At 46.9% G+C, this 72,089-nt stretch overlaps 1 protein-coding gene across 1 annotated transcript; it reads left to right on the top strand.

The window, feature by feature from the left end:
- Nucleotides 1–23,014: 23,014 nt before the first annotated feature.
- On the top strand, nucleotides 23,015–24,776 carry ID3 (inhibitor of DNA binding 3). The gene is made up of 3 exons (XM_073564140.1): nucleotides 23,015–23,477; nucleotides 23,613–23,685; nucleotides 24,191–24,776. Exons 1-2 carry the CDS (start codon nucleotides 23,181–23,183, stop codon nucleotides 23,667–23,669), a joined length of 354 nt encoding a protein of 117 aa, XP_073420241.1. The 5' UTR covers nucleotides 23,015–23,180; the 3' UTR covers nucleotides 23,670–23,685; nucleotides 24,191–24,776.
- Nucleotides 24,777–72,089: the final 47,313 nt, after the last annotated feature.

Below are 72,089 nucleotides of genomic sequence, written 5' to 3' on the forward strand. Positions count from 1 at the left end.
TGAAATGTCCCCTTTAATGCCACCTCCCCTTTAAGGAGTTCTAATATAAGTATATTGTAAATGTTGTACAGTATCATTATGCTCCGCTACTGCTACACTATTGTGTATTACCACCGTTCTCATTGGTACTGCCACATTATATGTGTTACCATGTTGTACATATTGTAATATATTGTGTTTGTATTATGTTCTACATATAAATGCATAGGTAAGGGTAAGCTGGTGCATCCTTCGGGTTCAGTAGTGGAGGGCACTATTAGTATAGAGTTTCTAGATATGGGTAAGTGTAGTTCTGTAGTGGGCCACTAGATGGGGGTATACTAGTGGGTCTTGTTAGGTATAGCTATAGGAAGTTCACATAGGGTTAACTGTAGGAGGAGCTGCTATGGGTTAAGCAAGTGTAGGAGATAGGAACAGTTCAGAAGGGCGCGCACGCCCAATGTGTCCACAAGGGCTCTAAGCCCAGGTTACCATAGCAGCTATGCAACGTTATGAACAAAAGCATGGGCACAGTCAGACGGGTGCTGGATAAGACCGGAGCACCCTGGAAATTGCAGTTTATGGCAGCAGGAACAGGAAGGAATACATGGTCCAAAAGTCGTGCAGGGCGCAGAATAATCACCATGTGGCAGATCTTAAATAGGGCTGAAGCTTGCAAATCTGGGGTGAAACGGATGAAAGGGATCCCCTATGTCCTGAGGTCCTACAGAAGTGATGCTGCGGTACTGCCTAAGGCGCTACTACTCCGTAATGTGCGTGAGAACAAAGAAAGCAGGAAAGCGAAAGTGCAGGAGGAATGCTGTGTGGACTGTAATGACCATTGAAGAGAAAAGTAAAATCGTTTTTGGCATCTGAACCGGTATCTGTGTCCGTTCTTTCTACCCTGTGCACAGAAGCTGAGTATGCAGGAGCTGTGTCGCACCGCAGTGAAATTCCTGATGGTGAACCAGAACCCCGAACAGGTACGCCGGAAGAAGCTGACGATTTTTCTCTAGGAAGAGGCCAGGACACCAAGGCCCTGGTGTCCTCGGCCACGACTGCCGTCCTGGCCCCTTCTTACATTTGGCGTAGTCGACAGGATGTGACCATGCAGTGCGGAGAACCCGCAAAGAGAAAGATGACAAGTGAAGTGGCGGTGGAAGTTGTGCCTCTGAAATATAGTAAAGAAGATAGTGTGCAAAATTGTGTACCACCGGATGTGACTGATCTAACGGATTAGACTGACACTGTGCCTCAACCTGATTTTGTGTTGACCAAGTTGGCGACCATGGAGCTGGCGGGAAATTGCGCTGCAGGTGAAGACATAGCCCTCACACTTTGTGGGTGTTTCTGTAGCCCCTTGGCGCTAAAAGTTGCCTGTCATTGCACCCTGGCCCTCCCCTGGTGGGCGTGGCTGAGGAGAAGAGAGCCTCGCCCCCTGCCACTGATCGACCACAGGGAGGAGGGGCTGCTGGAGGCAGACTCCCCTGAGAATGGGAGGTAACGGAAGAAGCCAGTCACGTTTAACTGCTTCTACCAGGACTGGCTGCTGGAGGCTGACGGAATGTAGAAGCGGGAACCAGCCAGCCAGTGGGGAGCAGAGCTCTCCCCAGTGGAGCCTCAGTTGTTGCCACCACCGGAGCTGTGGTGGAGGGGCCCGGAGTCTCCCTCTCAACCACCGCGATCAAGATGCTGGAGGCCACGGAGTAGCGGGCCGGAGGAATGGAGTGGTATGGTGCTACGCCTCTGGGAACCGAACCGCTCGGCCCCTGATGCAGGAAGATAACGGCTGCGGGACTGGGGTGTAGTACACCGCGGCTCTGAATTCACCGGGTTTGGCCCGCCCTTCTCCCTTCTATCACTGAAAGCAGTCCCCGGAATGTGTCCCTTGAGCAATGGGCGCAGGGGACCGCAACCGAGGCCAGTATTGGCAATCCAGCGGGCATTACACGTGTCATTCAGGCAGGAGGATGTCCGCTCCCATCCATGTCTTCATTTTGTGGTACTACCGCTGCCCTGCCCAGACGGATCCCGGAGTCCGCTGCTATAAAATCGTCTTTGGCCCGTACCAGGGCATGGAATTCGGAAAAACCCAAAGGTGATTTGGGCCTCTCCCCGAAGTCGGTGCAGACCCGATCATCAACCGGCTCCCGGGATTCTGATGGTGCTATGGTGGCGCCGTCCACATCTACTGCGGCCGCAGAGATGACTTTTGAGGGAGCGACGAGCAGTGCGTGTCGTTGAAGTTTACAAATCACTGTGTGTTATGCCTGTTGCAACCCTATTGAAGCTGCTGGGACTGTCCGCGTCCCCATGGGCGCTGTTGCCCTTTAAAAAAAAGAAGATAGCCCTGCTTACGGTGAGCGGGTGAAAGCTACAATACTGAAGACGAAGTGTTGTTCGCGTTAATGTTTAGGTGTGTGAGTTTGGCTCAAAGGATTGTGTGGCTTGGCAGAATATTTGGAGCCTATGGATTCTTCTGTTGCACCTGTTGTGCCCATTCTGCTGGAAAAGCAGAGACTGCCAGAAAAGTACTGGATGGCCTGAACCATGGGCCACATGTTTGAGAAAATATCTCTGCCGAGGACTTTGCCACACACTTCAAAAACAAGATTGACCAAACAAGGCAAGTATTCATCACTCAACCACCACAACCCCTTTGTATACCAGACCAATGCCCAAACCCCATAACCTCACTCTCCAACATCACTGAAGGGAAACTTAATCGCCTTTTCTCCAAATCGCACCTCACAACCTGTGCACTTGACCCCATCCCATCCCACCTGCTTCCAACCTCATCACCACACTTATCCCATCCCTAACCCACCTCTTCAACCTATCACTAACGTCCGGTACCTTCCCTTCTGCTTTCAAGCATGCCACAATCACGCCTATCCTTAAAAAGCCAACCCTCGACCCAACTGCTATGTCCAGCTATCGCCCAATATCGTTGCTCCCATTCGCTTCCAAACTCCTGGAACAGCATGTCCACGCTGAACTTTCCTCCCACCTATCATCTAACTCGCTCTTTGACATTCTACAATCTGGTTTCCGCCCCCATCACTCCACTGAGACAGCCCTGACCAAAATTACTAACGACCTACTTACAGCCAAATCAAATGGACAATACTCTATACTCCTGCTTCTAGACCTGTCCGCTGCATTTGACACAGTTGACCACTGCCTCCTACTACAGATCCTCTCCTCCTTCGGCATCAAAGGCCTTGCCCTATCCTGGATCTCCTCATACCTTTCCAACCGCACATTCAGCGTCTCCCACTCCCACACCACCTCCTCATCCCACCCTCTCTCTGTTGGAGTTCCCCAAGGCTGTTTTAGGACCCCTACTCTTCTCAATCTATACACTTGGTCTGGGGCAACTCATAAAGTCCCACGGATTCCACTACCAGCTTTATGCTGATGACACTCAGATCTACCTCTCTCTCCCAGACGTCACCTCTCTGCTGTCCAGAATCCCAGAGTGTCTATCAGCCATATCCTCCTTCTTCTCCTCTCGCTTCCTCAAACTCAATGTAGACAAATCTGAACTCATCATTAGTGTTGAGCATTCCGATACCGCAAGTATCGGGTATCGGCCGATACTTGCTGTATCGGAATTCCGATACCGACTTCCGATATTTTTTCAATATCGGAATTCGGCATCGGAATCGGAAGTTCAGTTGATTGACGGCCTGACGTCATCATGATGCGCGGTGTGTGCGCATCATGATGCGCCGTCATTTCGGGCCTTCCGGGGGTCTCTGCCGGCCTGCCGGGGGGCTGTGCCGGCCTGCCGGGGGGCTGTGTGGACTGCCCGGGGTCTGTACCGGCCTGCCGGGGGGCTGTGCCGGCCTGCCGGTGGTCTGTGCACCCTGTGGGGGTCTGTACCGGCCTGCCGGGGGGCTGTGCCGGCCTGCCGGGGGGATGTGCTGATGTCCGGGGGTCTGTGCAAGCATCGTCCGATGGGACTACAAGTCCCATCGGGCGATGCCTGCTACCATGACAGTGATTGACACATTAGCCAATGATGGGACAGTAGTAGTCCCATCATCCGGCTAATGTGTTAAATGTTAAAAAAAAAAAAAAAAAAAAATACTACATACATACTACATGCATGCTACATACATACTACATGCATGCTACATACATACTACATATATACTACATACATACTACATACATGCTACATACATACTGCATGCTACATACATACTACATACATACTACATGCATGCTACATACATACTACATACATACTACATACATACTACATACATGCTACATACATACTGCATGCTACATACATACTACATACATACTACATACATACTACATGCATGCTACATACATACTACATATATACTACATGCATGCTACATACATACTACATGCTACATACATACTACATATATACTACATACATACTACATACATGCTACATACATACTGCATGCTACATACATACTACATACATACTACATGCATGCTACATACATACTACATGCATGCTACATACATACTACATGCATGCTACATACATACCACATACATACTACATGCTACATACATACCACATATATACTACATACATACAATACATTCATACAATACATACATAGACATACAGTACATATAACCTAGAGTAACATACTTACCAATACTTGTCACATTGTTCCCCGAAGCCATTGTCTTTTCCGGGATAAATATTAACATAACAAACCACAAAAATACTCACCCACGATCCGAAGCAGTCCACGAGTGTGTCCCACGACGATCTTGGGTAGAGAACTGCAGCATCAGATGATGCTGCCGTTCTCTACGGGCTGCAGGAATCCAATGACGGAAGGTAGGTATCCTTCCGCACTGTATTCCTCCGCCACTTAAAAAAAAAAAAGTCCCTAGTCTCACTTTATGCCATTGCTGTGTGGGAAATTCCCACACAGCAATGGCATAAAGTGAGACTAGGGACTTTTTTTTTTTAAGTGGCGGAGGAATACAGTGCGGAAGGATACCTACCTTCCGTCATTGGATTCCTGCAGCCCGTAGAGAACGGCAGCATCATCTGATGCTGCAGTTCTCTACCCAAGATCGTCGTGGGACACACTCGTGGACTGCTTCGGATCGTGGGTGAGTATTTTTGTGGTTTGTTATGTTAATATTTATCCCGGAAAAGACAATGGCTTCGGGGAACAATGTGACAAGTATTGGTAAGTATGTTACTCTATGTTATATGTACTGTATGTCTATGTATGTATTGTATGAATGTATTGTATATATGTGGTATGCATGTAGTATGTATGTAGTATGTATGTAGCATGCATGTAGTATGTATGTAGCATGCATGTAGTATGTATGTAGTATGTATGTAGTATATATGTAGTATGTAGTATGAATGTAGTATATATGTAGTATGTATGTAGCATGTAGTATGTAGCATGCATGTAGTATATATGTAGTATGTATGTAGCATGTAGTATGTATGTAGCATGCATGTAGTATATATGTAGTATGTATGTAGCATGTAGTATGTATGTAGCATGCATGTAGTATGTAGCATGTAGTATGTATGTAGCATGCATGTAGTATATATGTAGTATGTATGTAGCATGTAGTATGTATGTAGCATGCATGTAGTATATATGTAGTATGTAGTATGTATGTAGCATGCATGTAGTATGTAGCATGTAGTATGTATGTAGCATGCATGTAGTATATATGTGTTATGTATGTAGCATGTAGCATGCATGTAGCATGCATGTAGTATGTATGTAGTATATATGTGGTATGTATGTAGCATGCAGTATGTATGTAGCATGCATGTAGTATATATGTAGTATGTATGTTGCATGTAGTATTTATGTAGTATGAATGTAGCATGTATGTAGTATGTAGTATGAATGTAGCATGTATGTAGTATGCATGTTGTATGTATGTAGCATGTAATTTTTTTTTTTTTTTTTTTACATTTAACACATTAGCCGGATGATGGGACTACTACTGTCCCATCATTGGCTAATGTGTCAATCACTGTCATGGTAGCAGGCATCGCCCGATGGGACTTGTAGTCCCATCGGACGATGCCTGCACAGACCCCCGGAGCCTGCACAGACCACCGGCAGGCCGGCACAGCCCCCCGGCAGGCCGGCACAGCCCCCCGGAGCCTGCACAGCCCCCCGGCAGGCCGGCACAGCCCCCCGGCAGGCCGGCACAGCCCCCCGGAGCCTGCACAGACCACCGGCAGGCCGGCACAGACCACCGGAGCCTGCACAGACCCCCTGGCAGGCCGGCACAGCCCCCCGAAAGGCCCGTACAGACCCCAGAGAGGCTGTACAAGGGCAGGAAAGGGTTTTTCTTATTCTGATACCGGAAGTCCCATAGACTTGAATGGGACTTCCGGTATCGGAATCGGCGATACCGATACTTTTTTTAAAGATCGGCCGATACCATCCGATACGATACTTTGAAGTATCGGACGGTATCGCTCAACTCTACTCATCATCTTTCCTCCATCTCACAGATCTTCTTTACCCGACCTAACTATAACAATTAATGACATCACACTTTCCCCAGTACCAGAAGTCCGATGCCTCGGAGTAACCTTTGACTCTGCTCTGTCCTTCAAACCGCACATCCAAGCTCTTTCTACCTCCTGTCGCCTCCATCTCAAAAATATTTTCAGAATCCGTCCTTTCCTCAACCCTCAATCTTCTAAAATGCTTGTGCATGCCCTCATCATCTCCTGCCTCGACTACTGCAACATCCTTTTCTGTGGTCTCCCTGCTAACACCCTCGCACCTCTCCAGTCCATCCTTAACTCTGCCGCCCGACTAATTCATCTCTCTCCTCGCTACTCCTCCGCTTCTCCCCTCTGCAAATCTCTTCACTGGCTCCCATTCCCTCAGCGTATCCAGTTCAAATCACTAATTCTGACCTACAAGGCCATCTATAACCTGTCTCCCCCATATGTCTCTGAACTAATATCCCGATACTTTCCCTCACGTAATCTCCGGTCCTCCCAAGACCTCCTTCTCTCCTCCTCACTTATTCGCTCCTCACCCAACCGCCTCCAAGACTTCTCCCGAATAGCCCCTATTCTCTGGAATTCTTTGCCCCAACAAGACCGACTATCAACCACATTTGGATCCTTCAGACGGAACCTGAAAACCCACCTCTTCAAGAAACCTACAGCCTGCAATGACCCCGCTACCTCCTCTCTCACCACTACCGGTGATATCACCTCAACCAACACCGGAACTGCTGCAACCCACCAACCTACTGTCTCCTTCCCCACCATCCTGTAGCATGTAAGCCCGAAAGGGCAGGGTCCTCTCTCCACTCTGTATCAGTCTGTCATTGTTAGTTTGTTTACTGTAAGTGATATCTGTAATTTGTATGTAACCCCTTCTCATGTACAGCACCATGGAATCAATGGTGCTATATAAATAAATAATAATAAATAAATAATAAATTATAAAATGATGATTGTCACGCCGCCTCTGCATACTCACCCGGCCTCCGCTCCCACGCCGCAGCCCCCCGCCGCCCGACAGCCACGGCGGTCCCTTCTGACAGGCTCGCGGCCCATGGGGTCTCAGCATGCAATGCCTCCCTCCTGTTACTTGTGCTCCAGGGCTGTGGAGTCGGAGTCGTGGAGTCGAAGTTGGAGTCGGTGCTCATTTTGGTGGAGTCGGAGTTTGAGTCGGTATAAAATGGACCGATTCCGACTCCTAAAATATATAATAAATTGGGTACAGTAGTTCAATGCAGAATGTGCTGAATATTTTTTCATAGGAATTTGGAAAAGTTATGAAATGTCCTATAAATGACTTCTATTCCTGATCTAAGGCTGCATTCACACACAGCGTTTTTCCTGCGTTTTTTGAGTATACGTTTTTCAGTTGCAAAAGCAGATCAGCTTTTTAAAAAACGGCATCACCTGAAAGGTTTTTGAGCTCATAGCTAATGTTTTCAATAGCAAAAGCAGATTAGAAATCTGCTCTATCTATATATCCATTTATCCATATCTGTCTATCCATATCATATCTGTACCAAAAAGAATGAAAGCCGGATAGCACACAGACTAACACTCCTTTTTTTTAGCACCAGTCAGGTACACCTCATAGCTGCCCAAAAGGACGCCTAGGACAGACATTGCTCGTCTTCAGTAACACATCAACATCAATTGATAGCTGTAATAAATAGACTGCATTCACCACCACATCTTCTTAAGATGCAGGCCTTATTTTCAAGTGTAGGGGTGTGCAGTATGAGGTTCTGCAGTAGCTGAGGTGTGCAGTATGAAATTCTGCAGAACAGTATGAGGTTCTGCCCCCCCCCAGGTTTGATCCTGGCTAAGTCCATGGTGTGAATGTAGCCTGAGGATCTAGGCTTTATCTTAGCCGAGATAAGTCATAGTGTGATGTGTGTGTGTGTGTGTGTGTATATATACAGTCATATGTAAAAGTTTGGGCACCCCTATTAATGTTAACCTTTTTTATTTATAACAATTTTGGTTTTTGCAACAGCTATTTCAGTTTCATATATCTAATAACTGATGGACTCAGTTATATTTCTGAATTCAAATGAAGTTTATTGTACTAACAGAAAATGAGCAATCTGCATTTAAACAAAATTTGACCGGTGCAAAAGTATGGGCACCCTTATCATTTTCTTGATTTGAACACTCCTAACTACTTTTTACTGACTTCCTGAAGCACTAAATTGGTTTTGTAAACTCATTGAGCTTTGAACTTCATAGCCAGGTGTATCAAATCATGAGAAAAGGTATTTAAGGTGGCCACTTGCAAGTAGTTCTCCTATGAAGAGTGGCATCATGGGCTCCTCAAAACAACTCTCAAATGATCTGAAAACAAAGATTATTCAACATAGCTTTTCAGGGGAAGGATACAAAAAGTTGTCTCAGAGATTTAACCTGTCAGTTTCCACTGTGAGGAACATAGTAAGGAAATGGAAGAACACAGGTACAGTTCTTGTTAAGCCCTGAAGTGGCAGGCCAAGAAAAATATCGGAAAGGCAGAGAAGAAGAATGGTGAGAACAGTCAAGGACAATCCACAGACCACCTCCAAAGAGCTGCAACATCATCTTTCTGCAGATGGTGTCACTGTGCATCGGTCAACAATACAGCACACTTTGCACAAGGAGAAGCTGTATGGGAGAGTGATGCGAAAGAAGCCGTTTCTGCAAGCACGCCACAAACAGAGTCGCCTGAGGTATGCAAAAGCACATTTGGACAAGCCAGTTACATTTTGGAAGAAGGTCCTGTGGACTGATGAAACAAAGATTGAGTTGTTTGGTCATACAAAATGCATGGAGGCTAAAAAACACAGCATTCCAAGAAAAACACTTGCTATCCACAGTAAAATTTTGGTGGAGGTTCCATCATGCTTTGGGGCTGTGTGGCCAATGCCGGCACTGGGAATCATGTTAAAGTTGAGGGTCGCATGGATTCAACTCAGTATCAGCAGATTCTTGACAATAATGTGCAAGAATCAGTGACGAAGTTGAAGTTACGCAGGGGATGGATAATTTCAGCAAGACAATGATCCAAAACACCGCTCCAAATCTACTCAGGCATTCATGCAGAGGAACAATTACAATGTTCTGGAATGGCCATCTCAGTCCCCAGACCTGAATATCATTGAACATCTGTGGTATGATTTGAAGCGGGCTGTCCATGCTCGGCGACCATCAAACTTAACTGAACTGGAATTGTTTTGTAAACAGGAATGGTCACAAATACCTTCATCCAGGATCCAGGAACTCATTAATAGCTACAGGAAGCGACTAGAGGCTGTTATTTTTGCAAAAGGAGGATCTACGAAATATTAATGTCACTTTTATGTTGAGGTGCCCATACTTTTGCACCGGTCAAATTTTATTAAAATGCAGATTGCCCATTTTCTGTTAGTACAATAAACCTCATTTGAATCCAGAAATATAACTGAGTCCATCAGTTATTAGATATATGAAACTAAAATAGCTGTTGCAAAAACCAAAATTGTTATAAAGAAAAAAGGTTAACATTAATAGGGGTGCCCAAACTTTTACATATGACTGTATATATATATATATACAGTATATATATATACACATACAGTATATATACACTCACTGGCCACTTTATTAGGTACACCTGTCCAACTGTGTGTTAAGACTTAATTTCTAATCAGCCAATCACATGGCGGCAACTCAGTGAATTTAGGCATGTAGACATGGTCAAGACAATCTCCTGCAGTTCAAACCGAGCATCAGTATGGGGAAGAAAGGTGATTTGAGTGCCTTTGAACGTGGCATGATTGTTGGTGCCAGAAGGGCTGGTCTGAGAATTTCAGAAACTGCTGATCTACTGGGATTTTCACGCACAACCATCTCTAGGGTTTACAGAGAATGGTCCGAAAAAGAAAAAAAATCCAGTGAGCGGCAGTTCTGTGGCCGGAAATGCCATGTTGATGCCAGAGGTCAGAGGAGAATGGGCAGACTGGTTCGAGCTGATAGAAAGGCAACAGTGACTCAAATTGCCACCCGTTACAACCAAGGTAGGCAGAAGAGCATCTCTGAACGCACAGTGCGTCGAACTTTGAGGCAGATGGGCTACAGCAGCAGAAGACCACACTGGGTACCACTCCTCTCAGCTAAGAACAGGAAACTGAGGCTACAATTTGCACAAGCTCATCGAAATTGGACAGTAGAAGATTGGAAAAACATTGCCTGGTCTGATGAGTCTCGATTTCTGCTGCGACATTCGGATGGTAGGGTCAGAATTTGGCGTAAACAACATGAAAGCATGGATCCATCCTGCCTTGTATCAACAGTTCAGGCTGGTGGTGGTGGTGTCATGGTGTGGGGAATTTTTTCTGGGCACTCTTTGGGCCCCTTGGTACCAATTGAGCATTGTTGCAACGCCACAGCCTACCTGAGTATTGTTGCTGACCATGTCCATCCCTTTATGACCACAATGTACCCAACATCTGATGGCTACTTTCAGCAGGATAATGCGCCATGTCATAAAGCTCGAATCATCTCAGATTGGTTTCTTGAACATGACAATGAGTTTACTGTACTCAAATGGCCTCCTCAGTCACCAGATCTCAATCCAATAGAGCATCTTTGGGATGTGGTGGAACGGGAGATTCGCATCAGGGATGTGCAGCCGACAAATCTGCGCCAACTGTGTGATGCCATCATGTCAATATGGTCCAAAATCTCTGAGGAATGCTTCCAGCACCTTGTTGAATCTCTGCCACGAAGAATTGAGGCAGTTCTGAAGGCAAAAGGGGGTCCAACCCCTTACTAGCATGGTGTACCTAATAAAGTGGCCAGTGAGTGTATAGTGTATATATATATATATATATATATATATACAGTACAGACCAAAAGTTTGGACACACCTCATTCAAAGCGTTTTCTTTATTTTCATGACTATGAAAATTGTAGATTCACTCTGAAGGCATCAAAACTATGAATTAACACATGTGGAATTATATAATTAACAAAAAAGTGTGAAACAACTGAAAATACTGTATGTCTTATATTCTAGGTTCTTCAAAGTAGCCACCTTTTGCTTTGATTTCTGCTTTGCACACTCTTGATGAGCTTCAAGAAGTAGTCACCAGAAATAGTTTTCACTTCACAGGTGTGCCCTGTCAGGTTTAATAAGTGGGATTTCTTGCCTTATAAATGAGGTTGGGACCATCAGTTGTGTTGTGCAGAAGTCTGGTGGACACACGGGTGATAGTCTTACTGAATAGACTGTTAGAATTTGTATTATGGCAAGAAAAAAGCAGCTGAGTAAAGAAAAACGAGTGGCCATCATTACTTTAAGAAATGAAGGTCAGTCAGTCCGAAAAATTGGGAAAACTTTGAAAGTGTCCCCAAGTGCAGTGGCAAAAAACATCAAGCGCTATAAAGAAACTGGCTCACATGAAGACCAAGAGTCACCTCTGCTGCGGAGGATAAGTTCATCCGAGTCACCAGCCTCAGAAATCGCAGGTTAACAGCAGCTCAGATTAGAGACCAGGTCAATGCCACACAGAGTTCTAGCAGCAGACACATCTCTACAACAACTGTTAAGAGGAGACTTAGTGCAGCAGGCCTTCATGGTAAAATAGCTGCTAGGAAACCACTGCTAAGGACAGGCAACAAGCAGAAGAGACTTGTTTGGGCTAAAGAACACAAGGAATGGACATTAGACCAGTGGAAATCTGTGCTTTGGTCTGATGAATGAGTACAAATTTGAGATCTTTGGTTCCAACCACGTCTTTGTGCGGCGCAGAAAAGGTGAACGGATGGACTCTACATGCCTGGTTCCCACCGTGAAGCATGGAGGAGGAGGTGAAATGGTGTGGGGGTGCTTTGCTGGTGACACTGTTGGGGATTTATTCAAAATTGAAAGCATACTGAACCAGCATGGCTACCACAGCATCTTGCAGCGGCATGCTATTCCATCCGGTTTGTGTTTAGTTGGACCATCATTTATTTTTCAACAGGACAATGACCTCAAACACACCTCCAGGCTGTGTAACACACCTCCAGGCTGTGTAAGGGCTATTTGACCAAGAAGGAGAGTGATGGGGTGCTACGCTAGATGACCTGGCCTCCACAGACACCAGACCTGAACCCAATCGAGATGGTTTGGGGTGAGCTGGACCGCAGAGTGAAGGCAAAAGGGCCAACAAGTGCTAAGCATCTTTGGGAACTCCTTCAAGACTGTTGGAAGACCATTTCCAGTGACTACCTCTTGAAGCTCATCAAGAGAATGCCAAGAGTGTGCAAAGCAGTAATCAAAGCAAAAGGTGGCTACTTTGAAGAACCTAGAATATAAGACATATTTTCAGTTGTTTCACACTTTTTTGTTAATTATATAATTCCACATGTGTTAATTCATTGTTTTGATGCCTTCAGAGTGAATCTACAATTTTCATAGACATTAAAATAAAGAAAACTCTTTGAATGAGGTGTGTCCAAACTTTGGTCTGTACCGTATGTATGTAATCGATATTATACAGTGTATTACATATTTACAATTAATTACAGTTTTTTGTGTTCAAAAGTTGTATTCCAATAAATAGATATTATGTTCTATCTAAATATCTTGATTATTGGATCATAGAAATTATTAAATGTCTGATGTTCGCATTGTACTACAATAAATTTTTCACTTAAATATAAGCAATATATGTGGGAGTCGGAGTCGTGGAGTCAGAGTCGGTGTAAGGGAAATTGAGGCGTCGGAGTCGCAGGTTTGGCTTACCGACTCCACAGCCCTCCGGCAATTCCCTGACCCGGAAGCACCTACTGACCAATGGCAGACTGGACAGGGCCATATCAGGCCGTTCCCCCCTGAGGGAGGCGCCTGATTGTTGTGTTTGCTAGCACACTGGGCCCTGCTTCCTTGTGTGCTCTCTGCAGTCTCCCAGTCCTGTCTTCAGTGATTCCTGCAGTAGGCTCGCAGTCCTGCCATCCGTGGTCCCTGCAGTATCCCCGCAGTCTGGTGCTACGTGGGCCCAGCTATCTATACTCCAGTCCTCCCTCCTGTGTTCCTGCTCCGTCCGGCCATCCACGCTCCCGTCCTTCAGTCCTGCTCCAGTCCTGCCTCCGGTGTTCCTGCTCCATCCTGCTATCCACACTCCAGTCCTTCAGTCCTACTCCAGTCCTGCCTCCGGTGTTCCTGCTCCATCCTGCTATCCACACTCCAGTCCTTCAGTCATATTCCAGTCCTGCCTCCGGTGTTCCTGCTCCATCCTGCTATCCACACTCCAGTCCTACAGTTCTACTCCAGTCCTGCCTCCTGTGTTCCTGCTCCATCCAGCTATCCACGCTCTAGTCCTACTCCAGTCCTGCCTCCTGTGTTCCTGCTCCGTCCTGTTGTCTATGCTTCAGTCCTGCACTCCTACTCCAGTCCATCCTGAGCCGCCCCTCTCGGTACCGGCTATCGTGGTACCCGAACCCCTGGGCCTGCTCCTAACGATACCTTTATAGGGGTCGGCTCCACCCGGCAGCTCAGCCGGGGCCCCTCGGTGCCACGGTCCAGAGGGTCCACTCCTGGAGATCCCACTTCTGACCAGCCGTGGTAACAGTGATGATGTTTTCCTCACTAGTGGGAAAGCCTGCTTCCCTTAAGGAAAGGGGGAGTTCTACCTCAAAGAGACTGACGGCTCCTGAAAAGAATGGGCCGTATGATGTAAATATGTTGTATATATATATCAATGGACTTAACCTGGAGGACTGTGAGCCAGGTTTGCACTTTCTAAGTACGGTCTGCTGTGCGTTATTGTACCAATAAGAAGACTCTTCAGATTGTTTTATGTATAGTGTAAATATTGTAGCTTGTTTGGTCGGGACAACCAAATTTTAGGAAAGGGGAAATGTAGGGGAGTGAATTGAAATGTCCCCTTTAATGCCACCTCCCCTTTAAGGAGTTTTATTATAAGTATATTGTAAATGTTGTACAGCTATCATTATGCTCCGGTACTGCTACACTATTGTGTATTACCGCCGTTCTCCTTGGTACTGCCACCTTATATGGGTTACCCTGTTGTACATATTGTGTTATATTATGTTCTACATATAAATACATAAGTTAGGGTAAGCTGGTGCATCCTTCGGGTTCAATACACTACGTGCAGAATTATTAGGCAAGTTGTATTTGAGAGGATTCTTTTTTATTATTGAACAACAACTATGTTCTCAATCAACCCAAAAGACTCATAAATACCAAAGCTTAATATTTTTGGAAGTTGGAGTGAGTTTTTTTTAGATTTGGCTATCTTTGGAGGATATCTGTTTTTTCAGGTAACTATTACTGTGCACAATTATTAGGCAACTTAATAAAAACCAAATATATACCCATCTCACTTGTTCATTTTCACCAGGTAAACCAATATAACAACACAAAATTTAGAAATAAACATTTCTGACATTCAAAAACAAAAAATAATCAGTGACCAATATAGCCACCTTTCTTTACGATGACACTCAAAAGCCTTCCATCCATAGATTCTGTCAGTTGCTTGATCTGTTTACAATCAACATTGCGTGCAGCAGCCACCACAGCCTCCCAGACACTGTTCAAAGAGGTGTACTGTTTTCCCTCCCTGTAGATCTCACATTTTATGAGGGACCACAGGTTCTCTATGGGGTTCAGATCAGGTGAACAAGGGGGCCATGTCACTATTTTTTCTTCTTTTAGACCTTTACTGGCCAGCCACGCTGTGGAGTATTTGGATGCATGTGATGGAGCATTGTCTTGCATGAAAATCATGTTTTTCTTGAACGATACCGACTTCTTCCTGTACCACTGCTTGAAGAAGGTGTCTTCCAGAAACTGGCAGTAGGTCTGGGAGTTGAGCTTCACTCCATCCTCAACCCGAAAAGGTCCCACAAGTTCATCTTTGATGATACCAGCCCATACCAGTACCCAACCTCCACCTTGCTGGCATCTGAGTCGGAGTGGAGCTCTCTGCCCTTTACTGATCCAGCCTCGGGCCCATCCATCTGGCCCATCAAGAGTCACTCTCATTTCACCAGTCCATAAAACCTTAGAAAAATCAGTCTTAATATATTTCTTGGCCCAGTCTTGACGTTTTATCTTATGTTTCTTGTTGAAAGGTGGTCATTTTTCAGCCTTCCTTACCTTGGCCATGTCCCTGAGTGTGGCACACCTTGTGCTTTTTGATACTCCAGTAACGTTGCAGCTCTGAAATATGGCAAAACTGGTGGCAAATGGCATCTTGGCAGCTTGACGCTTGATTTTCCTCAATTCGTGGGCAGTTATTTTGCGCCATTTTTTATCAACATGCTTCTGGCGACCCTGTTGGCTATTTACCATGAAACGCTTGATTGTTCGGTGATCACGCTTCAAAACTTTGGCAATTTCAAGACTGCTGCATCCCTCTGCAAGGCATCTCACAATTTTTGGCTTTTCCGAGTCCATCAAATCTTTCTTCTGACCCATTTTGCCAAAGGAAAGGAAGTTGCCTAATAATTAAGCACACCTTATATAGGGTGTTGATGTCATTAGACCACACCCCTGCTCATTACAGAGATGCCAATCACCTGATTTACATAATTGGCAGTTGGCTTTCAAGCCTATACAGTTTGCAGTAGGACAACATGTGTAAAAAGGATGATGTGATCAAAATACTCATTTGCCTAATAATTCTGCACACAGCGTAGTAGAGGGCACTATTAGTATAGAGTTTCTAGATATGAGGAAGTGCAGTTCTGTAGTGGGCCACTAGATGGGGGTGTACTAATGGGTCTTGTTAGGTATAGCTATAGTAAGTTCACATAGGGTTAGTTGTAGGAGGAGCTGCTATGGGTTAAGCAAGTGTAGGAGATAGGAACAGTTCAGAAGGGCACGCATGCCCGAAGTGTCCACAAGTGCTCTAAGCCCAGGATACCATAGTAGCTACACATTTTGAAGACGAAAAGCATGTGCACAGTCAGACGGGTGCTGGATATAACCGGAGCACCCAGTTTGTGACAGCAGCAGGAACAGAAAGGAATACATGGTCGATAGGTCGTGCAGGGCGCAGAATAATCACCATGTGGCAGATCTTAAATAGGGCAGAAGCTTGCATATCCGGGGCAAAGTGGATGAATGGGATCCCCTCTGTCTTGAGGTCCTACAGGAGTGATGCTGCGGTACTGCCAAGGGTGCTACTAACCCGTAATGTGCGTGAGGACATAGAAAGTAAGCAAGGGAAAGTGCAGGAGGAATGCTGTGTGGACTGTGATGGAACTGATGTGTCCCAGGACCATTGAAGAGAACAATAAAATCGTTTGGAATCTGAACCGGTATCTGTGTCCGTTCTTTCTACCCTGTGCACAGAAGCTGAGTGTGCGGGAGCTGTGACGCACCGCAGTGAAATCCTGATGGTGAACCAGAACCCCGTACAGGTACATCAGTAGAAGCTGATGATTTTTCTGTAGGAAGAGGCCGGGACACCAAGGCCCTGGTGTCCTTGGCCATAACTACCGTCCTGGCCCCTTCTTACATAACGACAAAGGTGTACATGACTGCTGCAGCTAATCCCTTGTCTCAGAAGTGAATGACATGAGCTGCTGAGCCCAGTGATTGGCTGCAGTTGTCACTTGTGCTGTAGATGTGATGCCACAGCTGCACATGAGCAGAGGTGGAGAGGCCGCTCGGGAGTAGGAGAATACAGCTGATTGTAATATTTTTACATTGGGCAAGCCAAAGGAGTGAAACAATTTGAAAGTGACAATCCCTTTAAGCATGACAGCCATTATTCATAGGCTAATGAAAGTTATGTGGGCACTGACCAGATGGGGGCATGTGAGGCTAAGTTCTAATTGATCATGAGGTACGCAGATTTTGCCTTGCGTCCTTTCTCCTGAGATCTCAGGTGGCCGCTCGTCACCTCTCAATGATAAACCTATCATTTATGGAGGAGTCACGGATGATTTTTAGTGAGCAGCTAGCTTTTGGACCGGGGCCGCTTCAATGATCTCATTACATGGATCTTGAAAAAACGAAACCAGAAAGAATACAGGATTCCCAATGTCTGGCACTCCCCGAGCACGAAAGGGTTAACCCTGCGGAGCAGGCTGTTTATAAGAGCGTTAGAACTGATTACCATGTAGAGAGGTAACACACAGCTGTATTGACTTTCTAACACCTTGGTCTCTCCCTATCACCGCCCTGAGTATATGCAGCTATGCATACAGAGGTGTGCTCCATTGTGCCTGCCTGGGAACGGCTCGAGGTGATATGTCGCCTTTAAGCTGCAGCTGTTTGACAGGAGCCCCGCCCACTTCGCGCCTCTAGCTGCTCGGTCTGTGGTTGCCATTGGAGACGCGTCCCCAGCGGGAGGGGGACTGGGGGGTGACGTCACGGCCTGGCGCCAGGCTGTCTGCGAGAAGGGAAGAAGGGGGAGAGAGCAATGTTCACATCCAACCCTGTGTACACAGAGGCGGCTGTGCGGATCCACGGTGTGGGGCTGTCACTCAGCGCAGCAGACACGGCTGTGGAAACAGGATTAGCCACTGCTCGCCTCATCTGGGGAGAGATATAGATCGCTCTAGTAACGTGTGTATATTAATGTATATACAGTATGTGTATCTATATACTCCTATATACACGCACTCATAAACACGTATTGTCTCTATATATATATCTTGCTCTACTAATGTATAGATGTATATATATACATATAACCATATATAGCTCATACATGATATATCTATATATCTCGCTCTAGTAACGTCTGTATATATGTATATACAGTATATACACAGATGTCAACATATATTGTCTATATATATCTTGCTCTACTAATGTATATATATATGTATCTATATATACATATAACCATATATAGATCATACATGATATATATATATATCTCGCTCTAGTAACGTGTGTATATACAGTATGTGTATCTATATACTCCTATATACACTCACTCATAAACACGTATTGTCTCTATATATATATCTTACTCTACTAATGTATAATGTATATATACATATAACCATATATAGATCATACATGATATATATATATATCTCGCTCTAGTAACGTGTGTATATATGTATGTATATGCGTATATACATAGATGTCAACATATATTGTCTATACATATATATCTTGCTCTACTAATGTATATATATGTATCTATCTATACACATAACCATACATAGTTCATACATGATATCTCTATATCTCGCTCTAGTAACGTATGTACCAGGGCTGTGGAGTCGTGGAGTCGGAGTCGGTGCTCATTTTGGTGGAGTCGGAGTCGGAGTTGGAGTCGGTATAAAATGGACCGACTCCGACTCCTAAAATATATAATAAATTGGGTACAGTAATTCAATGCAGGATGTGCTGAATATTTTTTCATAGGAGTTTGGGAAAGTTATGAAATGTCCTATAAATGGCTGTTATATTCCTGATCTAAGGCTACATTCACACACAGCGTTTTTCCTGTGTTTTTTGAGGATACGTTTTTCAGCTGCAAAAGCTGATCATCTTTTTAAAAAACTGCATCACCTGAAAGGTTTTTGAGCTCATAGATAATGTTTTCAATAGCAAAAGCAGATTAGAAATCTGCTCTATCTATCCATTTATCCATATCTGTCTATCCATATCGTATCTGTACCAAAAAGAATGAAAACCGGGTAGTACACCAATATATATTCTGTTCTATCTATATATCTTGATTATTGGATCATAAAAATGATTAAATGTCTGAGGTTCACATTGTACTACAATAAATTTTTCACTTAAATATAAGGCCTGTTTCACACTTCCGTTTTTGTGTCCGCCAAACGGATCCGTTTCCGTTTTTTGACGGAAACTGATGCAAACGGATCCGTTTTTTTAAAAACGGATCCGTTTTTTTGACGGATCCGCAGTAACCGTAATGGAAGTCTATGGGACAAAAAAAACGGATCCTGCAAAAAATGGCGGATCCGTTTTTTTACGGAAAACAACGGATTTTGACGGATTTGAAAAAACGGAAGTGTGAAACAGGCCTTAGCAATATGTGTGGGAGTCGGAGTCGTGGAGTCGGAGTTGGAGTCGGAGTCGGTGTAAGGGAAATTGAGGAGTCGGAGTCGGAGTCACAGGTTTGGCTTAAGCCTGTTTCACACTTCCGTTTTTTAAAATCCGTCAAAATCCGTTGTTTTCCGTAAAAAAACGGATCCGCCATTTTTTGCAGGATCCGTTTTTTTTGTCCCATAGACTTCCATTACGGTTACCGCGGATCCGTCAAAAAAACGGATCCGTTTTTAAAAAAACGGATCCGTTTGCATCAGTTTCCGTCAAAAAAACGGAAACGGATCCGTTTGGCGGACACAAAAACGGAAGTGTGAAACAGGCCTAACCGACTCCACAGCCCTGGTATGTACAGTATATATGTATGTGCATCTATATACACATACACACAAACATATTGTCTATACATATATATCTTGCTCTACTAATGTATATACGGTATATGCGTGTGGGTGTCTGTATATATACATTCATAACCATATCTAGTCTATACATTATATATCTCATAAATTGTAAGCTTGCGAGAAAGACCCTCACTCCTCCTGTAAGGCCTCTTTCACACTTCAGTTTTTTACAATCAGTCACAATCCGTCAGGTTTTGAAAAAAACGGATCCTCAATTTTCTTTTGAGGATCCGTTTTTTTTCTCCATTGACTTTCATTAATGGCGGATTGTGATGGATTGCTGTCCGTTGCATCCGTTTTTTTTGAGGATCCGCCAAAAGTTGCTGTCCGTCATCATCCTCAAAGATTTCAAAACGGAGCTTGTAACGTTTTTTTTTTCTAGCGGATCCTCCAGATACTTATTTAACCCGAAATTCTTTCTGGGTGCCGGACAAAAAAAAAAAATCAATCTCTCTCTCTCCTGTGATTCCTTTAAACTTCTCCATTTTGCGGATCTGTCAAAAAAACGGATGGGTGGCATCCGTTGTCATCAGTTCTAAAACGGATCCAGCATCCGTCCTTTTGGCGGATTTTGACTGATGCAAAAAACTGAAGTGTGAAAGAGGCCTAACTGGTGAACTGTGTTACTTTATGACATCTTTATTGTCTGCACAATTGTAAGGCGCTGCAGAATATGTTGGCACTATATAAATAACATTTATATATATATATATATATATATACACACACACACAGCTACAACAGGCTGGCCAGATGTAGTATGTGCGCGGCTCACACACAGCACAGCTCCTGGTTTCCCATTTATACATCTGACAACACACTATAATAACGATGAAGCCTGAGGAGATCCACTCTGGGGGTCCGACCGAGTGTAACGTACCAGGTCCATTCCAGCCCCACATTCCAGAACACAGAAACACATTGCAGCACAGTCACGTTGCCCCCCTGTCTGTTTTGCTCATTCAGTTCCCAGCCTCTTCCCTCCCTGGTCACAGGATAATATTCCTGACGCCAGAAAGTCTGGAGGTCAGAGAGGGAGGAGGAGGGGGGGGAGCACGGAAGGCAGAGGGGATTAGAGGACGACTATGAGCAGCAGTCACACATGGCCAGAGTCTGTGACAGCCATACATCATACATGTACAGATGGAGCTACATACACAGTTATACAGTATATATATATACTGTGACTTGTTAAGGGCGCATCACTTTATTCACTATATATTGCATGCACATGTAATATATATATTTATATATTTGTGCTTTAAACTGTAAAGCCATGCGGAATATGTTGGCACTATATAAATAATTATTATTATTGTGCTCAAAAGTTTACACACTCCGGCAGAGTTTTTGCTTTCTTGGCCTTTTTTTCAAAGACTATGAATGATAACACCAAAACTTTTTCTCCTCTCATGGTTAGTAGTTGGGTGAAGCCATAACACTGGTCAACAGCATTTTTGGTGCCAAAGATATTTCATCGAATTTAGGGTATTTTTGGGGTGCTGATTCTGAATATGTCATCAGTTTTGCCAGATTGGCTCAAGTTTTTGAGATTTTTGGTATCTTATTTATAGCACTTGTTGGTAAATGCGACGCATCATCTCATTAATTTCTTTGGATTAGTACTTGAACTGAGCAGTTCTCAATATAGTTTTGTGTTAATTAGTGTTCTAAAAGTTTGTTCATAGCTTGATTTTTGCACTAACTTTATGTTGTTGTCTGTTTTCCAGTGAAAAGCATGAACTCATCATGAAGAAGTTGTCTTAACGATCCAGACTCATTCTGTTACATTTGTGGTGAATATACACTGCCAAAACATAGAAGAAACATAACACACTTCGTAAAAAAAGTGTATTTTGCCTATTTTGGGGTTATGCTTGGGGACCAAGACAAGTTTTGGGCACCACACATAGTGTGCAAAGCATGTATCGAATTATTACGAAAATGGAGCAAAGGACAAAGAAAAAGCTTCAAATTTGGTGTTCCAATGGTGTGGAGAGAGCCAAAAAATCATCATGATGACTGTTATTTATGGTAAACACAGGTACAGGCACATCTTCACAATGAGGGACAGGCCTTCTTGCAGATTCCATGTTACTCCCATTTTCGTTTCTTATGCTTATTGAATCCTTGCACTTGCACTGCACAGAAATAACAGTCATCATGATGATTTTTTGGCTCTCTCCACACCATTGGAACACCAAATTTGAAGCTTTTTCTTTGTCCTTTGCTCCATTTTCGTAATAATTCGATACATGCTTTGCACACTATGTGTGGTGCCCAAAACTTGTCTTGGTCCCCAAGCATAACCCCAAAATAGGCAAAATACACTTTTTTTACGAAGTGTGTTATGTTTCTTCTATGTTTTGGCAGTGTATATTCACCACAAATGTAACAGAATGAGTCTGGATCGTTAAGACAACTTCTTCATGATGAGTTCATGCTTTTCACTGGAAAACAGACAACAACATAAAGTTAGTGCAAAAATCAAGCTATGAACAAACTTTTAGAACACTAATTAACACAAAACTATATTGAGAACTGCTCAGTTCAAGTACTAATCCAAAGAAATTAATGAGATGATGCGTCGCATTTACCAACAAGTGCTATAAATAAGATACCAAAAATCTCAAAAACTTGAGCCAATCTGGCAAAACTGATGACATATTCAGAATCAGCACCCCAAAAATACCCTAAATTCGATGAAATATTTTGGACACCAGAAAAAAAATTTTTTTTCGTTGACCTGTGTAATGAACATAATAGTATGTTTATTATTTTTGTAACATACATATATACACACACACACACTATGACTTGTTAACAGTGCCGCTCTCTTTATTAACTATACGTTGCCTGCACATGTAATATAGTCATTGGATTTAGTATAATGAACATTTTCGGTAGCATGTCGCCAATCCTATAGCGATGAGTGTAGGCCCCCCCAGCCCCCCAGCTACATTATGACACAGTCTCAGTCCCCAGGAGAAGCTGTTGGAAGTGCTCAGCCAGCTGTTATCTCAATATTATGGAGCAGTGGGGTGGAGACAGGGGGCTGATCTGCTTGGGGAGGGAGGGGACTACGCCTGTATATAGGCACCATGGGCATGTGTCTGACAGTCAGAGCTTCAGGCATCACCTTGGACAGCTGGAACTTCTCAGTCCCTGGAGCAGCGCTCTACTTTGGAGGTCTCTGAAGCACCTGAGCAGAAGATCTAGAAGCCCCCCAGAGAAGCTGCTACTACTTACCACCATGAAAGCCATCAGCCCCGTGAGATCTATGGCCAGCTGCTACCAGGCTGTGTGCTGCTTGTCTGAGCAGAGCCTGAGTATTGCCAGAAGCAGCAGTCACAAGGGATCAGAGGAGCCCATGGGTCTACTGTATGACATGAATGACTGCTACTCCAAGCTTCGGGAGCTGGTCCCTGGGATCCCACAAGGAAGCAAGCTCAGCCAAGTGGAGATCCTACAACACGTCATTGACTACATCTTCGACCTGCAGATAGTGTTGGGTGAAGAGCAGGAGCACAACGCCATCCTCTCCTTACAGGTGAGTCCTCCAAGACTTCTCTCAGTATTGCATGGTCCACCATAATGTAGTGAACACCCCATTGTCTCCTGCAGTGTACAAGGAATGGATGCAATATGAATGATGCTAATGATAATCTGTTCTTTTCGTCTGCAGAAATCGGACTTCTCAGAATTGACAACAAAAGGAGATGCCAGCAGCATTTGCCACTGACCTGCCACCAGCCATGGTAAGGATGCCCCTATTGTGTCACTATTATTATTATTATTAATAATTTATATAGCGCCATTAATTCCATGGTGCTGTACATGAGTAGGGGGTTACATACAAAGTTATAGATATCGTTAACAGTAATCAAATTTACAATGACAGACTGGTACAGAGGGGAGAGGACCCTGTCCTTGCGGACTTACATTCTATGGGATAGTGGGGAAGAGACAGAAGGTCGGGGGTGCAGCAGCTCAGGCGGTGGTGAGGCGGCAGCTCAGGCGGTGGTGAGGCCACAGAATGGTCATTGCAGTCTGTAAGCTTTCCTGTCACTAGTGTGTGGGGACACTGAGGCCTGTGGAGTGACTGGCAGCAGGGTGTAGGAAGCCGGCTCTGGCTGTCACTGGGTAGCTTCTAGATGTTATCGGGCCTAGGGGAGGCGCCGCTTCCTCTCAGGCGCCACACTGTCTGCGCCCCCTCCCTTGGGTGACTCACATTCATATACATGCATATTTCTCTTTCTGCAGGTGTGGGAAATTCATGAGAAGAAAAAAAAAAACTTCTTTCCATGAAACAACAGATTTGAAGATGGAAGAATTTAACTCTTTCAGAACATCAATCAACAAATCATTATTTTATTCCACAAAAAGACTGTTCTCTCCGACTTCGTTTCCAACCAAACGTTTTCTTCCAATACTGGTTTATTCCACAGCTAAATGCTGCAGCCCCCATAGGCCAAATGTCCAGGTATTCTCTGTATTCGCATAGAACCTTTGATTTTTCCATTCCTACCGAATGTGGACCAACAAGCCATGGCTTCCTCAATGATCCCAGCTGTCATTGCCAGCTTTGATTTCCAGTACCGAACATGACATTGACTTGTACCCGTTGCCTTAAGAGCTGTATATTTTTTGTACAATGTTCCTTTTTATGCCTTCGTGTACTTTGTAAGGACATAGAAGAAGCCTTAATCTGCGGCGTTGACCCCAGAATATCCCTCTCTCTAAAGTAGAGAATTACATGTTGGAACTGCACAGTTTCAGATTTTAGATAAGGAAACTTTTTATAAAAGTTATTTGTTGTTTGTAAATAATAAACAAAATATTATTTTTATTTTTGTTTCATTTTGCTGTTTGTAGAGAATGTATGGTGTGTATGAGCGGATACTATAGGGTCGTGTGTGGGAAACGCTGCTGAGTAGGTATGGCCACCACACATACACATGCTACACTGGGCAGCGACTATATTCAGCAATTTTCTGGTGTTTTCTACAGGGGAGCACATAATGCTATCCAGGAGGATAGTCAATATGTGTACACCATCCTTGTGTATGAGGGGCACTAGCCATCCAGCTCTCCCTACATCTTACCAGACCTATACAGAACTGCTCCTAGGCCAACTACTATATACTCCTGTACAACCGAATCTGTGGGGTCCTTGTGTTGGGCAGGGTCATGCAATATAACCTTGCAATGCTAGATGGCTACAAATGATGCCACCAGTTACATCTTGGCACCATGTGGGTTCTCCATCTGTTTATAAGAGGCATGCAGCCTATTCATGGACTTGTGGTTCCACAGAAAGGGAGAGTAACCAGGTGTGCTTACATGAAGGAATATGCTGGTGCCCCAGTGAGTGATAAGTGGTAATGCCCATTTCTATGTACATAAATTCTCATACAATAGTATAGCTCTCTATAGGTGTGTATATAATGTGCTCTATACACTAACAAGATTCTTAAGTTCCATTAAACCGTAGCATTATTACTACTGATCCTGCAGGACTACAAGCAGCCTTACATGTATAGAACAACGAATGCCGCAGATTAGGAATTTGCTGGATCTGTATTATTCCCAACTCCCATAGCATTCCAGGCATTTCTTAAGATTAATCTATTTATTTTTATATATCCCACATGTTTCTACACAACGTTTGAGTTTTTGGTTTAAGGATTTCTGGTAAATAACACATGGATGATAGATGGGTAGACATATACAGATTATCTATTTTTCATTAATATAAATTTATCTGTTAAATATGTGTGTGTTAGGATAGAGATAGATACTAAAGCAATCTGTCTATATATCCTATCACAGAGATGGTAGACATATACACGTTATCCATATATCTATCAGTTTAACATCTATTTGTCCATTTAATATATGTCAATGTGTTATACTAGAGATAGATACTATCATAACACAGAGATGGGTAACAGGGTATACATATACAGATGATCTATTATCCATCTATCTATTATCTTTCTTATATCTAATATCTATATCATCTATTATCTATCTCATATCTATCTTTATATCTATTATCCATGCATCTATTATCTATCATCTATCTTTTATCTATCATCTATCTATTATCTATCATCTACCTATCTGTATATCTCTATTATCCATCTATCTACTGTATTATCTATCTATCATCTATTATCTATCTGTTAATCTATTATCTAACTATCTCATATCTATCTATCTCTATTATCTATCTATAGATCTATCTATTATCTATATTCTATTATCTAACCATCTATCTCATATCCATCTCTATTTATCATTTATCTATCTATCCGTCTATTATCTATCATTTGTATATCTATCTCTATTACCATCTATCCTAATACATATACAGATCTATCTTCATCTCTAATATATAATATCTGTTTATTTAATAAATGTATCTATCCAAACAGAAAAAATAGGTGCAGGATGGGCAGAGAGCATATGGGTGCAGGGTCTCCTATCCTAGGTAAAGACCAATCTTCCAAATATAATGAAAACAAATGGAAGCAGCATTCCAAAGGCAGAAATATCAATAAAAAAGTGATTTTAATTCGCCCATCATGGGAACATTTTGGTCCATGTGAGACCTTTCTCAAGTCTATTTATTAGGAGAGAGATAAATCTGTATCTATCTATCTGGAGCTAGATTGATAAATTGTCTATGTTAGGATAGATGATTGATAGGCGGTCTCTCTCCTAACGCATAGATGGGTAGTTGGGTATTTAATATGTTAGGATAGAAGTAGATACTCAAGTTTTTTTATATATTAATATCTAGATGATAGATGGATAGACCAATCTATCTCGACCTATCTTTATTTACTATATATTTTCTGTCTTTAATATCTATCTTATATAGCATCTATTTATCTGTCTATATATTATGTTTATCTATCCTATGCAATCTTATCACCAAATCTAATATTTATCTATCTATCTCATATCTATATCTATCTATCTCATATCTATATCTATCTATCCCATATCTATCTATCCCATATCTATCTCTATCTTATCAATCTATCTATCTATCCATATATCTATCCATCCCATATCTATCTCTCTATCTCTCTATCTATCTATCTCTCTATCCATATATCTATCCATATATCTATCTCTCTATCTATCGCTCTATCTATCCATATATCTATCCATCCCATATCTATCTCTCTATCTATCTCTCTATCTATCTCTCTATCTATCCATATATCTATCTCTCTATCTATCGCTCTATCTATCCATATATCTATCCATCCCATATCTATCTCTCTATCTATCTCTCTATCTATCTCTCTATCTATCCATATATCTATCCATATATCTATCTCTCTATCTATCGCTCTATCTATCCATATATCTATCCATCCCATATCTATCTCTCTATCTATCTCTCTATCTATCTCTCTATCTATCCATATATCTATCCATATATCTATCTATCTCTCTATCTCTCTATCTATCTGTCTCTTCTCTATCTATCTCTTCTCTATCTATCTATTATCTCTCTCTCTATCCCATATCGCTGTATCATATCTTCCTCTCACCCCTCCTTTCTCTGACCTCTCCTGCGTGTGATGTGGGGGTCCCGGCCTGTCGGGGGGCGCTGCTACTAGCAGGCTGCCGTGGGAGGGGGGCAGTGCAGCTGGAATCAGCTGTGATTAGTGCGGGGGGCAGGGGATGTGTTCGGCATTCTTCACCTGGCATTGTCATTGTTTCGGGAGCCGCAGGTGTCTCCTGGCGCCAGCCTGTCTGCCTGCTGCCTCCCTCCTCGCCCCCTCCACTGTCTCCATTTGCATCTCTTCAGCGGCTCGTCCACTCCCTCACTTCCTCCACACATCCCCCGCTCCGGTGCTGACACTGGGGGCCCCGGGCCCTGTGCACACATGTGCCGGCTCCTACCTCCATGTACTCTGCGCCCGAGGCCCCATGGGCGCAGCGCGGTCACCCCGAGCCTGCAGATGTTTCCTATCAGCCATATATACGGAGATCTATGGAAATGGCCGCATTACAATGCTGGACACTGAAGCTTTCATTGTTTTTGCATCTTTAACCATTTGCTCGGAGTTTCCTCCTAGTGGCTGCACACAAAAGTGAAATGTGAAAGCTTATTAAAATGCAATTTCGTAATTTTTTTTTAGCACATTGAGAATACATTTGTAACAGTATATGGCTTTTTAGTTTCATGCATAGGCTAGAAAAATATTCAGGATTGAGAGTCCTCAGTGGTTGATACCTTTTAATGGCTAACTGAAAAGATGGTAACACATTGCAAGCTTTCGAGACTACTCAGGTCTCTTCATCAGGCTAGACTAATACAAAATCTGAAGTCACATATTTATGCACAATACAGCCTAGAAAAAATGCAATAGATAAGACAAGTGACGTGAAGCAGAACTATCAATATGGGAGAGGGAGAAACATAAATATAAACATTGGACCAGTTCATAGATAAGGAGTCTGGATGTTTTATGGTCCTCTGATTGGGGTCTAGTTCTGTGTTGCCCCGCAAGGTTTTAAAAGGAAATTCCTTAATTGATGTAAAAAGACATAAATCCATGCGACACATTCATTCCAGCACTGAGAGTGTCAAAGTTCGTCATAAATTTGTACTCCCAAACTCGTCTCTCTCTCTGAGATGTGAAGTTACCTTTCAATACCAGTAATTTCATATCCATGCTGCTGTGATCAGGGATACAGAAATGTTTTGCCACAGGTAGATCCATTCTTTTTTCTCTTATAGTGTGACGATGAGCATTCATCCTTGTTCTAAGCTTTTGCCCTGTCTCCCCCACATACAGACCCCCAGTTGGACATTTAGTACAAATAATTAAGTACACCACATTAGATGTAATGCAGATGAAAGTACCTGGGATCTTGTAGTCCTGATGTGAGTTGGGGATCTTTATCTTGTCCGTGGTCATTATAAATGGACAGGTTTTACATTTTTTCTGGTTGCAAGGAAAGGTTCCTGCAGCTGTTGGAGAGGACAGGGAACTTCTGACAATGATGCTTCTTAAATTTGGGGGCTGCCTAAAACACAGTAGTGGGGGGTCTGGAAAAATGGATTTTAATCGGGCATCTTTTTGTAGTAAAGGTTGTAATTTCCGTGCAGCTCCCCTTAGCACCTCCAGATTTGGGTTGTAGGTGACTACTAGAGGCACTCGGTTATTTTCTTCTTTAGCTTTGTAATGTAGCAGGTGATTCCTTGACAATCTGGTGGCTCTTGTAATTTGGTTTTCAATTGTTCTTGGATGGTAACCCTGATTCAAAAAGGTCTTTTTGAGGCGACCAAGGTGTTTGTCTCTATCCATGGGGTTGGAACATATACGATTGTATCTGATGGCTTGGCTATAGATAATAGAGTTCTTTATGTGTTTTGGATGGAAACTGTCCCATTTAAGGTATGTTGGACTGTCGATTGGCTTCTGATACAGGGATGTCTCTATTTCATTGTTTTTTAGCCTAATGATGGTGTCCAAAAAATTAATCTCGGTACTGGAGTAGTTGAGTGTTAAATTGATGGTGGGATGAAATTGATTAAACTGTTCGTGGAACGTCTTTAGCTGTTGCTCAGACTCCGTCCAGATGATTAAAATATCATCAATGAAGCGGTAGTAGCCCAGGGGCCTGATGGGGCATGAGGACAAAAAATCGCTTTCAAGCTTGGCCATGAAAAGGTTTGCATACTGTGGAGCCATTTTACTTCCCATAGCTGTGCCAGTCTCCTGTAGATAGATCCTGTTGTCAAATTCAAAGTAATTGTGGGTGAGGATGAATTTTATAAGTTTCACCACATAGCATAGGCTAATCATTCCTATTAGGCCACATTATCAGTATTTAGTGAGTTTTTTACCTCAGTATTTGTAAGCCAAAACCAGGAGTGGGTGATAAATACAGAAGTGGTTTCTATTATACTCCTCCTCTGATTGCTCCACTCCTGGGTTTGGCTTACACACACTGAGGTAAAATACTGACCAAATACTGAATGTGTGAACGTGGCCTTAATGACGGAATCGGTGGTTTCTGTAATCCCCCTCATGGGCACTTGTGGCCTCATGCAGAAGTCCTGGGGCAGACATTTCCCCCACTGTCCTCATCTGTGTGGGCTTGGGGAAAACCACGTTCTTGTTCCTGAAAAAACCCGTTCAGATGGATAGAGCGGAAGGTCAGTCAGAAAGTCGCCTCGTCTAAATTCATCCTTAGGTCAGTTTCAATGATTTTAGGAAGAATGCTGCAATTCCTGGCAATTTTTCCCATACTTTGGCCATATGTTGGCAATATTTTAGCAGTGCATTTTTTTTACGTTATTGATGTATGTAGTTTTTAATCAAATAGCCGTGTTCTAGGTGTGGCGTGTTGCTCAGATATTTCCCCTTTGGGTATTGCACACGACGTCTTTTCCAGGTAGATTATACTGGCAATCTGTGTGAAAAAGCACCACAAGACGTGGATATAACACACAGCAATGTGGAAAAGCCATTGCTGTCCACATGACCTGGATTATGTCACCGCTTCACGGTTCAAAACCCCAGAGCGGCTAAAAGAAGTAACATGGTCATTCTCCCAACAGAAGCCTCCCGCTATCTGTTAGGCCACATTCACATATTCAGTATTTTACCTCAGTATTTGTAAGGGTGGTTTCACATTAGCGTTTCAGGGCGCAGCGACGGCCTGCGCACGGCTGCCGCTAAGCCCTGCCTCCTCCGGTAGCTCCGCCTACGGGCGCCTGACGCTGCATGCGTCCCCTATGTTTATCACTGGGGACACAGGCCGTGCGCATTATGCGTTTGGCGGCGCATGCGTCCTTTTGACGGTGCGCCGAGCGCAACTAAATTGCAACAGGTTGCGTTTGGCGCTGGTCGGCGCACCGTCAAAAGGACGCATGCGCCACCAAACGCATAATGCGCACGGCCTTCGTCCCCAGTGATAAAAAGATAGGGGACGCAGGACGCATGCAGCGTCATGCGCCCGTAGGCGGAGCTACCGGAGGAGGTGTTGCAGGGGGTGGGGCTTAGCGGCGGCTGTGCACAGGCCATCGCTGCGCCCTGAAACGCTAATGTGAAACCACCCTAAGTCAAAACCAGGAGTGGAACAGAGGAAAAATATAATAGTAACACGTCACCACTCACCACGCCTGTATTTATCATCCATTCCTGGTTTTGGCTTACAAATACTGAGGTAAAATACTGATCAAATACTGAATGTGTGTACGTGGCCTTATAGAAAGTATAGGGAAGAGACGCCTGCGGAGAGCCGCAGCAAAGACGCCGGCGGCTCAGCTTCAGGAAAAAAAACTGCCAGCGCTTTCCTGAAGCAAAATGGAGATGTAACATTCTATGTGCTCCTCCTCAGATTACACAAATAGACCTGCCATATGCACAGCAAGGCGTTCATACACCACAGCGCACATGGTCATTCTTTTTAGCATTTTACTTGCTTTTTCAGGCGGAATCCTCCTGGAAAAGGTGTCATATGCTCATACCCCTATGCTTGTATGAAAATAAAGTGATTACTATTATATCATTATTATTAAAATGCCCCTACCCCCTAAAAAAAAAGAATGGTGTGTTCATGCCATTGTTGAGGAGGGTTCAGTGTTGGAGTCAGAGGTGCCTGATTTATTAAGAGTGGAAGGTTATCAATTAGCATTTTTTGATCGAAGAGGACAAAAGCCATCCAGCCATGACAAGGTACCTACATATGGCTGTCCCCATCACTAAATGTCCTACCTCTCCATGTGCCAAACCAGGCCTCATCTGAACGGGGAGTGAAAAGGAAACCATGTATGGGAAAGGTAGGTGGATAAGGGTGCTGAGCTCTGGAGGGGGCCATCCCCCAATATGTTCTACAAATGGGTTTTTGGTGAATTTGTGACGCTGTGTATTTTTGCAGCACCAAAAATGCAGCATCAAACTATTCCAACAAAGTGGATGGAATTTACGCAAATCTCATGCCCACTCTATTTTTTTAATGAAGCACTCCCATGAAGATTTTGTTTTAAATAAATTTGTGTACGTGTGCATGAAATGGAGGGTGCATAGGTTAACCCCTTAGTGACAGAGCTAACTTTGATTTTAATGACTAGGCCAAATGTTGTAAATCTGACCAGTGTCACTTTCTGAGGTAATAACCCTGGAACGTTTCAGTGGATCACTGTAAGTCTGAGACTATTTTTTTGTGACATATTGTACTCCATGTTAGTGGTACATTTTGGTTGCTATGATTTGCATATATTTATGAACCACTGTTTGGGAGCACGGCAGGGCTCGGAAGGTTAGGAGCACTGTTTGACTTTTTGAATGCAAAAATAGCTGGAATTGATAGCAGACGCCATGTCGCGTTTGGAGAGCCAATGATGTTCCTAAACAGTGGAAACCCCCCACAAGTGACCCCATTTGGAAACTAAACCCCTCAAGGATTTTAACAAGGGGTATAGTGAGGATTTTTAGCCCAAAGGTACTACACAAAATTTGATAACATTAGGTCGTCATATTGAGCATGTCGTCATTACTGTTGAGCGGTTGCTGGCATTTTTTTTCAGGAAGGCAGGGGGATGGACCTGGAGGGACCGAGGGATGGTCGAGGTACCAGGGGAGGGGCTTGAGGACTTCATTTCTCGTGTTATTAACTCTCACTATTTATATATCCATACACAGGGCCGGATTATAGGCAGGGCAGGCGGGGCTTCAGCCCCGGGGCCCCCACCACAAGAGCTTCGAAGGGGGCCCCCACCACATTCCTGCTGGCTGCTGCAATGGCACTCCATCTTCTCCCCACCTAAAAGTGAGTGACCGTGGGGGCGGCATTATGTGCTCTGCTACCAGCAGCATCTACAAGTAGCGTGAACGCTGATGCTGCTGGTAGCGTGCAAAGGCTTGTGATGAGATCACAGGAGGTAAGGTGTCAGGGCCTGCGATCATGTGACCCCTGTCTCCTCCCCTCCTGTGACCTCATCACAGGTCCTGTGCGCACAGCACAGAGCACTGAGAGCAGCCATGTATGTGGAGTGCGGCTCTGCGGGTGGAGGTCGGTGCTGGAGGCTCCATTATTCTCTATGTGGAGTGCGGCTCTGCGGGTGGAGGTCGGTGCTGGAGGCTCCATTATTCTCTATGTGGAGTGCGGCTCTGCGGGTGGAGGTCGGTGCTGGAGGCTCCATTATTCTCTATGTGGAGTGCGGCTCTGCGGGTGGAGGTCGGTGCTGGAGGCTCCATTATTCTCTATGTGGAGTGTGGCTGTGCGGGTGGAGGTCGGTGCTGCAGGCTCCATTATTCTCTATGTGGAGTGTTCCTCTGCAGGTGGAGGTCGGTGCCGGAGGCTCCATTATTCTCTATGTGGAGTGCGGCTCTGCATGTGGAGGTAGGTGCTGGAGATTCCCCATTACTGGGCAGAGGGGGCAGTAACCTTTTCAGAGCTGAGACTATCTTGGTGCTTTTTTGTTGTCACTTTCTAAGAATCATAGCATTTTGTTCCTTGTACATGTGACCCAAGTATGGAAAACAGGAAGTAACAAAACACATATTGCAATGTCCCTTTCCTGTCCCCACATACAGTATAATTTTCCCACAGTATCACGTCCCCACATACAGTTTAATGTTCCCACAGTATCACCATCCCCCCACATACAGTATAATGTTCCCCACTGCCGTCACCCCCACACAGTATAATATTCACACAGTATAATATTCCCACAGTACTGCCATCCCCCACACAGTATAATGTTCCCCCAGTACCGCCATCCCCCCCATACACAGTATAATGTTCCCCCAGTACCCAGTATCAGCCCTTGGTTTATGCAGGACTCTGCTGTCTGTGCTGGTTCTCATCGTCCTGGATGAGGTGGGGTCAGGGAGGGTTTACAGGGTGGATATAGCAGAGACGTGTGTGTACAAGGTGTACGGAGCGGAGCCGTGTGTGTGTGTGTATGAGGAGTACGGAGCAGAGCCGCGAGTGTGTGAGGTGTACGGAGCTGAGCCCCACGTGTGTGTATGGAGCGGAGCTGCGTGTGTGCAAGGTGTGTGGAGCGGAACCGCATGTGTACGAGGTTTTCGGAGTGGAGCCATGTGTGTACTGAGTTGAGCAGTGTGTGTGTGTGCAAGGTGTACAGAACGGAGCCGTGTGTATGAGGCATAAAAAGCGGAACCGTGTGTGTATGATGTATGCGGTGCCATACGTGTACAAGGTGTATGGTGGGGAGCATTCATACCTCCCAGCGAGACAGTCCCGATTTTGAGAGAGATACTGCCCCGGCTGGGAGCTTACTTTTCGTGCGGACACAGGAGTACACGGCGGAGCCCCGAGGAGCACTTTAAAATTCGCATGTGACGTTCCACCGGAAGTGACGTGCTAGAAGCTGACCGGAAATTAGGTAATTTCGGGAGGAGATTGTGACGGAACCATGGAGGCACTTTAGGGAATGCTTCAGATCCATCACCATGTCCTCCTCCAACAGCGCGGACAGCAGGATCGCCTTGAACTTGGGGATGTCGGCCATGTGAGCGGATCGTTATATTTCCTGCATCGGGAGGCTCAGGTGGGCACTACAGTGGGAGCCGGGCTGCTATAGTATCTTTATAGAATCTTTCTATCTCTGTTTCTTTATCTCTCTAATCTTTCTTTTTTTCTCTCTCTCTCTCTTTTCTTTCTTTCTCTGTTCTTTCTTTCCATTCTTTCTTTCTCTCTCTCTGTTCTTTCTTTCTCTGTTTTCTTTTTTCTCTGTTCTTTCTTTCTGTCACGCCTCCTCTCCTGTCACGCCTCCTGTCCTGTGGATCTCCTCTGCCTGCTCGCCGCGGTCACGAGCATCGTCCGCCCGCCGCCTGCTGTGTACCCGCCAATCAACTCTGCAGCGCCACGGTGATTAACCCCCTTGCCTCCAGGCTCCAGCTAGCTACATATTGATCGGGGGAGCTGTATGTGCGAGAGGAGCTGTACATTTGGGCCTGTATACCTGGAGGAGGGAACTGTATAAAGACGAAACATTGGAGAACTGTATAACCTTGGGGGGGGGGACAGCTGACTGTATACCCTTGTAGGGGGCAAGAGCTGTATACCCGTTGGGGGGGAGTTGTATTCCCATGGGGGGAAAGCTGCCGGTATACCCTTGTAGGGGGCAAGAGCTGTATACCCTTGCGTGGGGGGGGGGAGCTGTACTCCGGAGATAATACAATAGAGAGCATATTGTTATACAATAGTTAACAACAATTGCTGCCGGTAAAAACTTTCCCTTTCTGCATTTTCATTATTCCTTGGCTGTCTTAACATTGGGTTCAATAAAAAAAATGTGAGTAACTCTTTCTGTCTATAATTGGACTGCTTTGAGTTATCCTGGACTGTATCTCTATTGTAGTACTGTAAATCTGAATGTGGCAGAACAAGAGGATAAGATTAGATTGTACATCTGAGTGCTACAGTTCGCGCTCTACTGTTATGGCTAAAATGTTAATGATATGGGGGCCCCCACCAGATTTTCTGCCCAGGGGCCCCCACCAACCTTAATCCGGCCCTGTCCATACATACCATCTTCCTAATTTCACACTATTGACCAACTTTTAAGTCCCAGGAATGCTGGATTAGTAGAACACTAAAATACATTTTATTTATCATTTTTTTTAAACTGAGATTGCAGATGATTATAGAAAAATATGCATTTATTGCGTAAGTTATTTTTTGGAACTGCAAACTAAATGAAACTTTTCCAATTTTGTTCCATTGTGCTACTACAAACTGCCGACATCTGAACTGACCAAAGGGGGCCACTGGAAATTTGTTATTCCAAATGAGATGTATGTTTTCATAGGTGCATGTAATTCATCAACCTAGGTGCATAGATGATGTGACACACGTAAAACACAAAACACATTGTAAATGGAATAATATGGGAGGGGGCAGGCGTTTTATGAGAAGCTTTGCCAATGAATCCACATAAGTCTATAAAAGCAGATTCAAGGTACTCATGGGTTCAGTAATAGTACACAAGGTTTTTAAAAGGATTGTGTTCATTCCTTAAGCACAAGGGCAAAGTATGCTAATTTTCACGTCAGCCACTAAATTACCTTATTGGGATAACTTTGTGATTAGAAAGGTCCCAGCACACAAAAGAATAAAATGAGCGCACTTCTAATTCTGTACGGAGCCAAAACTAAGCGGCCCTATGTTTATTCGGTGTATGCTGGTGGTCTAATTACGGTAACTATTATTTTCATTGTAATAACAATAATATTAAATGTCTTTTATATAAAACATTTTATTCTTATAGAATGCTACTCTAAATTTGACTTTTAGGCCACATGCACACATTCAGTATTTGGTGAATTTTTTACCCCAGTATTTGTAAGCCAAAACCAGGAGTAGATGATAAATGCAGAAGGGGTGCAAATGTTTCTATTATGCTTTTCCTCTGACTAATCCACTCCTAGCTTTGGCTTACAAATGCTGGGGTAAAAAATTCACCAAATACTGAATGTGTGCATGTGGCCATAGGGTATGTTTCCACGGTCATTAAACACTGCGGATTGGACGCAGCGTACATCTGCAGCATCCAATCTGCAGCGGCCAGATGTTACAGCATAGTGAATGGGATTTTAGGAAATCCCATCTCCACGATGCGTGCAGGGACGCCTCCGACTTCCCTGCGTACACGCACGTGTGGTGCGTCTTTATAGACCGTAGCATGTCTATTTATCTTGTGGAGGCGCTCCATCTCCGCAAGATAAATATCACAGTCCAGTGTATAGGATGCGGTGATTCCGTACATGTAATCTGCACATGACTATATAAATAAAGTTTTGTCAAAGCTAAATGCCAGGAAGTAAAATCAAAGCAGCTTTATTTAAAACATGGCATATCAAAAAGAGACAAAAACCCCTGCGTTCAATGAACACATGCGGAATCGCCGCGCGTACAAAAGCCAGCAGCTCTTTGGACGGAGCGGACATGAGCTGCCAATACTGACCGTGGAAGCATACTCTTATCATCATCCCTTGGGAATATGAGAAGGTTGTAAATGGAAAAACAGCAACTATGTATACAAGTCATTATCTAAAGGCCCCTTTACATTTAGCGATGCATCAGCGATCCCGACAACGATACGACCCGGTCAGGATCGCTGGTGCATTGCTAAATGGTCGCTAGTGAGCTGTCACGCAGGCAGATCTCACAGCGATGTAGCGACGCAGCAGCGGTCATTACTTACCTTTCAGACGCGGCGATCCTGACGTCCTCCCGCCCGCATCCACACGTCACTCGTCGGCGCCAGCAGGAAGCACAGCAGGAAGCGCCCGACGAGAAATGGAACTGGACGATATCGCGCGATCAGCAATAATCAGCGGGGGAGCCGGTCGGAGGTAAGTATGACACATAGCGATATCGCTAGCGATATTGCTGCTGCGTCACAAAATCGGTGACGCTTTAGCGATTTCGCTAGCGATATCGCTATGTGTAAAGGCCCCTTTTACACTCCTCGACATTGACATTGTAACACCAAGCAGGAAAAGTCCCAGATTTATGGAAATTTCAGAAATTATAGACATGTTAATGATATGCAAATGATAAGAAAATGGAAATAAAATTAAAAAAATGTTTTTTGTTTTTTTTCAGTATTTGAGTATGAGTGCCACATGCCGAAATACACACACTTACACACCTTGACTTGCTCTCAGTGAGGTTATTAAAGGTGTCCCTCTGCTCACACCAGCACATGTCCAGGCCCATTTGAAGTTCACCAATGACCATCTGGATGATCCAGAGGAGGCATGGGAGAAGGTCATCTAGTCACATGAGACCAAAATAGATCTTTTTGGTATCAACTCTACTCGCTGGATTAGTACAACCCCAAGAACACGATCCCAACTATGAAGTATGGTTCAACGATTTCTGAGCCGGGACTGGAGATTATGTGTGGCGCCCCTGAGGCTCAGTCGCCACAGAGGTACTGCACCTTCCTCTCTCTCTTTAAAGGTGTAGTGCCCCACCATCATCCAGGTAAGGTGGGAACTCCTTTCCACACTCCAACACTCGCACCCCACACAACAGGGTAGTTCTGCACAACCACATTGCGGCTCAGTGCTTAGAGAGTAGCAGAGCACCTCTGGTGGTTCCCTGCATAGAACACTGGATGTGCTGGGAGGTGGGTGGAGTTTAGATATATAAAAGAGTGGGAAAGTGTAGGATGAGAGTTCAGTCGGGGTTCAGTCTGACAAGGTCAGTGAGGAAGGAAGCCACTTGGGAGGAGTGGGGATCCCTGGAAGAAGGGATGGAGGAAGGAGTGCTGCAGCTGCCTCAGTGATCTGAGCAAGCTGGCACGGGAAAGGAACAGAAGGAGAAAGATGTAGAACTGCAACCTAAGCTTCCATAAGAGAGAGAAGGATCAGTACAGAATGAAGGAGTAGGAGAACAGAGAGGAGACATGGGTTGGAAGAGGAACCCTGTGTCACACTTACCGCTCCCGCTGGTCCCACGCTCGCCGCCTCCACCGCGCTCTCGGCTCCTGCCGCGTACTTCTTCTCTGGCTCCACGTTGCCCGTGACCTCCGGGCGTGCCCGCCATTCCAGAGCGCCCCTGCAGCAGGCACGCGCCCGCCGGCACTCCAGCCTCCTGCCCCACGGTCAGCCTGACTGCTCTGCCCGGGGCGCATGCGCAACTCACACCCCAGGTCTCAGCACAGGCTAGCCGGTCCTTCTCTCCGCCTCCATGACCCTGCTGATCTGACCCGGAACTCATGTCCCTATAAAAGGCAGCCTCTCCTCCTGATCAATGCCTGATCGTCTATGGTATTCCATGACAGACTCTCGGGTCCACCTAATCCTGCCTAGCACCCAGCCTTGCTTTAGCATACCGCCTTGCTTCTCTAGCTGAACTCTCACTGCCTTTGTATTGTCATCCAGAGCCTACCGGTCCAGTCCATTCCTGCCTCCTCTCATGTGTGCCTCTCCTGTCTGACCCTGTCTGCTCCTGTGCCCCGGTCCTCCTCTCTATTTAGTCCTGCAGCTGTCCTTCCTGTGTCCTCCGGACGGTCCTGTCTGCATTCCATCCTGGTGTCTGACGGTCTACTCCTCCAGTTGTCCCCAAGGTATCAGCTTCCGTGGCGATAGTCTCCTCTGGGCCTGCCCCAAACGCTCCATGTATAGGGGGTGGTACACCTGGCCCGCTCGCCCGGGGGTAGGTTCGTCGTCGTGGTACTGTGGGTTCACCCTTGGAGTCCTTCCAGCCTCACAGAACGATCAGGCCATGGACCCCGCTGGTACCCCGACCCAGAAGGAACTTTTGTTCCTACGGGAAAATCAGGCGAGGATCATGTCTTTCCTCAAGACCATGGAGTCCCGCCTCTCGTCGTGGCAGGCCTCGGATCCAGGGAGTGCCAAACAGATCGCCGGTCTCCAACAGGAGCTTGCCCAGCAGCGCGACACTCAGGCTCACATCCTGAATTACATGGCCTCGGTGGATAACCGCCTGCTGGCCCTCCAGACCACGGCCGCAGCCCCGGCACAGCCTGCGGTTCCGCTTCCATCTCGTTTGGCTAAACCCCCGCGATATAGTGGCGACCCCAAAACGTGTAGAGGGTTTTTAAATAAGTGCCAGCTACACTTTGAGTTGCTGCCACAACAGTATCCCACCGATCGAGCCAAGATGGCGTTTATCGTGTCCCGTTTAGAAGGAGAGGCTCTAGCTTGGGTTAACCCCCTCTGGGAACGAGATGACCTCTTAGTCGCTCAACTCTCCTCTTTCCTGGACACCTTTCGTAAGGTGTTTGATGAGCCGGGCCACCTGGCCTCTTCCACAGAATCACTGTTCAATCTTCACCAGGGCACGCTCTCGGTAGGTCAGTACGCTATTTGGTTTCGCACCCTGTCCTCAGAGTTGGGCTGGAACAATGAGGCCTTGGTGGGAGCCTTTTGGCGGGGCCTCTCTGGTCGAATCAAGGATGAGTTGGCGGGTCGTGATACTCCCACCTCTCTGGAGGATCTGATCTCTTTGGCCACCCGCATCGACCTACGCTTTCAGGAACGATCTCAAGAGCTCGCTAGAGAGAGAAGACCTCCTCGCGCTCCACCGGCTGCGCATAGTCTACCCCGTTCCCACCCAATGTCAGCTTCCAAGTGGATCGCCTCAAACCGGTAGAGGAGCACCGGAGAGAAAGGGTCGAACAGAGGCTCTGTTTCTATTGTGGGAGTGCGTCTCACTTTCTTCGTTCCTGCCCCATATGTCCGTGAAACGCCTCCGCCTAGGACAGGTAAGAGAGGTCTCCCTAGGTAATTGTGACTCCTCTCTACCCTTGACTCTTTCTGTCCTTTTGCATCTAGGTACTAAGCGTTTTTCTGAATGGGCCTATATTGATTCTGGGGCAGCTGGTAACTTTATCCAACTTGAGGCGGTTAGGAAACTTTGGATTCCTGTCAGATCCCTGGAGACCCCTCGGCAGATTGCGTCGGTCGACGGCCAACCCCTCCGGGAGTCCGTTACTCAGGTCACAGAAGAAGTGGAACTTCATCTCAGAGCCTTGCACCGGGAGAAGATAATATTTTACGTGCTGCCTTCTTTATCCCATACCATTCTTTTGGGCCTTCCCTGGCTAAGAACACATGAACCTATCCTGGACTGGCTTTCTGGAGACGTCCTGCAGTGGGGCCAACCTTGCCAAAATAAGTGTCTGCTCATCGCACAGCCGCAAAATTCCTCACGTTCTAGGTTGTCGTCTACCGAGCTACCTTCCGCCTACTGGGCCTTTTTGGACATCTTTGACAAGAAGGAAGCAGAGACCCTGCCTCCACATCGTCCATATGACTGCCCCATCGACCTTGTCTCCGGTTCCACGCCGCCTCGTGGTCGAATCTATCCGCTGTCCCCTTCCGAGACTCTGGCTATGTCTGAATACGTCCAGGAAAATCTGGCCAAAGGCTTTATTCGCAGGTCGTTCACACCCGCGGGAGCCGGGTTCTTTTTTGTGAAGAAGAAGGATGTGTCCCTTCGTCCCTGTACAGACTATAGAGGTCTCAACGATATCACCATTAAGAACAAATACCCCCTTCCTCTCATTCCGGAGCTATTTGACCGTCTACGGGGTGCATGGATCTTCACAAAATTGGATCTCCGGGGGGCCTACAATCTGGTCCGGATCCGCTCTGGCGATGAATGGAAGACCGCCTTCAACACCTGTGACGGCCACTATGAGTACCTGGTTATGCCCTTCGGCTTGTGCAATGCTCCCGCAGTGTTCCAAGAATTTGTTAATGACATATTCCGAGACCTCCTCTACGTCTGCGTGGTGGTTTACTTGGATGACATCCTGGTGTTTTCCCCGGATCTGTCTACGCACAGAAAAGATGTACGCCAAGTCCTACTTCGTCTGAGAAAACATCGTCTCTATGCCATGCTTGAAAAATGCGCCTTCGAACAGTCGTCACTTCTGTTCTTGGGTTACATCATTTCCAACTCTGGCTTGTGCATGGACTCTGGAAAAGTGACCGCCGTACTCAACTGGCCGCGTCCCCAGGGAATCAAGGCAATCCAGCGGTTCCTGGGATTTGCCAACTATTACCGGCAGTTTATTCCACACTTTCTGCTCTGACCGCTCCTATCTCCGCTTTGATCCATAAGGGAGGCGATCCTCACCAATGGTCTACCGAGGCTGAGAACGCCTTCCGAACCTTGAGGCAAGCCTTTGCCACAGCCCCCGTGCTACACCGTCCAGAGGCTAACAAGCCATTCACCCTCGAGGTGGATGCCTCTGCCACCGGGGCCGGTGCTGTTCTCTTTCAGAGATCTCCTTCCGGACGGTTGGTCACCTGCGGCTTTTTCTCCAAGACGTTCTCCCCTTCAGAGAGAAACTATTCCGTCGGAGACAGAGAGTTGCTCGCCATTAAGCTGGCCTTGGAGGAGTGGCGATATCTTCTGGAAGGAGCCGTATACCCACTCCAGATCTTCACCGACCACAAGAATCTAGCATATATTCAGTCTGCACAAAGGCTTAACCCCCGGCAGGCCAGATGGGCGCTATTCTTTACCCGTTTCGATTTTGAGCTCCATTTCCATCCTGGTGATAAGAACCTCAAAGCGGATGCCTTATCCCTATCCTTTCTGGTCTCTGATAATGAGGAGGAGCCTTCACACATAGTGGAGCCTAGCAAGCTTATCGTAGTCACTCCTATTTACCTGACTTCCTTACCTTCCGGTAAGACTTTTGTCCAAGACAACGACAGGAGGCGAGTTCTACTTTGGGGTCATGCCACCAAGTTAGCAGGCCATGTCGGTATCAAGAAAACACTCTTGTCTCTCGCTTTTATTAGTGGCCCTCCCTGCCTCAAGATGTCTGAAGTTTCATCGCCTCTTGCCCATCTTGTGCCAAGAACAAGGTTCCTCGGCAGCGACCCTCCGGTCTCTTGCATCCACTTCCGGTTCCCTCGGCCCCGTGGCAACATATTGCGATGGACTTTATTATGGATCTGCCTCAGTCCTTGGGCCACACCGTCATTTTTGTGGTCGTGGACCGCTTCTCCAAGATGGCCCACTTCACCCCTCTACCCGGATTACCTTCCGCTCTCGAGCTGGCGAGAATTTTCATATCTCATATCTTCCGGATCCATGGCTTCCCCAAGCACATTGTCTCGGACAGAGGGGTTCAGTTTACCTCGCGATTCTGGAGGGCCCTATGCAAGATGATGGAAGTAACGCTGGACTTTTCCTCCGCTTACCATCTTCAATCTAATGGTCAAACGGAGCGTACGAACCAAACTCTCGTGACGTATCTCCGACATTTTTCCAACGCCCACCAGAACGATTGGTCCAGCTTGCTCCCTTGGGCTGAATTCGCTTACAACAATCATCCCAGCGAATCCTCCACCAAATCACCCTTCTTTATTGTCTACGGGCAACATCCTGGTGTACCTCTGCCGATACTCCCGGCCTCGGGTGTGCCGGCGGCTGATCTTCTGACCGAGGAGTTCTCCAGGGTCTGGCAGGAGACCAAAACCGCACTTGAACGGGCACGTGACAGATTCAAGAGACATGCCAATAAAAGACGCCTAGATTCTCCGTTGTACCATCCTGGGGATAAAGTTTGGCTATCCTCAAAATTTGTCCGTCTCAAAATTCCCTCTTATAAACTGGGTCCCCGGTACATCAGTCCTTTTGAGATTTTAGCTCGTATCAATGATGTTGCCTACAAGTTAAAACTCCCCGCTTCGCTACGGATTCCTAACTCGTTCCATGTGTCCCTCTTGAAACCGGTCGTATTCAACCAGTTCCACGCTTCTGCTGGCTGTGCCCCCGTGCCCGTTTCCGCACAAGATGTTTTTGAGGTTAAGGAAATTCTTGCCATGAAAAGGTCCAGAGGTAAAACCCTTTTCTTAATTGACTGGAAGGGTTTTGGCCCAGAGGAAAGATCTTGGGAGCCCCGGGAGAACATTCAAGCCCCTCAAATTTTAGCTAAGTTCCTTTCCGGCCTTAAGAGGAGGGGGCGTAAGAGGGGGGGGTACTGTCACACTTACCGCTCCCGCTCCGGCTGGTCCCACGCTCGCCGCCTCCACCGCACTCTCGGCTCCTGCCGCGTCCTCCTCTGGCTCCACGGTGCCCGTGACCTCCGGGCGCGCCTGCCGTTCCAGCGCGCCCCTGCAGCAGGCGAGCGCCCGCCGGCACTCCAGCCTCCTGCCCCACGGTCAGCCTGACTGCTCTGCCTGAGGCGCATGCACAACTCACTCCCCAGGTCTCAGCACAGGCTAGCCGGTCCTTCTCTCCGCCTCCATGACCCTGCTGATCTGACCCGGAACTCATGTCCCTATAAAAGGCAGCCTCTCCTCCTGATCGCTGCCTGATCGTCTATGGTGTTCCATGACAGACTCTCGGGTCCACCTTATCCTGCCTAGCACCCAGCCTTGCTTTAGCATACCGCCTTGCTTCTCTAGCTGAACTCTCACCGCCTTTGTATTGTCTTCCAGAGCCTGCCCGTCCAGTCCGTTCCTGCCTCCTCTCATGTGTGCCTCTCCTGTCTGACCCTGTCTGCTCCTGTGCCCCGGTCCTCCTCTCCATTTAGTCCTGCAGCTGTCCTTCCTGTGTCCTCCGGACGGTCCTGTCTGCATTCCATCCTGGTGTCTGACGGTCTACTCTTCCAGTTGTCCACCAGGTATCAGCTTCCGCGGTGATAGTCTCCTCCAGGCCTGCCCCAAACGCTCCCTGTATAGGGGGTGGTACACCTGGCCCGCTCGCCCGGGGGTAGGTTTGTGGTCCTGTGGGTTCACCCTTGGAGTCCTTCCAGCCTCACACCCTGCCTATAGGTTCTCAACGCAAGGCCCGGGGCCCGGTCTCCGAGGTTGTATAGACACTTATGGTTCTGCAGCAGACACCGGTGGAGTAGTTGGCTGTAAATGCACTACTCCCAACTAAGACTTGGGGCACAACAGCAACTGAATAGAGAGCCAGGACTCCAGAGAAAGGGGTCCCCGAGAGAGGCTACAGCTGTCTGCCTTGCGAGTAGAGTTGTTAGGAACATCTGACAGGAGGAACTTCAGAGTACCACGGTACTGGAGATCTTCACACCTTAAGGTGCAATAGAGGAGTCGTTCAGGAAAGGTACATGTTGGCGGAGTGTTGGAGAGGAGCTTTCCATCTGGCCTGGAGGTTGGCTGAGTCTCTGACCCGGAGGACACGGCCCGGAGGCAGGCACCCTTGTGTACCGCAGACTGTGAGTAAAGCTTTGGAACTGCAAGCCTCGGTGTCCTCTATTCATTCTCGCGAAAACACATTCAGCACCACTATATCTGGGTACCATCTTTTACACTGCCTGCACCTTTTCACAACCATTACAACTACACTGCCCTGGGATATCAGCCTATAGCCTGTGGATGGCTATACCATCACTGCTGCATTCTGCCATCTGTCCCAGAGGATCTGTCTGCAGCGTCGGCTTAACACCTCCCTTGCCGAACACCACAGGTGGCGTCAAGAACTATTCCATTCCACATAAACTACATATACATTCCACCATTACTTGGGCACCCAGGGCCACGGTCCGGGTCGCCGCTGCTATGACACATCCCCCTGACTCTGGCCCTGTACCGAGTACCCCACAGCCCTGGGAGGGCGACCCAACTTGGCGTCACGAACAGGATGACGAGACCCGATGCCATCGGGTTCTGTGTGCCTGAGATTTGTTGGACTTTATACTTTTGAAAATGTGCAGAAGACCTGATTTGATGGACTGTAAAATGGACATTAGAAATGGCCGCTGGCGCGGAGAAGAAGGGCGTGAAAAGGTAGGAGGTCCTAGGAAAAGACCACGAAGAGTCTTGGGCCTCCCCTGCCTGAATTACTATGTGACAGCGACATGGCCCACCACGCGAGGGGTTCGTATACTGGCTTGATATAGAGGCGCTGGAAGAAGACGCCGCCCCCGGAAGGAGGGGCAGAAGAAGCCAGTGGCAGGAAAGGGGCCAAGGCAGGAAGAAGAACGCCAGAACGCCATTTTGGAGACTGATGAAAGGAGGCCTGTTGAGCGCGTGGAGGTTGAGTTGGATCTTCTCGGCGCCATGGCTGACGGCTCTGACCCGATCTCGGAAATGAACCACCAGCAGCTGGAGGACGAAATCGCCCAGCTGACGTGCCGTTTGCGACTGAGGCAGGAGGCCTTATGGAGGTTGAGCAGGCCGCATGCCCCGGAGGGGCCTACACCACCGGCGCCCCTGAACTTGGTACCTCTGCCACCGGTACCTGTCACCGCTGCACTGGACTGTCCTCAGGCAGCGCTGATTTATACCTCCACGCTGTTCATACAGCTGGTCGCGGCCCACCCGGAGGAGTCACCGGAGTCCCCGGGAGCCGAGGCTGAGCTCCCTCCCGGACCTTACGTGGCTGCGCAGGCTCCACCGGAGGCCCCTGCGGACCCGAAGTCATCAGTCCCGCCACCGCCAGCACCCGGACCCGCTATTCCGGTGGATATCCCTGCAGCGGCCCACCATCTCAGGCCTGTACCGGAGCCGGAGCACCGCCAGGAGGTCCCAGGTATAACCGCAGCCCCTGCACCTGGGGAGGCCCTGGGGTGTACGCCCGCAGTAGCAGCAGGACAGGTCGTGCTGGACCTTGTCTGGGACCGGGATGACTGTCCCCAGGGGGAAGCACCTGAACCCCTGACGGTGGCACCGCGGGGTAAGACCAGCTTGGAGCGGTCCTGGGAAGAGCGGGAGGAAGAGGAGAACTGGGCCACATGCCAGACTACCGTCCGGCAACTGGTGGCTGAATACCGGGAGAATGAGCAGCGCTGGCTAGCAATACTAGGCCCAGATTTAAACCGAAAGGAGAAGGCCCGTGCTGGACATTACGGACCCCGGGATGTGCTTGGCTGGGGGCAGGTTTTGAATGTGAACCAGGAGAAGGGTTTCGGGTTCATTGCAGACCCCAAAAGAATAAGTGACCTCTTCTTCAGTCGGCGGGACGTGGAGTCCCTTCTAAGGAGGGGACATCCTGATAGAGACCTGCCGCCTGCGGAGTACGTGACTTTCACCCGGCATGAGGGGCTCAGGGGGCGGTATGCCCTGAATATACGCCATATCCCAGAGGAGCTTCTTGAGAGATACAAGCTGAAGCGACGTGCTGCACCTCCACCCCCAGTTGTCACTCAGGCTGTTCAGGTACCTGCTCCTGGAAAACCGTCTGCCCTTGCATCAGCTCCAGCCCGGCAGACTAAGCCAAAAGTCACCAACTGGACACCTTGGGAAGAAGAATACCTGAGGATTGCCAATGAGTACTTTGCGTCTGGTAGCGGTACCCAAGCTTCCAGAACCCCAGGAGCGGACCAGCATTAAGAATTTACAGTAACTCTGGTTACCCAGGAGGGTTTATTTGCACCAGTTGTGCCTTTTTGTTTGCTCATCATGGTTTGATTTTTGGTTTTCCCAAAGTTGCCCTGTTTGATTGGCAGCATTTCTGCATTTGGAACTGAGGAGATCATGAACGCTGTATGATCCAAAACTTTTATTGTAAATAGTTGCACCTCTTTAGGTGCCCTCTCTTGGTTTTATAGTTGCACCTCTTTAGGTGCCCTCTCTTGGTTTTACAAAAAAGACACTTTGCGAAGATGATGTCAAGATTTTACATAAGGACACTTTGCGAAGATGATGTCTACCTCAAAGGACACTGCAAGAGATCCCGGCTGGGAGTGGTGTCCAGCACTTACAAGAATAATTGTTGAAAGTTTTAATGCAAAGTATTTTTGATAATGATGCATCTTATGAGAGTAATAACACAGTTCCACTCCATGCCAGCAGGGGGAGCTCTGAACCGGAATTCAGGGGAGGAGTGCTCTCTGAGGGCCAAGAGGAAGGAGTGGGCAATTAGTAAATGGTTTTTAGATAGAGTGAGAAATGTTTTGATAAGAGACTTAAGAATAAAGAATTGAACATGACCGGTGACAGACCAGGTATTTGCGGTCAGCGTCTTGCGTCTAGAAGAGAGAAAAATGATAAAGAAACGTGTACTAGAGAATGAAAGCTGAATAATACTGAAGTGATAGTGAGTCACAGATAATGGCACTTAGAATGAAAAATTGCACTTTTTGACTTGAAATTTAGATAGTTAAATAAGAATTGTTTCTAACGTTCAAGAATAAGTACCTCCTATACTAGGAATTTTAGTATAAGAATTGTTTATGCAGCATTAAAAAATTTTGTATGTTCCTGTACTGTCACCTTTGTTGTCTTGCAGCCCGCGGACGTGCTGTGTTTAACGGGGGGTATGTGGCGCCCCTGAGGCTCAGTCGCCACAGTGGTACTGCACTGTTATGATTGAGTCACCGTAGGAGGCAAAAACAGAAATGCTAGCTAAGTCCTGAAAACCAGAGAAGTTGGCAGCTATCGGATTGCAGACCCCTGAACCTATCAACACAGCTAGCAGTAGCCGTGGGGGGTTCCTACGATGCCCTAGACCCCTCGATCACAGCCGGAGAATTAAATAGGCCTAAAGAAAGAAAGGGGAAATCTAAACTGCCCCAGAGCAGACCCCAAAGCAATAGGCAGCCCCCAACATATAATGACGGTGAAGCAAGATGAAAACACTAACACAGACAGAAAGATAGACTGAGCAAAGACGGGGCCCAAACTACCTAGATAGGAAAGGACAGGAAGGCTGCTGTCTGCAATCCGTGAAAAACCCTATGAAAATAAGAGCCAACAGACTGACAGTGAAAAAGGCCCTGAAGACGCTAGGCTTCAAAAAAGCTATGTCAGTACTCAGGAATATTCTGAAGACAGAGCAACCGGCAAAAGGAGATTCAGCTCATCCCAGCAGGGAATGGCAGAATCCAGAAAAGCAAGGAAAACAAAAACAAAACATAAATGCAAACAGGCAAAGCAGAAAACTTAGCTTTAGGGAAGCAGGAATCAGACTGGTGTCCTAGAAGTCCACAGAGAAATCACCCGCAGGGCAGAAGGGCGTCGACAGCCTTATATCCAGTCAGTGACTCCACTCAGCCAGTCATCCTCATTAGACTCAGGTGCCTGATAATCAGGCTCATTACCTTCCTTTACCAGAATAGGGAGTTCACCAGACCTCAGTGACGAAGGGAAAATGAACTCACAACACTGCACCTTCCTCTCTCTCTTTAAAGGTGTAGTGCCCCACCATCATCCAGGTAAGGTGGGAACTCCTTTCCACACTCCAACACTCGCACCCCACACAACAGGGTAGTTCTGTACAACCACATTGCGGCTCAGTGCTTAGAGAGTAGCAGAGCACCTCTGGTGGTTCCCTGCATGGAACACTGGATGTGCGGGGAGGTGGGTGGAGTTTAGATATATAAAAGAGTGGGAAAGTGTAGGATGAGAGTTCAGTCGGGGTTCAGTCTGATAGAAGGTCAGTGAGGAAGGAAGCCACTCGGGAGGAGTGGGGATCCCTGGAAGAAGGGATGGAGGAAGGAGTGCTGCAGCTTCCTCAGTGATCTGAGCCAGCTGGCACGGGAAGGGAACAGAAGGAGAAAGGCGTAGAACTGCAACCTACAGTCATGGCCAAAAGTATTGACACCCCTGCAATTCTGTCAGATAATATTCAGTTTCTTCCTGAAAATGATTGCAAACACAAATTCTTTGGTATTATTATCTTCATTTAATTTGTCTTAAATGAAAAAACACAAAAGAGAAAGAAGCAAAAAGCAAAACATTGATAATTTCACACAAAACTCCAAAAATGGGCCGGACAAAAGTATTGGCACCCTCAGCCTAATACTTGGTTGCACAACCTTTAGCCAAAATAACTGCGACCAACCGCTTCCGGTAACCATCAATGAGTTTCTTACAATGCTCTGCTGGAATTTTAGACCATTCTTCTTTGGCAAACTACTCTAGGCCCCTGATATTTGAAGGGTGCCTTCTCCAAACTGCCATTTTTAGATCTCTCCACAGGTGTTCTATGGGATTCAGGTCTGGACTCATTGCTGGCCACCTTAGAAGTCTCCAGTGCTTTCTCTCAAACCATTTTCTAGTGCTTTTTGAAGTGTGTTTTGGGTTATTGTCCTGCTGGAAGACCCATGACCTCTGAGGTAGACCCAGCTTTCTCACACTGGGCCCTAAATTATGCTGCAAAATTTGTTGGTAGTCTTCTGACTTCATAATGCCATGCACACGGTCAAGCAGTCCAGTGCCAGAGGCAGCAAAGCAACCCCAAAACATCAGGGAACCTCCGCCATGTTTGACTGTAGGGACCGTGTACTTTTCTTTGAATGCCTCTTTTTTCTCCTGTAAACTCTATGTTGATGCTTTTGCCCTAAAAGCTCTACTTTTGTCTCATCTGACCAAAGAACATTCTTCCAAAATGTTTTAGGCTTTTTCAGGTAAGTTTTGGCAAACTCCAGCCTGGCTTTTTTATGTCTCGGGGTAAGAAGTGGAGTCTTCCTGGGTCTCCTACCATACAGTCCCTTTTCATTCAGATGCCGACGGATAGTACGGGTTGACACCGTTGTACCCTCGGACTGCAGGGCAGCTTGAACTTGTTTGGATGTTAGTGGAGGTTCTTTATCCAACATCCGCACAATCTTGCGTTGAAATCTCTTGTCAATTTTTCTTTTCTGGCCACATCTAGGGAGGTTAGCCACAGTGCCATGGGCTTTAAACTTCTTGATGACACTGCGCACGGTAGACACAGGAACATTCAGATCTTTGGAGATGGACTTGTAGCCTTGAGATTGCTCATGCTTCCTCACAATTTGGTTTCTCAAGTCCTCAGACAGTTCTTTGGTCTTCTTTCTTTTCTCCGTGCTCAATGTGGTACACACAAGGACACAGGACAGAGGTTGAGTCAACTTTAATCCATGTCAACTGGCTGCAAGTGTGATTTAGTTATTGCCAACACCTGTTAGGTGTCACAGGTAAGTTATAGGTGCTGTTAATTACACAAATTAGAGAAGCATCACCTGATTTTTCGAACAGTGCCAATACTTTTGTCCACACTCTTTGTTATGTTTGGTGTGGAATTATATCCAATTTGGCTTTAGGACAATTCTTTTTGTGTTTTTTCATTTAAGACAAATTAAATGAAGATAATAATACCAAAGAATTTGTGTTTGCAATCATTTTCAGGAAGAAACTGAGTATTATCTGACAGAATTGCAGGGGTGTCAATACTTTTGGCCATGACTGTAAGCTTCTATAAGAGAGAGAAAGATCAGTACAGAACGAAGGAGTAGGAGAACAGAGAGGAGACGTGGGTTGGAAGAGGAACCCTGCCTATAGGTTCTCAGAGCAAGGCCGGGGCCCAGTCCCCGAGGTTGTATGGACACTTATGGTTCTGCAGCAGACACTGGTGGAGTAGTTGGCTGTAAATGCACTACTCCCAACTAAGACTTGGGGCACAACAGCAACTGAATAGAGAGCCAGGACTCCGGAGAAAGGGGTCCCCAAGAGAGGCTACAGCTGTCTGCCATACGAGTAGAGTTGTTAGGAACATCTGGCAGGAGGAACTTCAGAGTACCACGGTACTGGAGATCTTCACACCTTAAGGCGCAATAGAGGAGTCGTTCAGGAAAGCTACATGTTGGCGGAGTGTTGGAGAGGAGCTTTCCATCTGGCCTGGAGGTTGGCTGAGTCTCTGACCCTGAGGACACGGCCCGGAGGCAGGCACCCTTGTGTACTGCAGACTGTGAGTAAAGCTTTGGAACTGCAAGCCTCGGTGTCCTCCATTCATTCTCGCGCCAACCCATTCAGCACCACTACATCTGGGTACCATCTTTTACACTGCCTGCGCCTTTCCACAACCATTACAACTACACTGCCCTGGGACATCAGCCCTGACTGTGGAGGGCTATACCATCACTGCTGCATCCTGCCATCTGTCCCAGAGGATCTGTCTGCAGCGTCGGCTTAACACCTCCTTTGCCGAACACCACAGGTGGCGTTGTAGGGTTCTAGCAGGTTCGCAGGATGCAGTGACAAGACACGAGACTGTGTGTGTTTTGTGGAATAAACTTTTATAAACTATAGCCGCTGGGGCTATCTTGAGCAAACCAAAGGGGTTAACAATAACCAGTCCTCGCAGGGTCTCAACAATCCTAACAACACTTTCTAATTTAAATGCGACTAACTCGGTTTACCCGGGTGCTATAGGCCATGAATGACCAAACTACGGGTCCTTATCTCCTATAGTGTACTTATCCTTCCAGGGAGTCTGTTAGGATCACAAGCGTGGCCGCGTAGAGGTCGCTGATGCGGCTGCCTTGACGCCTCGATATTCCGGAAAGGAACTGGACTCGACAGGCCCTGAAGAGATGATGTTGGTGGGGCGCAACAGGCCCTGAAGAAACAATGCCGATGGGGCGCAACAGGCACTGAAGAAACAATGCCGGTGGGGCGCAACAGGCCCTGAAGAAACGATGCCGGTGGGGCGCAACAGGCCCTGAAGAAACGATGCCGGTGGGGCGCAACAGGCCCTGAAGAAACGATGCCGGTGGGGCGCAACAGGCCCTGAAGAAACGATGCCGGTGGGGCGCAACAGGCCCTGAAGAAACGATGCCGGTGGGGTGCAACAGGCCCTGAAGAAATGATGCCGGGGGGGCACAACAGGCCCTGAAGAAACGGTGCCAATGGGGGGCAACAGGCGTCTCCTTGCGGCTCTCATCTCACCGCGGAGTTATGACGCAATCTCTAAATATAACCGTTCACCAACCTCTGCTCAGGGTCCCTTAGCAAACCGGACGGGGGCCTCTACTGCCGCCTGTAGCGAGGTGGCGCCCCCGGGGCCGGTGATGACAGAGCCGCAGCTGTGGGAGAATGCAGGGGGGTAGAGTCCTGACCGCTGTAAAGGAATGGTCTGTCATCGCAGCGGTCACCTGAGGTAGCTGCCTTGTCACAACAGGGTGGGAAGCAGTGGGAGTGGCTGTATGTGACCGTATGCAGGGAGCGGCCGCCGGTGCAAGTCTCTCACGTGTCACTAGTCGGTGAGTCCACAGCTTTCCTTCCACAGGCCCCTGTCGGTCTCTCCACAACACACCGTCTGCTCCCTCGGTCCTCTCTGTCTCACACGGCTTCCTGTCTGTTGTCCTGCTCTCTGTCAACTGCCACTTCAGCGTGCCCCCTGCTCCTTTTAAGCTTGCCACGCCCCCTGTTTCCCTGACAACTTCAGTCAAGTCTTTCCTTTTACTGTCCTCCCAGTATCGCTCCATCAGGAACCCTGATGGCGGTCCCCTGGGTACCTGTCCTTTCACTGTCTGGGAGTCCTCCTCCCCACAGCGTCTCGAACTATTCCATTCCACATAAACTACATATACATTCCACCATTACTTGGGCACCCAGGGCCACGGTCCGGGTCACCACTGCTGTGACACATCCCCCTGACACCGGCCCGGTACCGAGTACCCCACAGCCTTGGGAAGGCGACCCATATGTATGAGTCATTCATAGTATTGGCCAGTGGGCATGGCCTTGCTTTCATACACATATTGCCAACCTATGATATCCAAAATGTGCTTGATAGGAGAAAAGCCCACACACGCTGCAAGTCATGGTAGCACGTTAGACAACAGACAACCCCTGTTGTTCACAGTAGCGTGAACAACATGTGGCCAGGCGCAGTGTCAAAAAACTGCACTACCAGTGCTTGCACCTTTGATCCATTTTGGACTGCATGCGAAAATTGGATGTCACATACAAAGCTTAAGGCCGGGGTCACACTAGCGATTAAATCGGACGAATGCAATGCGATAAAAAATCGCATTGCATTCGTCCCAATGTTATTCTATGGTGCTGCTCCCATCATGCGTTTTTTTATCGGATCCGTTCCATGGGCCGAGACAATCGCAGCATGCTGCGATTGTCACCAATTTTCAGAAATCGCATTGAAAACGCATCACACGTGTGACTTGCGATTAAATCGCAAGACTTCTCCTGGTCAAAAGGAAATAGCAGAAGGCATAGCCAGGAAGCTTTGGGATGCAAATTTCTCTTGCAGCATATAAAAAAACCAGGAAGAACGCCTCCACGGAGTCCTCCATCATGTCCACGCCAGTCAATGTGGAAATGCTGATAGTTCTGGTCCAGGAGAGGCCAGAACTATGGGACCAGAGAGATCCCCACTATGCTGACCGCACACGCAGGGAAGCAGCGTGGAGAAGAATCTGTGCCCAGATGTTCACTGGATATGCGGCAAGACCTCGGGAGGAATAGGAGCAAATTAGTAAGTGAAATAATGTGTACACATAATCAAATACCCAAATGTAATCTGCTCAATGTAAGTCCCAATGTGTGTCGTCATTGCTCACATATCTGGACATAATTACTCCGCCATTTTTATTGTGTGCATATTTTAAACATCTAAATTACAACTCCCTGACTGGTGGCACCATGACGAATTTGGCTTACAAAATTTGAAAAATTTCGCTAATTGTTCTGCCACCAAATGCAGTACTCTCTTTGTTTTTTGGCCCGTATCATAGCCACTATATCACTTTTTGTTTTTTGAGTCAAAACATCATAGATGTTCGCATTATTACCACAGGGTTTTCTACATTTTGTTAGCAATTCTGTTGGTTAGAAGGTCCTTTGTAGTAGGCCTCAACCTTTTCCTTATTTTTTTAATTGGTGTGAAGCCAACAGGAATATAAATCATATCATTTGTAAAATGTGTGCCTAAGCATAGGTAAACCCTTGATATGTGTGGTGTAACAAAATCCTGTGTTTTTGTTCACATTGTAGTGACTGATGTGACAAGGCGTTGGCGCAGCTGCAGGGACATATATAGGAGGGAGAGACAGCTGAGGTCCCGTAGTGGAGCGGCCGGAACCACAAAGAGAAAATACCTGTACTTCGACCGCCTACATCTCCTTGCTCCTGTGATGGATCTGAGACCGTAAGTGCATGGTTTAATGTAGTACTTTGGATACTCTCTATGCAAAATTTAATTTATGTTATTTTTTCCATTGTAGCACTGAGTCAAACCTCACAGAGAGGGAGACGGGTTCCGACTCTGAGGTGGTGATTGATCCTGAGTCGGATGTTGCTGCAGGGTCCAGCCCATCTGCAGGACTTCCCAGAGCCACACCACCACCACCAAGATCACCACCACCATAATCTGTTAGCCAGGCAGCACAGCATGATGACCGGAGCAACAGTAGCAGCCCCACCATGCCACTGGATCCCTCTCCTCAGCCTTCGGCCCTACCACGACGAGGCAGGCGCAGGAGAGAAGGAGCACCTTTGGGAACAAGAATGCAGGTGGACCGAGGTGTATTGGACTACTTGTCCACAGCTGCTCATGATGATGGGGAGGAGGCTTATGGGCGCAGTCTGGCACAGTATTTGAGGGCAATTCCCAGTGGGTACAGGCTGCGTACGAGAGGGGCTTTCCAAATCGTTTTGGATGCCAGCACACCACCCAATAATCCCCGCAGTGTTTCAGTTTCTTGAAAGGTGGCAGCTGTCAGATGAGAATCAAATTGATAGGCTGGTTGGACTTGATGTGACAAGTCAACCATCCTTGGAACCTGTTCCTCCTCCTCCTCCTCCTCCACGGGTGTCAACACCTCCGCCTCAGCCTGCACACATCCCCAATGTGGCTCCACAGGTCCAATATATTGGCCAGTGCACACATGCCCAATATGGCCACTTTAACGTACCCAATGTTGGTGGGTGGCCACAACATGGGTATGTTAGACATGGACATATTGGGGGATATGGGCAATTAGGGCAGCCCTACCCAAACCAATATCAAAATTACCCCTACCCAAACCCACAAATTGATCCTGGCAGGATGCAACAGATGGCACAGCCAGCTGCCAGCACACAGGGGGACAGAGATGCGGCCCAGCAACCAAGGCTAATTGTCCAAACAGGCCCCCCACCTTCACCACCCCCAACCTACCATGACTTGTAGGTTTGCATTTTTCCCTTGATGTAATGTTTTGGGAGTAGCACCCTGAGGTGTTAGAAAATAAGTTGTAAACACATCACGTACTTTGAGTCCGGAAATTGGACGACGGGGTGGGTTTACATGTGTCCTAGGCCTAGACACATTAGCAGACTCCACTTCAGCATCATCATGTGAGGGGCAGTCATGAATTCTTGTGAAGTTATGTAGGACAGCACAGGCTTTAATAACTTTATTGACATTAGCATCACTCACCTGAATTGCGGACTGTAGGACCCTCCATTTGGCCGTAAGAATACCAAAGGCACACTCCACCAGTCGCCGAGCACGTGATAGGCGAAAGTTAAATATTCTACGCCGGTGGTCAAGGGTTCGTCGTGGATATGGCCTCATGACATGTCTGCTCAATTGAAATGCCTCATCTGCTACAAGAACATAAGGCACCGGTTCCAGATTTGAGTTGGGAAGCTGACGTGGTGGTGGTAGGTCAAACTCATTATTACGCAGCCGCCGACCCATAATGGAAGAAATGAAGACTCTGGAGTCTCCAGTTCTTCCATAGGCCCCAATATCTACAATTATAAACCTGTAGTGAGTGTCAACCAAAGCCAACAATACTACAGAAAAATATTGTTTATAATTATAGAATTGGGACCCTGAGTTCGGCGGCTTACACACACGGATGTGCTTCCCATCTAGGGCTCCAATACATTGTGGAAACTGGCACGTGTCCTCAAATCCACGGGAGATACGCAACCAGTCAGGCATTTTGGGCTCCAGCATTACCACATGATGGAGTCTGGTCCAGGTTTCGGAGCATGCAGACCGTACAATGCCAGAGATTGTGGATTTCCCAATTAAAAATTCTAAATGCAGACCGGCATATGAAAGGCCGGTTGAAAGGAAGCTAAAATAAAAAAAAAAACATGAGTACACAGCCCAACAAACAACAGATACAGTTTCAAACACATTTAAAGTCGAGGAATTCTAAAGTAGGCATGATGAACATTAAATTACATGCCATGGCTTGGTTCCATAAGCCACAAGCATATAAATGTTTTGGGGAAATGTGGTGGAAATAATTTAAGAAAATAGGGCAATAAGAAATAAGGTTCAAGGTCTGATAAATAAATATGCTGCTTCACACATCATCAACATATTGGTTTGAGACATACCGTAAGGTGAGGAGTAGACGCTCCTTTGCAGAAATAGCTTTGCGCATCCTCGTGTCCTGAAACGTGATCCCAGGGCGCACAATCTCAAGCAAAATATCAAAGGTAGCAAGGCTCATCCGACAATATTGATAGAACTTCTCCGGATGGCTACGCAGAGATGTATAGAGACGGTGGAAATGGCCTTTAGATATCCTTCGGAGCAAAAGTGGATGGACCCACATTCGTCTACGCCTCCTCGTATCCACAATCACAGGGTATTGCTCCTCAAAACGTCCGGATATAACCCAATAGAAAAGAACGCGCTCAGTGGTGTTAAAAGTGAGCCTGTCTGTCATGTTTAGTGCAAAGCAGAGCTAACCAAATCCAAGCACTGGCTGTATGTCAAAGGTTGCAGGCTCACACCTGTTGGAGAGCCCATAAATATAGGGCGGGATGATTTTTTAAATGAGTTTCAGGCCTAAAAACCGTTATTTGTCAATTTTGGAATGGTCAGGAAAAAAATCGCCAGACGGATGTCAAACGGATGCTTACATGTGATTAAAATCGGATCAATGAGAAAAATCGCATCAAAAACGGATCACTGGTCAAGAAACCTTTGTGCGATTTCGGACCGTTAAAATCGGACCGATTTTTTAATCGTTGTGTGTGACTCCAGCCTAAGGCATATAACGGTGTTTATACAAACCAAGAGAAGGCTAGCTATGAGCCACACGTCCAGTTACAGGACTTCTATTGTCCTCACACCACTGCTCTCAAAGACTATTTCACTATAGAGCAAGATGTCAATGGAAGCTAGAAAAGAGGTCTGCCCTCTTCAGCTATGTGTCCCAGTTTTGTCTTGGATGCTATGATAGCAGGAGTTTGGTCTGGAGACCAAGTAGGCAATAACATGAAAAGGTTTTCATGAGGGAACATCACACCGGTCTTCCTTCCGGAATTAGGGTGACATGATATTCAGTAACCGGACCCTTCTTGTCCTCATTCCAGTTACATTAACAGTTTGACATTACATTGATTTGATGGTAGAACCAGTGGTACGGCCATTTCTCCAAATTGTCCCAGGGATCCATTTTTCAACATGACGCCGGGTTGGATGTTGCTCATGTCACTGTGAGCAGATTGCGTGGCCTAAACCTGCTACCATGGGATGCAGCATTGAGCATATCTGGGACATCATTCGTCTGAACTTGCAAAGGGAGCAGCTAACAGTGGATCTAGATGATTTATATGCCCATCTTCATTCAGCATTGCAAAAATCTCTCCGACAACCATTACTAACCTTACTGATAGCATGTAAATGCGTGTATTTCTGCATGTGGCACTCATACTCTTTTCTGAATAAATCAAGGTATTTTGATTTTTTTTTCTCTTTATTCATAATTTGCATATCATTAATATGTTTATCGATCCTTTGATTTCTTTAATTCTACAACATTTCGTTCTTGGTGTTGCAGTTTCAATGTTGAGAAGTTTTGATAAATAATAATGAAAGTGAATCATTAAAAAAAATCTTCCATTAATAAGTTCTTATGAATTTAGGGTATCTGTCAGATGGCTTATATACCATACGATTTGTGATATCAAAGATTCATGAGTGCACCTTATATGTTAATAGTGCACCTGAGAGAAGAGGGCCCCTGTGCAGGAACAGTATATGGGCCCTTTCCAGGCATATAGCTCATCATAATGTACAATTCTACCTACTTAGGAGGTGGAACTGGGCCCCCTGACTATTTGGGCTCCTATGTGACCGCACGGGTTGCACCAATGATTTGTCCTCCACTGGACTTCAGGGCATATCATGGTAGCAGGGATGTGGTGCTGCCTATCCTTTTGTCACATTGTGCTATACATAATAGTAGGGACCCAATTAGTACAGGTTTGCCATACAGTGTCAAATGGTAAAAGTATTGTGGAAATATGCAATATTAATAGGATTTAATTGTTTTTAGCATGGCAGGAATAATAATTGTTAATTGTAAAATGTATGTGTTATTCTCATTCTTCAGGAGCACGCCGCTCCTCTGCCTCCACGGTTCCATTTGCATTGTGGCACCACAGGCCTGAACTTCGCACACTCCCATGCTGCTAGTGAGGGTAGTTTTGTCTCAGCTGAATCCAGCCAGCTGCCCAGCTTTAGAGCACTGAAGCTCTATAGAAAAGAGCTTCTTGCCTAGGAGACCGGCTACTTCTGATAGCTTGCAGCAGTGGCCAGTAACCTAGGCAAAGAGCAGTAAACAATAAAATAAAAATGCTTCTGTTCTTGAGAAAGGAGAGAATGTTTAGTTAAGTCTGAGTATATTGTAAGGGGGTGAAGCACCGAAGGAGCCGAGGGGGAGTTGCCTTCCTAGCTCCGTGCCCGGAACTATCGAGCAGGGCATTAGGTTCCCCGGGGGATGCTTTAGGGGACTGCGCGAGCACCAGGAACAGGAAGAGGGCAGGACGGAGAGCGGGAGAATTGGGCGCGCTTTCAGCAGAGCAGCGCAGGGACGGGAGCAGAGAGGACGCTGACAGAGGAGAGGACAGGAGACAGGTGCAGTGACTGAACACTGAGGGACCGCAGACACAGACGGTGAGCACTGAGTACGAGAAGCCTGTCACTGCACCGCCCAGACTGTGCGCCTTAAGACGCTCCCCTGCAGTGAGACCCTGCTATATCCTGAGACGCTTCCCTGTGACCGAGGAACATACTGTAACGTGACACTGACCTGCCAAGAGAGACTGTCCCAGGCAGAGCCCCTGACCCTGGTGAGGGAATGCCGCTGCCGCAGCAGAGGGAAGAACCCTGCATACAGTGGGATAGCGCCATCCGCATACCCCTTGAGTTCTCACGTTAACCCCCCATACACCAGTTGGACTATGCTTAGGACCCCAGAGACAGACGACATCAAGCACCCCTGGTGCCTGGGTGCCTACGTGGGAGAAGAGTGATCTCTACAAGCAAGATCTCCAGGAACTGATAAGTTTCATCCCCATAAGAGAATAACTGTCTGTTGTTTTGCACTTCTGTTATTTCTTCAGTCTCTGATATCACCTGTTACAGCATTTTCTCTGTTATATTATACTAGCTGAAGAGCCCGGCGCTGTCCAGGCATAGTAACTAACTGTGGTTAGTTATAGCAAATTATAATTATCCTCCATCCCATAGTCCGTGCCCAAATACCCATCATACATATCCACGATCCCATAGGCCCATGTCCATATACCCATCATACATATCCTCCATCCCATAGTCGAGTGCCCATATACCCATCACACATCCTCCATCCAATAGTCCCATGCCCATATACCCATCACACATCCTCCATCCCATAGTCCCATGCCGATATACCCATCATACATATTCGCCATCCCATAGTCGAGTGCCCATATACCCATCACGCATCCTTCATCTCATAGTTCCATGCCCATATACCCATCATACATATCCTCCAACCCATAGTCCCGTGCCCATATACCCATCATACATATCCTCCATCCCATAGTCCAGTGCCCATATACCCATCACACATCCTCCATCCCATAGTCCCGTGCCCATATACCCGTCATACATATCCTCCATCCCATAGTCCAGTGCCCATATACCCATCACACATCCTCCATCCCATAGTCAACCATTATGACATCATAATGGGGGGCGGGGCTTGATACACACACTTTTTCCCCATTATGTAGATAGTGGCAAAATTGTTTGGTGAATTGGAACGTGCAGGGTTAAAATTTTGCCACACAACATAGCCTAGGACGCTATCGGGGTCCAGACGTGTGACTGTGCCAAATTTTGTGGCTGTAGCTGCGACGGTGCGGATGCCAATCCCGGACATACACACATACATACATACATGCATACATACACACACTTGAGCTTTATATAGCAGATGTTCACCAGATATTCTCCCTGTAAATAAACTTCCCCTTTTACTGTTGGTCTGCCTGCTCCGTGGTGACATATATTCCTCCTGCACGTTATTACATTTGGCGTAGTCGGCAGGATGTCACACGAAGACATGGACAGAGCGGACCAAGCAGTCAGGGAAGTCCCCAAGACTAGCATCTTCTTGGGGGCCATGTTGAATAACCTGCCGAGGTTTACGGGGAATAATGTGATGTTATGGAACTGGACAGAAAGAATTCAGGGGTTACTGCGGATGCACCCCTTGGCACCAGCCCTAGAGGCAGAAATAGCCTTGATGGCCCTAGAGGGGGAGGCAAGGGACTCTGTCATGCATAGACCTCCCCCTAGAAAGAAATACTCTGCAGAAAGTGTTACGCATCTTAGAGGAGACACATGGGAACCCCACTGACGTAGGGGAATTACGGATGCGACTGTTCCATCGGGTGCAAAGAGAGGGGGAGACCGTGACCCAGTTTATAAATGCCCTACAAGAGCTTCACACTGCTATCAAAAGAAAGGACGGGGTAGGTATAGGGGCAGTAGATGTGGTGCTCAGAGACCAGATGGTGACAGGGTTACGTGACGGATTCGTGAAGCAGGCTATGCGAGAGCGCCTGCGGGTGAAGCCAGGCATGACCTTTTCTGAAGTAGGTAGCGAGGCGCGCACGCGTGAGCAAGAGCAGAACGTGACAGGCTTGGTGGGAAAGGTGCGGAGCGGGGAGGCAGCTAGCACTGAAGACAAAGTCCCCCGATGGGTGGAAGACCTGAGGATGGAGATCAGCCATTTCCGAGAGGAAATGGCGACTTCCAGGAGGGCCCAGGCAGAGGGGCCCAAATCACAGATGCGGGGAAGAGGAGCTGTTCCCCGAAGAGAAGCTACAGCTACCCAGAGAAGATGCCCTCTCACATGCTATACTTGTGGAGAGCCCGGTCATATTGCCCGGTGGTGTCCCCAGCGGAGCCGACCATCCCCGCGGCTCCCGTTAAACTAGGGGGCTCCGAGCGCGAGGGACACCGCCCGTAGCGAGAAGAACAGAGGAGGAGTGAAAACAGTTCCACTAACCTTGTTTCCATGTGCCCCTTGGTCTGGGCTGAAATCAATGGGAGAGCTGTGCGATGCCTGGTAGATACCGGGTCACAAGTGACAACCATGCCAGAAAATTTTTTTCGTAGATACTTCACAGAGGCGCTGCGACCTGAGTGGGGCCCAGTCATTAGACTTACGGTGGCCAATCACCTACCCATCCCAGTCGCAGAGGTGGTGTGGCTGAACATAGAAATCTGTGGAAAAGATGTGGGAAGAAAAGGAGTAGTATTGGTAGATGGAGAAGCCGCTCAGGGCCATACTGTGACCCTGGGCATGAACGTGCTTAAAGACCTCGGAAGCTTACTACTCAACCCCAGACCCCAGATCAATTCTTACGACAGTGGAGTGATCAGACCCCACAGAAGAAGGTCTTTCAACAACATCCGGGCAGCACAGGTCCGGGAAATCTGCAGCGGTGGAAAGGAACTAGGCAAAGTCTTCATCCCTGCTTCTGTGAGTCGAGTGCTACCCCCTGGACAGACCGTGCTTCCCCTGCCAGTGCGAGCAGGAGTCCCCCTAGAAGGAGCAGAGGTGCAGGTGGAGCCTAGTCCAGCCGACCAATTGCCGTCAGGGGTAGTGCATGGACCCTCGACACTGAGCGAAACAGCACCGTCCTCGTGCGCTGTGTGAACTTGGGGGAGACTGATGTGACCCTGGCTCCCAGAGCAGAATTGGCCCACATTCTAGGCGTACCAGATGAGCTGGTACCCTCCGAAACAGTGCAGTTGACCGCCAAAGCGGAAGACCCATGGTTGGTGACGGTGAAAGCGGAGGTTGTCCCAGATCCCTGGGTGTTACAAGAAGGCCGCTGGATACTAGAGCAGATGCAGGCAGCACTCTCAGAAATGCCCTCTCACCAAATTCCCCAGGTGGAGGCCTTGCTGGGGAAGTACCAGGAGGTGTTCGCAAAGGATGACGATGATTTTGGACACACGACGGCCATTACCCATGAGATACCCACTGGGGACGTGGCACCGATACGGGAGAGATATCGCCAGATACCCCCACAAATGTATCTGGAGGTTAAGGGAATGCTGTCACAGATGCTGAAGAAGGGAGTAATCCGTGAGAACCAGAGCCCGTGGGCTGCCCCCATCGTCTTGGTGCGGAAAAAAGATGGAACTCTACGTTACTGTGTGGATTACTGCCAGCTCCACGCTTGCACAGTGTGAGATTCATATCCACTGCCACGGATAGAGGAGTCCCTGTCAGCACTGGGAAAGGCCCGATATTTTTCCACACTAGACCTGGCCAGCGATTACTGTCAAGTACCCATGTCTGAACGAGACCGAGCCAAGACGGCCTTCATTCTCCCGATGGGACTATTTGAGTTCGACCGCATGCCCTTTGGGCTGGCCAACGCCCCGGGAACATTTCAGCGTCTCATGGAACGGTGTCTGGGGGACCTGAACTTCGAAGCCACCCTGATTTACCTGGATGATATAATCATCTTTGCTCCCACCATTGAAGAACATCTCCCGAGAATGGAGCAAGTTCTGAGTTGGCTACAAAAATTTGGTTTGAAGGTGAAACCCCTGAAATGCCACCTCTTCCGCACACAAATTAACTATCTGGGGCATGTGGTCTCCGCCGAGGGAGTGAAGCCCTTGCAGGAGAAGATCGCTGCGGTGCAAGAGTGGCCGACCCCAAAAACCGTGAAGGATGTACGAGCGTTCCTAGGACTCACAGGATACTTCTGGCGCTTTGTAAAGGATTTCACCCGCATCACAAACCCCCTCCACGAATTGCTGAAAGGAGTACCCTCATGTGTGAAGATCAGGAATGTACATTGGGGAGAACAACAGGAGAAGGCATTCCAAGCCCTGAAGAAGGCCTCGACTGAGGCCCCGGTGTTGGCCTATGCTGATTTCACCCAGCCGTTCGTCTTGCACACTGATGGAAGTCTACTAGGACTCGGGGCAGTACTCTCACAGATGCAGGACGGGAAGGAGCGTGTCATCGCATACGCCAGTTGCTCCTTACATGATTCCAAAAGAAATCCAGAAAATTACAGCTCGTTCAAGCTGGAGCTGTTGGCGCTGGTGTGGGCGATGACTGAAAAGTTTGCAGAGTATCTGGCCGGCTCGGAAGTACACGTGCGTATGGATAACAATCCATTGGCCCACCTCGAAACAGCCAAGCTTGGGGCCTTAGAACAACGTTGGGTGGCACGAATGGCAAAATTCCGGTACAGGATCTCCTACAGAAGGAGTGGAAAATACTCATGCGGATGCCCTTTTGCGAGTAAACTACCGCCCGCCAGCGCCCAGCCGGGATGAAGAGTTGGAGGCTATAGAGGTTCCAGAATTTGGAGGGGCTGCCAGGATGGTGGCAGCGACGCAGGAGACAGCTCAGGGGAGTACACCCGAGAATTTGTTGGAACAACCCCGTGATGAGTGGGTCTGGATGCAGCAAGAAAATCGAGAGATAGCCCAGCTGAGGCGGTGGCTCGTAGCCGAACAAATGCCCGGCCAGAGTGAGCGAGCAGCCATGCCCCCTGAGATGTTGAAAATGGTGCACCAGTGGGAACGGCTACAGTTACGGGATGGAATCTTGTACAGGAAAGTGTACCTACAATCTGAACTGGGCTTCGTTTGGCAAATGATCATCCCCTCATCCCTGGTTGAATGGGTGGCTAAGGAAGCACACGAGAAGGGGGCACACTTTGGGGTGGAAAAAACATTTCAGCGGCTGCAACAGTTGTTCTATCAACCCCACATGAGGACCGTCGTGGAGAAAGTATGTCAGCAGTGCCGAAATTGTGAACTAGTTAAGCCACCGGAACAGCGAGCCCCTACAGAAACGGTGAGGTCCTCTGCACCCATGGAGCTACTGGCCATAGGCTACTTGACGATTAGCCCAGCACACCAGGGCTATGAACATTGCCTGGTGATGATCGATCACTATTCCAAATTTGCTGTGGTCACACCCACTCAGGACCAGACTGCCGAATCTGCGGCCCATGCTAACTGTAAACACTTCATTCAAGTATACGGGTGTCCCAAGCGAATCCATTCGGATCAAGGGGCCTGCTTTCTGGGGAAGTTGATGGAAGAGTTGCATCACTTGTACAAAATCGATAAGTCTCGGACCTCCCCTTACCATCCACAGGGGAACGGAGCTTGTGAGAGATTCAACCGCACCCTGATCCAAATGCTGAGAACACTTGAAGAAGATCAGAAAGCAAGCTGGACTGAGTCCGTCCCCGAATTGGTGTGGGCATACAATAACCATCCACACAGTACCACAGAGTTCACGCCCTATTCACTGTTCTTCGGCCGACCCGGGAAGGGACTGACTGAATTGGTGTTAGAGTCCGAGGAGGACTACCCGCGGACGGGGGTGTACTCCTGGGTTCGAGAATATCGTCGCCGGCTATGGACCATTCAACGGTTGGTGCAGAACCGGCTCCGAGGGTTGTAACACCCGCGGGTCCCTCCCCAGAAAGGGACAGCCCTACAACCAGGGGATCGAGTCTTAGTCAGGGAGAAGCGCCCTAACAGCAAATTGGAGTGTCGGTGGGAGAAGAGCCAGTATAGGGTGAAGCGACGGCTCGGTAGGCGAGGACCCGTCTACGAGGTTCAGCCTGAAGCAGGTGAAGAACTCCCCACTCGTACATTACATTGGAATATGCTGCTTCCCTGTTTGTCTCAAGATCCTCCAGTGGTGCCATGTGTCCCGACGCCCCCGGTGGCTGAACCCGTGTTCATTCCTGAGGATGAAGAAGACGGAGACTCTCTACTCCTTCAGGGAGACCCGGAAACTTGGCTGGTGCCTGAAACGACGGAAGTAACTGAGGAGGCTCCAACTTCCACTTTTCTCGTGGCTGATTCCACAACCTCCACTGATCTGAGACGTTCTGAGCGATCAACAGCAGGTGTGCCTTCCAAACGCAGGACGAATTCATCTGGCAGCAAATTGTACGAGGTCTGGACGATTGTCAGCAAAAACTCCAGAAACTCTCGCCCGTGGAATGGCGAGCTCACAGAGAGGGGGAATGTAAGGGGGTGAAGCACCGAAGGAGCCGAGGGGGAGTTGCCTTCCTAGCTCCGTGCCCGGAACCATCTAGCAGGGCATTAGGTTACCCAGGGGATACTTTAGGGGACTGCGCAAGCACCAGGAACAGGAAGAGGGCAGGACGGAGAGCGGGAGAATTGGGCACGCTTTCAGCAGAGCAGCGCACGGACAGGAGCAGAGCGGACGCTGACAGAGGAGAGGACAGGAGACAGGGGCAGCGACTGAACACTGAGGGACCGCAGACACAGACGGTGAGCACTGAGTACGAGAAGCCTGTCACTGCACCGCCTGGAGGGCTGGTCGCTCCCCTCCTGTTAGAGACTTTGTCACACCAACAGAGTGCGCGCCTTAAGACGCTTCCCTGCAGTGAGACCCTGCTTTATCCTGAGACGCTTCCCTGTGACCGAGGAACAAGGGACCTGCCAAGAGAGACTGTCCCAGGCAGAGCCCCTGACCCTGGTGAGGGAACGCCGCTGCCACAGCAGAGGGAAGAACCCTGCATACAGGGGGATACCGCCATCTGCATACCCCTTGAGCTCATACCCCTTGAGCTCTCACATTAACCCCCATACGCCAGTTGGACTATACCTAGGACCTCAGAGACAGACGACATCAAGAACCCCTGGTGCCTGGGTGCTTACGTGGGAGAAGAGTGATCTCTACAAGCAAGATCTCCAGGAACTGATAAGTTTCATCCCCATAAGAGAATAACTGTCTGTTGTTTTGCACTTCTGTTATTTATCTTCAGTCTCTGATATCACATGTTACAGCATTTTCTCTGTTATATTATATGTTCACCAGATATTCTCCCTGTAAATAAACCTCCCCTTTTACTGTTGGTCTGCCTGCTCCGTGATGACAAATATTCCTCCTGCACGTTATTATAATGGGACCATTTCTGACCCCTTCATAATTAACTTTCCAAGCAACTGGTTGTTATTGCAGAGTAGTACTACTAATGAAAGCTAATATGTTATCAGTATGTGGCCCCTTTGGGATGAAGACCACTACAGTGATCGCTACTCTTGGTAGAGAAAATATTGGCGGACATTCTCTATAGGCTGGAATGCAACAAATTAATGAATTGGGTCAGAGTTGCAAACTAAAATACACTGTATGAGGTGTAAACTGAGACTAGACAGTCTAAAGCCACGTTCACACATTCAGTATTTGGTCAGTATTTTCCATCAGTGTTTGTAAGACAAAATCCGGAGTGGAACAATCGGAGGAAAAGTATAATAGTAACACATCACCACTACCGTATTTATCACCCACTCCTGGTTTTGGCTTACTGATAATGATGTAAAATACTGATGAAAAACTGATGGTGTGCACATACCCTAAGGGTATGTGCACACGCTGCGGATTCTGCTGCGGATCCGCAGCGGATTTGACCCTGCGCATCCACAGCAGTTCCGCAGACATTGTACAGTACAATGTTAGCCAATGGGATTTCAAATCCGCAGTGCACATGCTGCGGATTTTTCCACGCGGATTTGCTGCGGTTTTAAATCTGCAGCATGTCAACTCTTTCTGCGAATTCTGCAGCAGTTTGACACCTGTTCCATTGTCCAGGAGGTGTCAGGGGAAAACCACTGGCAAATCTGCAGGAAAACCGCAGGTCACTTTACCTGCAGTTTTACCTGCAAATCCGCGCGGAAAAATCCGCAGCTGAATCCGCAGCGTGTGCACTCACCCTAAAGGTGCACGAAATATATCATCCAGCATGAATGACGGCGATATATGTGGTGCATTTAAGACTGTCTGGTCAAAACTTGCGCTGTCCTTCTGTACATGGCTCCCACAATGTTGGGACAGGAATTGTATCATAGCGCGAGCTGTCTGAGCAATACCAATGACAAACTACACAATTAATGATTCATTAATGATTAATTTAATCTTTTCAGAATAATTGATTTACTTTACATCATATTAAGTAAACTGCCTCCTACACAGGGTACACATTCTGCTAATTCCTCTCTTTACACCTCAATGTATGTCCCAATGTCACCAGTCTCCATTTTATCAGTGTTATTAGAGCATTTTCTTCACCGTGTGGCCTCAGGTAGGGAGGACCTAGAAACCAAAGGTGTGAGGATGAGGATGGCCTGGTCAGTAGGACCAAGCACGTGTTATGAAAGGCACAGGTAACCTCAGCAGCAATGGTCCAGACGCATACAACTGAAGGGTGGAAAGAGGGATAATGGCTTAGGGTACTGTGGCGCCCCTGAGGCTCAGTCACCACAGAGGTACTGCACCTTCTCCTAAGCTGTGGTGCCCCACCATCCAGGTAAGTTGGAGGCTCCTGACCACGCTCCAACACCCGCACCCCACATAATAGAGTAGTTCAGCAAAACCACATTGCGGCTCCTTGCTTCTCTAAAGAAGCAGAACACCTTTGGTGGTTCCCTGCTTGGAACACTAAACGTGCTGGGAGGTGGGTGGAGTTTAGAACACATAAAAGAGAGGGATGGTTTAGGATTACAGGTCAGTCAATCAGAAGGATAGTGGGAGAGAGGAAGACACTCGGAGAGGAGTGGGGATCCCTGGAAGAGGGATGGAGGAAGGAGTGCTGCAGCTGCCTCAGTGATCTGAGCCAGCTGGCATGGGAAAGGAAAGGAGAAAGACATTGAACTGAAGCCTGAGCTTCTATAGGAGAGAAAGACAAGTACGGAACGTAGGAGTAAAAGGGAACACAGAGGGTTAGAGGAAGAACCCTGCCTAGAAGTTCTAAGCGCAAGGCCGGGGCCCGGTCCCCGAGGTTGTATGGACACTAATGTGTTGTGAGCTCATTTTCGGGTTTGCCTCTGGCTTCTGGTGAGGGTTATGGAGCTGGCTGTGCTGACAGAGGAGTAGTGAGTTCTCTATCTGGACTCCCTCTGTTGGTGAAGGGAGGTAATGAAGCTGATCTAAATGGCAGAGACCGGCCACCTGAGGAAGAGGACTGCGATTGGACATCAGGAGTTTCTGATTGCATTTAAGGCAGCCGACTCCCTAGTTTCTTGCTGGTGATTTTTCCTGACTGTGGCTTCTGGTTTCCAATTTAGTTCCTGCCTTCCTAAAGCTAAGTTTTCTCTGCTATTGTTCATATGAGTTTTGTCTGGTTTACTTAGTTTTTGTGTTCAGCCAGCCCTGGCTGGGACTGGGCTGAATCCCCATTTGTCTCTGATCAGTTGATCTCTTTTGCTCTGTCTTCAGAATATACCTGAAGAAGTCTAGCGACTTCAGGGCCTTTTTCTATCAGACGTGTTGGACATTTTTTTCGGCAGGGTTTTTTGCATGATTGCAGACAGCAGCTTTTCTTTCCTGTCCTTTCTAGTTAGTGAGGGCCCCATCGTTTGCTCAGCCTGTCTTTCTATCTGTGTCTGTGTTTTCATCTTGTTTCACCGACAATACATGTTGGGGGCTGTCTATTGCTTTGGGGTCTGCTCTGGGGCAGTTTAGATTTTCCCTTTCTTTCTTTAGGCTTATTTAGTTCTCCGGCCGTGACGAGGCATCTAGGACCACCGTAGGCACGCTCCATGGCTACTGCTAGTTGTTGTGGATAGGATCAGGGGTCTGCAATCCGCTAGTTACCAACCTCTCCGGTTTTCTGGGCTTAGCTTGCTTTTTGTTTTTTCCTCCTCGGTGACTCATTCATAACAGAATCACCAGCAATATCGCAGATTCTAGGGTACTCAAAAGCAGGAGAGAATTGTAAAAAAAAAAAAAAAGTGTCAGAATTTTTTTTTTGTATGTATATTTTCTCTTTTTTTTCTGGGGCCGTAGGAGGATTCTTTTTTTTTTCTTTTTCTCCTTGATAGAGATTAAGCAATTGTCTGATCGTGTGGAGCAGCTCGCTGCTGAAGTGCAGGGAATTTCCGCCTATCTCACTCATTCACATGCTGTTGAACCAAGGATCCCTGCTCCTGATGTGTTTTCTGGGGATCGGTCTAAATTTTTGAATTTTAAGAATAATTGTAAATTATTTCTTGCTTTGAAGCCTAACTCATCGGGGAGCTCTGCGCAACATGTTAAAATTGTCATCTCCTTGCTGCGCAGTGATCCACGGGATTGGGCGTTTTCTTTGACACCCGAAGATCCTGTTTTGACTAATGTGGATGCATTTTTTCAAGCCTCGGGGTTGTTATATGATGAACCTAATGCTATTGATCAAGCTGAGAGAGCTCTATTGGCATTGAACCAGGGTCAGGATCCTGCAGAGTTATACTGTCAGAAATTCCGAAAGTGGGCGGTCCTTACTACATGGAAAGATAGTGCATTGGCAGCTCTCTTTCGGAAAGGGTTTGTCTGAGACTTTAAAAGATACTATGGTGGGATTTCCTGTTCCCTCTGGTCTTGACGATTCTATGTCATTAGCCATTCAAGTTGTTCGGCATTTACGTAAACGCAAGACTACACGGGAGGCACTGCAACATTTTGAACAAATGTCTGAACCTATGCAATGTGATGGAGTTTTGTCTAGGGTGCAACGTCAGGAGTTTAGAAGGCGTAATAAGCTGTGTTTTTTCTGTGGAGATGCCTCTCATGTTATTTCTGTCTGCCCTAAACGAGAGAAACGTTTTGCACACACATTTGCTGTGGGTGGTGTACAACCTAAGTTCCTTTTGGCAATTACTCTGATCTGCTCCTTATCCACATTTTCCGCAAAGGCTTTTGTGGATTCAGGAGCGGCCTTGAATCAAATGGACTTGGATTTTGCTAAATGTTGTGGTTTTCCTATGACACCTCTGTGGACGCCTATTCCTTTGAGGGGTATTGATGCTACTCCTTTGGCGAAGAATAAACCTCAGTTTTGGACCCAGGTGATAATGCGGGTCGCCCCAGACCACCAAGAAAATTGCAGATTTTTGGTGTTGCATAATTTACATGATACCATTGTTCTGGGTTTTCCCTGGTTGCAAATCCATAATCCGGTTTTGGATTGGAAATCTGTGTATGTGGTGAGTTGGGGTTGTCGGTGTGTTCTTGGCGACACTCCTGTTTTCTCCACCTCTCCCCATGATGTTCCTGACTATTTGGTTGATTTTTATGATGTATTTAGTGAGAGCAAGTCAGCGTCTTTGCCTCCTCATAGGAGTTATGACTGTGCAATTGAGTTGAGATCTGGGTGTAAATTTCCCAAGGGTCGACTTTTCAATTTATCTGTACCCGAACACTAGGCTATGCGATCTTATATTAAGGAGAAGGGTCATATTAGACCATCCTCTTTGCCCTTAGGTGCTGGTTTTTTTTTCGTGGCCAAGAAAGATGGTTCATTAAGGCCTTGTATTGACTATCGTTCCCTCAACAAAATTACGGTTAAATTTCAGTATCCGTTACCCCTGATTTCTGATTTATTCTCCAGAGTTAAAGGTGCTTGCTGGTTTGCTAAGCTTGACCTCAGGGGGGCGTATAATCTTATTCGCATCAAGCATGGGGATGAATGGAAGACGGCGTTTAATACTCCGGAGGGACATTTTGAGTACCTGGTGATGCCTTTTGGGCTCACTAATGCCCCTTCTGTCTTCCAATCCTTCATGAATTATATTTTCCGGGACTTTGTGGATAAGTTTTTGATCATCTATCTGGATGATATTTTGATCTTTTCCAGGGATTGGGATTCTCATGTGGAACATGTTCGGACTGTGTTCCGGATTTTGTGGGAGAATTCCTTGTATGTTAAGGGATCGAAGTGCCTTTTTGGTGTACAGAGGATTTCAATTTTGGGATTTATTTTGTCTCCGTCAACTATTGAAATGGACCCGGCCAAGGTACGGGCCATTTTTGATTGGGTTCAACCCACTTTTTTGAAGGCTCTCCAGAAGTTTTTGGGTTTTGCTAATTTTTATCGTAAATTTATAGCTAATTTTTCTGGTATTGCTAAACCACTGACTGATTTAACTAAGAAGGGTGCTGATGTGCTGAATTGGTCTTCAGAGGCTGTTTCGGCCTTTCAGGAGCTGAAGCGGAGGTTCACTTCTGCTCCGGTTTTGCGGCAACCTGATGTCTCACTTCCTTTTCAGGTGGAGGTAGACGCTTCAGAGATTGGTGCAGGAGCTGTTTTGTCCCAAAAAGATCCGGTGACGTCTAAAATGAATCCCTGTGCCTTCTTTTCCCGAAAGTTCTCCCCATCTGAACGCAACTATGATGTGGGGAATCGGGAATTGTTAGCCATGAAATGGGCATTTGAGGAGTGGAGACATTGGTTGGAGGGAGCTAGACATCAAGTTGTGGTCCTCACTGACCACAAGAATTTGATTTACCTTGAGTCGGCCAAACGCTTGAATCCTAGACAGGCTAGGTGGGCCTTGTTTTTTACGCGTTTTGATTTTGTGGTCTCCTTTCTTCCAGGCACTAAGAATGTTAAGGCAGACGCCCTTTCTAGGAGTTTCTTTGCTGATTCTCCTATTGTGACCAAGCCTACTACCATCCTAGGTGAGGGGGTAGTTCTTTCTGCCATCTCGCCCGATTTGAGACGTGCTCTGGAAGAATTCCAAGAGGACAAACCTGAGCATTGTCTTATGGGAAAATTGTATGTTCCTGACCAGTGGAGGAAGAGAGTGATGTCTGAAGTTCATTGATCCGCATTGGCTGGTCATCCAGGTATTTTTGGTACCAGAGATTTGGTGAGTCGGTCTTTTTGGTGGCTCGCCT

The sequence above is a fragment of the Dendrobates tinctorius genome, unplaced genomic scaffold (genome assembly GCF_039654945.1).
Source record: "Dendrobates tinctorius isolate UK_male_01 unplaced genomic scaffold, ASM3965494v1 ptg000015l, whole genome shotgun sequence".
In the NCBI taxonomy this organism is placed as follows: Eukaryota; Metazoa; Chordata; class Amphibia; order Anura; family Dendrobatidae; genus Dendrobates; species Dendrobates tinctorius.

What these genes read in the sequence shown, in the direction of transcription:
- ID3 (XM_073564140.1), top strand. Translation starts at nt 23,181, where the DNA reads ATGAAAGCCATCAGCCCCGTGAGATCTATGGCCAGCTGCTACCAGGCT. An exon ending in ACGCCATCCTCTCCTTACAG is followed by an intron (nt 23,478 to 23,612) that starts GTGAGTCCTCCA and finishes TTTCGTCTGCAG; the next exon opens with AAATCGGACTTCTCAGAATT.